The sequence below is a fragment of the Triticum urartu genome, chromosome 3 (genome assembly GCF_003073215.2).
Source record: "Triticum urartu cultivar G1812 chromosome 3, Tu2.1, whole genome shotgun sequence".
Classification (NCBI taxonomy): domain Eukaryota; kingdom Viridiplantae; phylum Streptophyta; class Magnoliopsida; order Poales; family Poaceae; genus Triticum; species Triticum urartu.
Genome location: NC_053024.1, coordinates 544892853 through 544964208, shown reverse-complemented (window position 1 = coordinate 544964208; position 71356 = coordinate 544892853). Strand labels below are relative to the sequence as shown.

General features: G+C 44.8%; 5 protein-coding genes and 2 pseudogenes across 32 annotated transcripts in view; 2 read left to right on the top strand and 5 right to left on the bottom strand.

The window, feature by feature from the left end:
- Positions 1 to 1589, bottom strand: part of LOC125544903 (lipoyl synthase 1, chloroplastic) — a 3314-nt gene extending 1725 nt beyond the window's left edge. Inside the window, exons 1-4 of the mRNA XM_048708691.1 lie at positions 1168 to 1589; positions 832 to 1013; positions 559 to 649; positions 311 to 468 (exon numbers count right to left, since the gene is read on the bottom strand). Of these exons, the coding sequence (XP_048564648.1) occupies positions 311 to 468; positions 559 to 649; positions 832 to 1013; positions 1168 to 1458 (722 nt within the window). The 5' untranslated portion in view covers positions 1459 to 1589. The remainder of the gene's footprint in view (positions 1 to 310; positions 469 to 558; positions 650 to 831; positions 1014 to 1167) is intronic.
- A 1170-nt stretch (positions 1590 to 2759) lies between these two features.
- Positions 2760 to 4784, bottom strand: LOC125548669 (annotated as a pseudogene).
- Positions 4785 to 18776: 13992 nt separating this feature from the next.
- LOC125548668 lies at positions 18777 to 21189 on the bottom strand (annotated as a pseudogene).
- Positions 21190 to 28999: 7810 nt separating this feature from the next.
- LOC125544902 (probable calcium-binding protein CML31) lies at positions 29000 to 29560 on the bottom strand. Its single transcript, XM_048708690.1, has one exon. The coding sequence runs from the start codon at positions 29509 to 29511 to the stop codon at positions 29083 to 29085; it is 429 nt and encodes a 142-aa protein (XP_048564647.1). The 5' UTR covers positions 29512 to 29560; the 3' UTR covers positions 29000 to 29082.
- A 422-nt stretch (positions 29561 to 29982) lies between these two features.
- LOC125544901 (putative calcium-binding protein CML23) lies at positions 29983 to 30477 on the top strand. Its single transcript, XM_048708689.1, has one exon. The coding sequence runs from the start codon at positions 30036 to 30038 to the stop codon at positions 30471 to 30473; it is 438 nt and encodes a 145-aa protein (XP_048564646.1). The 5' UTR covers positions 29983 to 30035; the 3' UTR covers positions 30474 to 30477.
- A 1071-nt stretch (positions 30478 to 31548) lies between these two features.
- LOC125544899 lies at positions 31549 to 51688 on the top strand. Of its 27 annotated transcripts, none has more exons than XR_007299808.1 (17): positions 31555 to 31889; positions 31995 to 32097; positions 32652 to 32728; positions 32817 to 32967; positions 33048 to 33262; positions 33345 to 33594; positions 33662 to 33760; positions 33859 to 34165; positions 34250 to 34445; positions 34517 to 34615; positions 34690 to 35021; positions 35103 to 35928; positions 37768 to 37889; positions 38770 to 38895; positions 46098 to 46239; positions 50506 to 50995; positions 51393 to 51688. XR_007299808.1 is itself a non-coding variant. In XM_048708687.1 (11 exons), the coding sequence occupies exons 7-11, from the start codon at positions 33960 to 33962 to the stop codon at positions 35110 to 35112; spliced, it is 843 nt and encodes a 280-aa protein (XP_048564644.1). In that variant the 5' UTR covers positions 31584 to 31889; positions 31995 to 32728; positions 32817 to 32967; positions 33048 to 33262; positions 33345 to 33594; positions 33662 to 33760; positions 33859 to 33959; the 3' UTR covers positions 35113 to 35396. The 27 variants fall into 27 exon arrangements, 1 of the variants encoding a protein (XP_048564644.1); XR_007299807.1 differs by having other exon boundaries at positions 31555 to 31909; XR_007299788.1 differs by having other exon boundaries at positions 31557 to 31889; positions 31995 to 32728; positions 50506 to 50583; positions 50775 to 50995.
- On the bottom strand, positions 37760 to 47386 carry LOC125544898. 2 transcript variants are annotated; one of them, XM_048708686.1, is made up of 9 exons: positions 44348 to 44760; positions 43984 to 44271; positions 39748 to 43911; positions 39517 to 39669; positions 38968 to 39036; positions 38622 to 38886; positions 38488 to 38553; positions 38237 to 38302; positions 37760 to 37901 (listed from the first exon to the last, which is right to left on the bottom strand). In XM_048708686.1, exons 3-9 carry the CDS (start codon positions 39997 to 39999, stop codon positions 37831 to 37833), a joined length of 942 nt encoding a protein of 313 aa, XP_048564643.1. In that variant the 5' UTR covers positions 40000 to 43911; positions 43984 to 44271; positions 44348 to 44760; the 3' UTR covers positions 37760 to 37830. The 2 variants fall into 2 exon arrangements, 1 of the variants encoding a protein (XP_048564643.1); XR_007299784.1 differs by lacking the exons at positions 37760 to 37901; positions 38237 to 38302; positions 38488 to 38553; ... (1 more) ...; positions 38968 to 39036; positions 39517 to 39669 and adding exons at positions 44935 to 45625; positions 45724 to 45988; positions 46070 to 46342; positions 46503 to 47386 and having other exon boundaries at positions 42961 to 43911; positions 44348 to 44805.
- Positions 51689 to 71356: the final 19668 nt, after the last annotated feature.

The window sequence follows — 71356 nt, the reverse complement described above, 5'->3', positions numbered from 1 at the left end:
AGGATTATGCATATTATTAGAGTAAAAATAAGATAAAGCAAATAAATTTATAATCATCGATTTTCTATGTGGATGCTATAGTGTTTCAAACCTCTAGCCATTGTATAGCTTGGAGGAGAATATCAGAAAGTAAAACAGAAAGAAACTGGAAGTAGCGATTCTTTGTAATTTAGCTGTTCCGGAATTGTTGATGAGTGGTAATCGAACAGGTCAGTTAATCTGGGGAATTAAGTTATTGGTGCTTCAAACCTCAATTTTACAATAGTCTAACAGACAATGTCATGCAACTAAAATCAGTGGATCAAATTACCCTGCGCGAGGATCCCTCACAATTCTCTGCAGACTCCTCACAGTTTCAATGTTGTGTGCAAAGACATCTAGATTAGAATCGGCCAAAGAGGAAACAGCCTCCAGATCACCTCGAAAGTCCGAGGTTAAGCATTCCACCAATATCCCAGGTTTGAGCTCCTGAATAGGGAGTCCAGAAGTCTTTAGCATGGTATTTTGAAAAAAGATAAACTTATTGAAAGACACACCAATACAGTATATGAGATAGACCTTCAAAGCTCTCACTGTCTGAGCAAAATGGCCACTTCCACCATCAGGTAAGTCGTCTCTATCAACACTTGTCAGCACAACATAGTCTACTCTGGAAAGAACAGCATTCTGTCAGATATTCTGTGTAATCATGCATCGTAAATTGGCACATTTGCATTGGTACAAATCCAAACTTCATAAATTGCACCGTTATCTCTTCTTACTAAATCAGTCGCTCAAAGATGACAAGCCAATAGTGGTAAATCTGTAGATAAGCAACCAGCAGAAACTTACCCCCAACTTGCAACTGCCAAGGCCGTGTTCAGAGGTTCCATGGGATCCGGCGGCAGAGGCTTGTTGCTGGTCTTCACGGCGCAGAATCGGCAGCCGCGCGTGCAAGTATCGCCGAGCACCATGATGGTCGCCGTGGCAATGCCGTCGCCTTCCCCGCCCGCCCCTCCCCCTCCGTTCCAGCACTGCGCCCCCAAAAGCAGCAGGTTTCGTTAAACCCGACACTCGAAAGCAGCAGAAATTCCTCGTGCCGATCGTATTATGCTAGGCACGCAGGATCGAATCGCACGAGCGAAGCATCGCCGCGGCGGGAGGCGTGCACCGGTGCGTGTAGAATACCTCGCCGATGTTGGGGCACTGGGCCTCGACGCAGACGGTGTTGAGCTTGAGCTCGCCGAGCGACTCCCGCATCCGCGCGTACTTCTCCCCGTGCGCCGCCCTCTGCCTCAGCCACGCCGGCTTCTTCACCTCCGGGTCCCTCCCGGTGTACGGCCCCGTCCTGGCGACGGACACCGGCGGCGCGGCCTCGGCGCGGCACCGGACCGAGCCGGATCGATCGCGGCGGCAGCTCTGGTTCGCGCAGCCAGGCCGGATCGGCGGGCCCACCTGCCTCGCGAGCGAGCTGTGCATCGTGGCCGGCGAATCGGGCGCCGGATTGCGCAGGCTTGTCTAGCCGTGGCGCCGTGCGGGCGCGGGCGATGGGCTCGGAGCGAGGGGTAAGGTTTTGCCCGTTCCAGTTTTACCCCTCCGAGTGGGCGGCCAACCTCTCGCAATGTCTACAGAGAGAGTGAAGGGTAGAAGGGGTATCTTCTTGGTACGCTGTCGATGAACACAAGGAGGTAACGCCCAAACGATCAGATACGTCCATACATTGTGATCCGACGGACGAGGAGCTCAAATTGCCGTGAGAGCTCGTTGGTGGCTCAGCTAATCTGGCATCAGCGCCCTCGAACTGGAGCCTCAAAATTGAAAGGGCCTGCTGCTGGCGGCGGCTGATGTTGGACGGCGGGGCGGGGAGCAGAGTCCGGGTGCAGGGCGCTGTCCAGTGCCGGGGAGCCGGTGGCGACCGGCGCTGAGGGCAACGGGCACGACCCTGAGGCGCTGTAATGTGGGCGGGGCAGGGACGACCCAATCGGGCCTGATCCAGTTGGGGAGTTCCGGGCAATCTGGACTGGGAACGAGGCAGAATTTCTTCACTGTCCGATCCAATTGTAAAGTTCCGGGCAATCTGGACGGGGCAGTCGTTCTACAGGATTTAACCGAGCCAATGTCGTGTAGAGAAGCTATATGTTAGCAAGATCCGTGTGGCGACGGTTTGTTTGGCAACTGTAAGTCATCTACAAGACGAGTACCGGAGTGCTATGGAAGAGTACGAAGATTTTAGCGTGGATCACAAGACCACAGGTACAAATTATGAAGCCCATTCTCTAGCTAAAGCTGCCGTGTCACTAGATCCAGCGCGCCGTGTGTGGCTTCTAAATCTCCCTGATATTGCTAATTGTGTCCCAAAATCTATTTTGATTGAATAAAAACTAGTGACACCACTAAAAGAGGATCGATCTGAGGGATCACGTGTTGCACGTGTGGTGGGAAGAAAAAATTACTAGGGCTGCAACTTGTATTTCCATGAGACCGTAGAACAATATGTAAAAATTCCTTATACAATGGAATATTACACATGGTTATATATGTATTTTTGACACATTATAGGTACTGTAGTATTTATCATAAATGGTACTTCCTCCGTTCCATGATATAAGAGCATTTTGCAAGCTCTTGCAAAATGCTCGAGCTTGCAAAATGCTCTTATATCATGGGACGGAGGGAGTACAACCCAGTAGTAGGATGTATTTCCCCATATATAGCTAAAGGTCCCATGAAAAATATACAATAAAACACCCATAACAGTGCTAAGGGCTAGGAATATTTTTTTATCTCCCTCTCGAGAGGCCTGACAATGTAGCAATGCTTGTCATGAGCTGTGGATTTGACACGATAGAAGGGTTGAATCCCCTGTTTTCCATCAAGGCTTGCATGCTGAAGCTCATATCGGTTGGTGCGAACTCTGATAATGGCACGTCTCCGTTGAGGTATTGCATGACTTGATGCATGCTAGGCCTTGTGCTAGCAAAGGGTTGTGAGCACAATAGACCAAGCTTCAGGACCAGGCATGCCTCATCCGTTTTGCACTTGCCTTGGAGCCTCTGGTCTATCATCTCCACCATTGTTCCTTTCTGCCAATTCTCAAGTACCAAGTCAACCAACATAACTCGATCGCCATTTGCATTCTGCTTGACAGGCCTTTGCCCGCAGGTGACCTCAAGAAGGAATATGCCAAAGGCAAAAACATCCATAAGAGGAGACAGCTTGCCTGTGCGTAACAGTTCTGGGGCAAGGTAACCCATGGTACCGACCACACGTGTGGTATGTGGGTCAGTACCATGATCATACGATTTTGCAAGGTCAAAATCTCCTAGTCGCCCATTTAATTCGCTATCGAGAAGCACATTGCTTGCTTTGATATCTCTGTGGATGATAGCTTTATCCCACTTCTCATGGAGGTAGAGCAGGCCACATGCAACTCCTTTGATGATATGAAACCGCATAGCCCAATCTAGTAAGGGCATTTCTTGTTCATAGTGCAGGTACTTGTCAAGACTACCATTTGGCATGTAATCATAGACCAAAAGGAGTTCACCTTTTCCCCTGCAATAGCCAAGTAACTGCACGAGGTTGTGGTGACGAAGGCGGCCCATGCTAACAATCTCAGTAATGAATTCCTTTGTTCCCTGCTTTGAATCATGTGATAATTTCTTCACCGCAACCTCCGATTGAGATGTAGGAAGTATGCCTTTATACACCTTTCCGAATCCTCCTGCTCCGAGTATGTTCTTATTATTAAATCTTTGTGTGCCTATGAACAAATCCTTATACGGGAATCGATGTGGCCCAAACTCGATCTCCCAGTCTTCTTGTAGCTCGATATATGCCAATTTCCTTCGAGCAAATAAAATAATGATAATTCCAGCAATAAGGATGAATGCTGCAATGACTATTGGCAGGACAATCTTTAAGACCTTTGAGTGAGGTTTTGGGCCAACATGAGGTAACTGTGGCAGCTTGGTTGTGTCAATCGCAGGAGCAGTCTTTCCCATGCTGAAGCTCCAGCCAAGTATGTAGTATCTTCAGTTGATGACTCCAGTTGCGGACAAGAAGCCAATGTATGTCGTGTCTGTGAAAACTGTTGAGAGATCATAGATGGTTGACAGTAATGGTCTTGCAGGCTTGGCCATTTTGATGGGAGCCAAAGTTACATCGACCTTTGTAGCTCCTCCGTCATACTCTACCCACACCTGCATCATCTCACGGCTAATGAGGCTCAAGTTCTTGAACATACCAATTTTGTCGTCAAAGAAGCTAGCATCATGGGATTGCACAGAGTGGAGACTATTCATGTTGATACCAACATGGTTGCCATTGATGTCCTGGAACTCACTATTTTCATTGGTGTCAAGCTCCACCGCAAATATATGGTTGCTTTCTTTACCATTGTTCTGGTTGTTGAGGAGCCCCAAGTACTGGGCTGGCAACACACTGGAGAAATTCTTGTTTCTGGTGACGAAGAAGGTCATGCCATCAGCACTCTTGTCAGGGTAGGCGGAGAGGATGCTGAAGACGAAGCTGATAGAAAAAGACTGTGCATAACCACTAGGCGACATGCGGAAGTGTAGAGGAGTTGGGTATAGAGCATGGCCTTTCAGGTTAAAGGTGCCATTTGTTAGTTCAAGGAGTCCATCTGGTGTGATTGTGGCAGCTCCATCAAGGCTGAGGTTAGCTTGGGCGAAGCCGGAGTAGACAAACTGGTCATTAGCAATGGTGAAGGGTGCTCGGTTGAGGCAAATGAACAGGAAGAAGAGTTGGCATGGAATGAAACACTTATGTTTCTTGTCAAGCATGGGTGTGACCCATTGAAAGTGCAATCATGCCCTTATATTATGTTTTGATGTTAATGAAAATCTACATGTAGGGGACTAACAATGGTTGTCAAGTGAATCTCAGGTGTTGGTCCCCGGTTCGTCAAATTGTGTGTGGATCAAGAGCATACGAAGTGGGTTCTCTCAAGGATGAAGTGTTAAAATGATGTTACATTTTGTTTCCTTGAGTATAAGATCCCGCACTATTAAGAGGGGATCGATTGGGTTCGTAACAGACTTGCTCGAGTCAAAAAAATACTCCTTTCCATAGTTCTTTTTATCCCCTCTTTACTTCTAATCTTTCTGTCTCTGGGAGTGCCGGATGTCCGGGCCTCGTGCCGGATGTCCGGGCTGCTCCCTGGATATCCGGGCCTAGCCATTCCAGAATGCACTTTTGTGCAGTGTTGTTGTCGGATGTCCGGGCTCCCAGTGCTCGCCGGATGTCCGGGCTCCCAGTGCTCGCCAGATGTCCGGGCTCCTTGCCGGATATCCGGGCATAGGTGTCCAGAGGACGTTTTTATGCTGGGCTGCGCGCCAGATGTCCGGCCACCTGCCGAATGTCCGGGCCTTCCTGTTATGCCGGATGTCCGGGCTTGACCCCCGGTTGTCCGGCCCCTCTGTTTCCTGCCTTGCTCTTTAAGTGGCTTGCCAGGCCGGATGTCCGGCCCCTAGCCCGGATGTCCGGCCTGCCCGTTCAGTTGCACTACAACGGCCATATTTGAGCACACACTATATATAGCCCTTCTCCCCCATGGAAGAGGGTTGACCATTCACTCTTGAAAAACCCTAGAACACATCTCACTCTCTCTCTTACACCTCCACACCAAATCTTAGATCCCCAAGGGATTTGAGAGCATTCGAGAGAAGTTGTCCAATCAAGTGATAGATCCACTCCTTCTCCATATTTGCACCAAAGGAATTTGTGATTTGAGCAAGTCTTGAGCTTTTCCCCATCGATCTTGTTACTCTTGGAGGTTGGAGACTCCTAGGCGGTAGGAGTCTTTCGGAGAGGAATCGAGCTTTGTGATTACCCCCGAAAAGTTTGTGAGGGTTTGGAGACCACCCCAAGGTCTACCACTAGTGGTTGAGAAACGCCTTCGTGGTGTTGTCTCAAAGGGAGAATAGGGTGAGCCTTCGTGGCGTTGGTGTGCCTTCGTGGTAATATCCACCTCTCTAACAATGACGTAGCTTCCCTCCAAGGAAGTGAACATCGACATACATCCTCGTCTCTCGGAGTTGCGGTTATCCCTAACCCTAACTCTCTACTTGTGGTTACTTGTCTCTTAGCACTTACTTCATCACTTTGTATTTGCCTAGTTACTACTTGTGTTACCTGCTTAGTACTTAGTACTTCACTTGCAATTGTTAGGCTCACTTTCACATTCTGCATTATTGCCTAAAAATTGTTAAGTAACAATTAAAATTTGTAGTTGTACCTATTCACCCCCCCTCTAGGTCCATCTCGATCCTTTCAATTGGTATCAGAGCCTCGTGCTCTATTCTTGTGGCTTAACCGCCCTAGAGCGAGATGAACCCCGATGGGACTCCCCTTGTTATAGATCCGAAGGATAAAGGCGAGGCTTCTTCTAAAGTCAAGACCTTTACTTCTGAGGATCTAGAACGGGCCCTTGCTAAGCAAAAGGAGGAGCATGATGCTTCTGTCGAGGCCTTGGTCCAAATGAGGATAGCCACATTGTCCACGGTGCTTGCACCACTTTCGGGTGGTGTGGCTTCGAGGCCAACTGTGCCTACTCCGTCACTTGGTCAACAACCTCCTAGCAATGAACACTCTAGTGTTCCTTGGCCTTATGCAAGACCCCAAGTTGAGAAACCAAAATATAACTCTCAAGGCAAACCTCATTTACTTGATGCCACTTTCGATTTTGCTTTGTGGAGAGTTGCTATGCAGGATCATCTTCGATATGGAAATGATGAGATGCTAGAGATCTTGGAGTATGGTTACCATGTGCTTGATCCAAAGAATCCTACACCAAGAGAAATTTATGACAAGAATCTCAATGACACTGCAATCATGTGTATAAGGAGAGGTATGGTTGAAAAGCAAAGGAGACCTTTCATACACATCACAAGTGCCAAGGAATTATGGGAAAGTATTATAAGATCCAAGACCGGTACCTCCACCCTCTGGAGTGCTCAATATGAAATTGCCAAGGGACAATTGCAAAACTTTTGTATGGGAAAAGGTGAAACTCCAAATCAACTCCTTGAGCGTCTCATGACTCTCACCGCTGATATTGAGTCGTGTGAGTGTGACAAGACACAAGATGGATTTAACATGACTAAGCGATTCCTTGTGGACAAGTTGCTCCATGCTCTTGCTCCATATCACCATCAGATGGTATGGGACATAAGACAACACCATGCCTTCAAGGAAATGACTACAGATGACATCATATCCACTTTCCAACTATTTGAAGAGTCAAAGGCAAATGCTACAAAACATCTTGCCATGCATGGTACTCAATCGTCGAAGATCAATCTTGCATTGAAGGCCAAGCATGTATGTGAAGATGAGCAAAGTGAAGAAGAAGATGATGATGAAGAAGAAGATGGTGATGAGGTTGAATCCGATGAGGGCCCTTCATATGAAGACATGGCTCTCTTTGTCAAGAAGTTTAGCGCGGGAAAATTCAAGGGTAGGTTTCAAAAGAAGAAAGTAAGAAAATGATACAACTGTGAAGAAACCAACCACTTCTCCAACGAGTGTCCTTATGAGAAGAGAGAAGATAAAACAAGGTTTCCCAAGACCTTTCCCAAGAAGAAGCTGCCAAATCCTTTGAACTCCAAGCTCAAGAAGAGAGATGGGAAAGCAATGGTTGCTCAAGAAGAATCCGATCCAGATGATGTTAGTGGTGTTGCCGGAGTTGCTCAAGATTCTCAAAACACATTGAGGCTAGTCAACAAGAGTGGTGAAGTTGTCACCTACAACTACATGAAAGATTACAAGGGCAACGCTCACAAGTGCCTCATGGCGAAGGCCGTGGTAGAAGATGGAGAGGACCAACACTCTCTTGACAAGGTAAAGGTAACCCCATGATCAAACCCTCCTCTTTTCACTCCTCCTACTTCTAGTGATGAGTATCTTGATGCGGAGGATACTTATGAGGATGATGATATAAATGATCCTATGCTTGCTAAATTAAATAAGTTCATGTGCTCCCTTAAAGGAAAGAAGCTCACTATGTTTCGTATGCTTATGGAGATGGTGAGTAAGCACACCATTTCCATTAAGGAACTCGAAACCCTCGTCACCGAGGAAAAGGAAAAAAATGAAATCCTTGAGCGGAAAGTCCAATATGAGGAAGCACGCAATGATGAACTATGCTTAAAAATTGGTGCAAACATTGATGTTCATAATAGGGATCTTGCCTCCTTGAAAAAGGCTATCAACTCTTGCGAAGAGTTGATGAATGATAAAAGTAAGCTTGTAAAGTCTAATGCTTCTCTCTCTAAGGATTGTGAGCTCCTATCCGTGTCCCTCAAGACCAAGGAAGAAGAGCTCACCCTCCTTACAAAGAGTTTTGAGACACTCAAGCTTACTTATCTTGAAACGCTAGCCAAGGCTTACTCTTCTCCTATTATCAATGTTGATGCTTGTACTACTAACTCTAGTAGTGATCTAGTGTCTATTCTTGAGGAGAATCGCTTTCTCAAAGCTCAAATTGAGAAAGGACTCATGACATGTGCTCAAGCAAAAGAACCTTAATGAGGTGTTGAGCCAACACAATGAGGTGTTTGCCAAAGAGGGACTCGGGTTTGACCCAAGCACAAGCAAGAAGAAGACGTCCTCTCAAAATTGCACCACTCCGTTAAAAGAAACTTTTGTACGAGAAGGGCACAAGGAGAAAGGTAAGGTTGTTAGTGGGAAGGCCACAAGGGGCATGCCTACTCTCAACAAGCCAAAAGTGTTTATGCCTCCATCCTATGTACTTCGTAAGACTAAGGATGGAGAAGTTTTTGCTAAATTTGTTGGTCCTCGAAATGCATTTCGGTTTTATGCTATTTGGGTCCCTAAGACCCTTATGACTAACCTGAGAGGTCCCATTGCAAAATGGGTGCCTCTAACCAAGCCATAATTTTGTGTAGGTTGCTTTCTCCGGTGGAGTAAAATGGGTGATTGACAGTGGATGTACCAATCATATGACCGGAGATAGCAAGTTGCTCTACGATTTCATGGAAGCTATTCAACCATTTATGAGCATTATGTTTGGTGGACGTTCAAAAGGACAGGTACTCGGATTGGGCAAAGTGGCCATCACAAATGACATGTCTCTTGCAAATGTGATGCTTGTCCAATCCCTCAAATACCATTTGCTTTGTGTTCGCCAATTGGCTTCTGTTGGTTATGATACACTCTTTGGACTAACGGATGTGAAAGTCTTTAAGAGATATACTCTTGAAGTGGCCTTTGTTGGAGAGTTGGATGGCAACCTTTACACGGTTGATTTCTCAAAAGAGAGCACATTCCATGCAACTTGTCTAATGGCCAAGGCCGACAAGGGGTGGCTATGGCATCGCCGGTTAGCCCATGTCGGCATGAGAAATCTTCAAGATCTCTTAAAGGGTAATCACATCCTTGGACTAACAAATGTCTTTTTTGAGAAAAATCGTGTGTGTAGTGCATGCATAGCCGGGAAACAACATCAATCAAAGCACCCACCCAAGAATATTGTATCTACTTCAAGGCCTTTGGAGCTCCTTCATGTGGATCTCTTTGGGCCTCCTTCGTGGGATAGTCTTGGTGGAAAAAAATGTGGACTTGTCATTGTGGATGATTACTCAAGGTATACATGGGTCTTCTTCCTCAAATCCAAGGACGAGACGAAGATCACCTTCATTGACTTTGCAAAGCAAGCACAATGCAAGTTTGACAAAGAAATTCTGGCAATAAGAAGTGATAATGGATCCGAGTTCAAGAACTACACCTTGGAAGAGTTCCTTAGTGATGAAGGGATTGTACATCAATATTCAGCTCCATACACTCCCCAACAAAATGGTGTTGCAGAAAGGAAGAATCGCACTCTTGTGGAGATGGCAAGGTCCATGTTGGATGAATACAAGTCGCCACATAGTTTTTGGCCGAGGCCGTCAACACTGCATGTCATGCATCAAACCGGCTCTTCCTCCGCACGATATTGGAAAAAACTCCATATGAGCTCCTAACCGGGAACAAGCCTAACGTCAAGTACTTTCGTGTATTTGGGTGTAAATGCTTCATCCTCAACAAAAGAGAGCGGTTAGGAAAATTTTAATCTAAAACCATTGAGGGCATATTTGTTGGCTATGGATCAAACTCTCACGCCTATAGAGTCTACAACAAATCCAATGGATGTGTTGTAGAAACTTGTGACGTGGTGTTTGATGAATTTAATGGCTCCCATGGGGAGCAAGTTGATCTAAATGATGTAGGTGAAGAAGATTCTTCTCAAGATATCTTGACGATGGGTGTTGGTGCACTTCTTCCAATGGAACAAGAACCTCATGATGATGAAGAAGAAGATGAAGGCCTCACACACCATCAAACTACTTCAACACCCATACCACCACAAGCCCCTATTACTCAATCAATGCCCATAGTCCAAGTACAAGATGATGATCAAGCTCCTCTTCATGATAATCATCAAGAACAAGATCTTCCTCAAGGGCAAGAACAAGAAAGTGCAATCATTGACAATGAACCTCAACAAATGCAAGAAGAAGAAGATTTTCCACCACACATTAATGATCCATATGTAGAGGACGTGGATGATGGACATGAAGTTGAACCTCGCGAAACCTTAACCTCCATCATGCCTCAAGTGGCCGGTCGTGTTGATGTTGATAAGATCCTCACCGGCATATCGGAAGGTAGAGTCACTCGTAAACAATTGACAAACTTTTGTGCTCACTTCTCTTTTGTGTCTAGTGTTGAGCCTCTCAAGGTACAAGATGCGTTGATAGACAACGATTGGCTCATTGCTATGCAAGAAGAGTTGAATAGTTTTGAGCGCAATCAAGTGTGGTCATTAGTCAAGAGGCCAACTACGGAACACAACGTCATTGGTACAAAGTGGATTTTCAAGAACAAGCAAGATGAGAATGGTGTAATCATCCGCAACAAGGCAAGATGATATCATTTTTGGTTCTCCTAACATTCATTTATGCAAGAAGTTTGCGGCATCTATGACCAAGAATTTTGAAATGTCACTCAATGAGGATTTGAAGTTCTTCCTCGGATTTCAAATTCAACAATTTCAAGAAGGAATTTTCTTGTCTCAAGCAAAATACCTCAAGGATATCCTAGCAAAATTTGGCATGACTGATGCCAGCCCATGTAAGACACCCATGCCAACCAAAATTGTACTCACTGAAGACTCAAACGGTATCCCTTTTGACCCATCTAAATATCGCTCTATGATTGGTTCATTGCTTTATCGTTGTGCATCTAGACAAGACATCATGTTTAGTGTATGCATGTGTGCTATATTTCAAGCTTCCCCTAGGGAAAGCCATCATAAGGCGGTTAAGCATATTCTTAGATACCTTGTTCACACCCCAAAGTTGGGTCTATGGTACCCCAAGGATGCTAAGTTTGATCTCATTGGGTACACGGATGCGGATTGGGCTGGAGACAAAGTGGATCGTAAGTCCACCTCCGGTGCATGTCAATTTCTTGGACGCTCCTTGGTAAGTTGGTCCTCGAAGAAGCAAAATTGTGTTGCCCTCTCCACAGTCGAAGCTGAATATATTGCAACCGCCAGTTGTGCAACTCAGTTATTATGGATGAGGCAAACTTTGAAGGATTACAGTATCACCTATAGACATGTGCCTCTTCTATGTGATAATGAAAGTGCCATTAATATTGCTGATAACCCCAAAGATCATACCCGCACCAAGCACATTGACATTAGGTATCACTTCTTGAGAGATCATGTGGAGAAGGGTGATATTGACATTGCTCATGTTGGCACAGATATGCAACTTGTAGATATTTTCACCAAGCCATTGGATGAAGCAAGGTTTTGTCAACTTAGGCGTGAACTTGGTATCTTGGAGCTTGACAACATTATGTGAAATCTAGTACCCATTCATACTTAAACTTATGTCTTGTCTTGATGTAGGCATATATTTAGGGGGAGACACTCAATTCATGAGCACTCTCACCTTATATAATGCATAAATAGAACAAACACTCTCAAAGTTATCATAGTTTTCGAACTAGGGTACTTTAACATGATGGAGTCGTGACCATGTGCTCAAAGTTTACATCTTTGCGGTACTATGTTCCATATGCTCAAACATGGTGACCTCGGTCACTGCTTGTACAATGCTTGTATGGACCTTTCTTTCTTAAATAATGTTTGGATTGTTAATGCATCTTAGTATGGCCTTAGATGTCTCAGGTTTCTCCCCTATTAGTCTCATGTAAACTCCTTGGCGGAGTCTATATCAAAATTATACCTGTTGGCCCCCTCCTTCACATCTTTCCCTTACCCTGGTCTTCTATCCAGTGGCCGAACATCTGGGCCTCAGCCGGACATCCGGGCCCTGGGAAAAATACCTTGCCACTCAAAAAAGAAAGAAAGAAGATCATCAACCAATTACAGTGGCCGGACATCCGGGCCCCAGCCGGACATCCGTGCCCTGTACCCATGTTGCCGCTTTCCTCTCGTTGGATGTCCGGCCCATTGGCACTGCGTCTTCTACTCTCTGTTTCCACTCGCCGGATATCCGGGCTTAACCCCGGATGTCCGGCCCGTTGCCCGCAGTCGCATATGCCTGGGGAGGGGTGTGGGATTTGGGGGCAGTACCTCATTTCTTTCGTTCCTCTCCTCATCTCCCCTCATAGCCGCCGCCGCCGGGCCATCACTTCGGTGCTGCCCCGACCATCTCCACCGACCTCCGGCCCCGATCTCCTGCTCACGGACACTTCTCCTCCCGATCTACGATTCTATCCAATCCATTTCTTGGGTTGTTGTGTGAATCCCTTGGGAGGGACCGGTGTATCGTGGGATTCACCGCCGGAGTTCTTCATGGCTCGCACCAAGAACTGTGGTCCCAAGTGTCCCGAGGTGTCTTCTCGGGTTGATCGCCGTCAAGGCTCAACCGACTCCGATGAGCATGCTCGGCCTAAGAAGAAGAAGACCACCACCAAGAAGAAGAAGCGGGCACCTTCCACCAGTCCGTCGGCCTCGGATCCCGATGATGCGGACTATGTTGGAGAGGAAGAGGTGTCAGTGCACCAAGACAGTCTGTTGGACAGTCCAAGCCCGGTACTAGGAGGGCGCCGGTGCCTCAAGTTCGAGGTTCTGCTATGCCCATTCCCCATGGTCGTCGCATCTCCATGGAGCTTCCTGACAGTGGAGGTCGCCCCACTCACGACTTCACAACTATGGAGGCGGGGCAATATCTTCACTTCCGTCGAGATGTCAACCAATATGAGATGGTGGCTGATGCCGAAGATCCTCGGTTCTGGACTCGTATGCAGCAGGATCTGTATTCCAGTTTTGTCCATGGGCGTGGCCTTGCTCCTCACTCATACTTGGATCTCAACTTCCTACGTGATAATCCTGCCATGTTCCCTAATGATCCGGTCAAGATCATTGATGACATGACTCTTGGTCCCGCAATGACTTTCAGGTGTGATTGGAGTGATGCTGCCATCCTACAGTTTTATGCCACCTGTTTCTTTGGTCCGGACAACACTCTCACTTGGATGACCGATGACACCACACTGAGCATCACCTATGACAGGTTTGTTCAGATTTTGGGTCTCTCCGGTATTGGCCATTGCATCCACAGTATGGATCCAGAGTACAAGCCCAAAGGAATTGATGCTTGCTTGCCCCTTGTAAAACCTCCCTCTCAGCTCACTGGTGAAGAAAAAGCATATCCAGTCAATGAGGTATCCATCTTTCGTGCTCCTTTCTTCATCCTCTATCAGTGTGTGATTCGCACTCTCTACCCTAAGAAGGGAGATCGATCGAGGGCTCGCAACTATTGCATTGACTTGATGGTTCGTATGCATGAGAAACCCACTGAGCCTCTGGACACAGCCAACTTCATTTGGCATGAGATCCATCTTTGCAGTTTCATTCAGACGCGCTAGTTCCCTCATGCTCCATTTATTCAGGCTCTGATTGATCACACTGCTCCCTTTGAGGTGGTTAAGCCAACTGTGCACTCCATTTGGAAGCCTCCTCCTCATATGCGCGTGGGAGCTTCTGCTTCTCCTCAGCCTAGGAGGTCTGCTGGTGGGCGGACAGCTACTCCTACTCAGCCCACTGGTTCTTCTGTTCCATCTTCCTCGACCGCTCCTCGTGGCCGGTTTGCATCATTCTTGGGTAAGGCTCAGTCTGCTACCATGAAGGCGATCACTTTCAACCGCCAGCAGAATCATGATGTTCAGAAGCATCTAGTCATCTCCAAGAATCAGCTAAAACAGCGCCTCCGTGACCGTGGGAATCCCGTTAGTGATGATGATCCTCTTCCTGCAGCTCCATCCTCGTCCACTTTCGGCTTTCCATCTCGTGCTGAGTACCCCGAGTTCTTTGATGATGATGATGATGACATCCGCCAGGAGTGATTGAGCCTGTTTAGTTCTTCGCCCCTTTTTTACTTGTTGCTGTCAAAGGGGGAGAAGTAGTATCTTAGTAATATGGTCATGCTATGAGATGTTATTCCAACTTTATGCTGCTACCTATGGTACTTGTTCATCTGAGACTATGTTATGTTAATGTGTGGCCATGAAATGTTCTCAGTCTATCTGATGAGTTATGATGATTTCATATGTGCTTGTCTCTCACTTTTGTATCTCTTTGTGTTACATATGCTACCATACGAATTTTTTGTGTTGGTCATTCTAATATACTCATCGCATGCACACAATGAGGGGGAGCTAAAAGCAAATTGTAACTATTTTGTATTCTTTTTGCTCTCATGATTGTCATTGCTAAGATTATTAATTACATTTATGATACTACATGTATGATTGTCATCAACAAACAAAAAGGGGGAGATTGAAAGTGCAATCATGCCCTTATATTATGTTTTGATTTAATGACAATCTACATGTAGGGGACTAACAATGGTTGTCAAGTGAATCTCAGGTGTTGGTCCCCGGTTCGTCAAATTGTGTGTGGATTAAGAGCATACGAAGTGGGTTCTCTCAAGGATGAAGTGTTAAAATGATGTTACATTTTGTTTCCTTGAGTATAAGATCCCGCACTATTAAGAGGGGATCGATTGGGTTCGTAACAGACTTGCTCGAGTCAAAAAAAATACTCCTTTACATAGTTCTTTTTATCCCCTCTTTACTTCTAATCTTTCTGTCTCTGGGAGTGCCGGATGTCCGGGCCTCGTGCCGGATGTCCGGGCTACTCCCTGGATATCCGGGCCTCTCGCCGGATATTCGGGCCTAGCCATTCCAGAATGCACTTTTGTGCAGTGTTGCTGTCGGATGTTCGGGCTCCCAGTGCTCGCCGGATGTCCGGGCTCCTTGCCGGATATCCGGGCATAGGTGTCGAGAGGACGTTTTTATGCTGGGCTGCGCGCCGGATGTCCGGCCACCTGCCGGATGTCTGGGCCTTCCTGTTATGCCGGATGTCCAGGCTTGACCCCCGGATGTCCGGCCCCTCTGTTTCCTGCTCTATTTTCTACCTTGCTCTTTAAGTGGCTTGCCAGGCCGGATGTCCGGCCCCTAGCCCGGATGTACGACCTGCCCGTTCACTTGCACTACAACGGCCATATATGAGGTCACACTATATATAGCCCTTCTTCCCCATGGGAGAGGGTTGACCATTCACTCTTGAAAAACCCTAGAACACATCTCACTCTCTCTCTTACACCTCCACACCAAATCTTAGATCCCCAAGGGATTTGAGAGCATTCGAGAGAAGTTGTCCAATCAAGTGATAGATCCACTCCTTCTCCATCTTTTCACCAAAGGAATTTGTGATTTGAGCAAGTCTTGAGCTTTTCCCCATCGATCTTGTTACTCTTGGAGGTTGGAGACTCCTAGGCGGTAGGAGTCTTTTGGAGAGGAATCGAGCTTTGTGATTACCCCCGAAAAGTTTGTGAGGGTTTGGAGACCACCCCAAGGTCTACCACTAGTGGTTGAGAAACGCCTTCTTGGTGTTGTCTCAAAGGGAGAATAGGGTGAGCCTTCGTGGCGTTGGTGTGCCTTCGTGGTAACATCCACCTCTCTAACGGTGACGTAGCTTCCCTTCAAGGAAGTGAACATCGGCATACATCCTCGTCTCCCAGAGTTGCGGTTATCCCTAACCCTAACTCTCTACTTGTGGTTACTTGTCTCTTAGCACTTACTTCATCACTTTCTATTTGCCTAGTTACTACTTGTGTTACCTGCTTAGTACTTAGGCCCCGTTCGGAACTCCTCTGACTTCTCCAAATCCATGATTCCAGCTTCTCATACTCACTGCCAGCTTCTCTCGCGGAGCTAGGTGTGTTCGGCTGCGGAAAATTCTTCTCAGATCCGTGGAAGTGAAGATGGGCTGCATGTGCTGGGCTTAAGGCCCAATTCTTTGAAAAAGGCAGCAGCCCACGGCGTAGTTTGGCTGGGAGAACGTGGGGCGAGGCATCGTTCGACTGGTCTTTCTAATTGAGCGAACCGTTATTCACTTGGCGGTGGCAATCCTGCTGTAATTTTGTCAAACTTCTACTTCGCTGTTTCTGGGAGCTGCACTTCTGCTGCTCCGTGATTTTACACTGGAGAGGGATCGTCTCCGCGGAGCTGGCTTCCTGGAGCTGGCGCGTTCGGGCTGGCTCCTCGCGCGGAGCAGGAGAAGCACGGATTTGGAGAAGCCAGATGAGTTCCGAACGGGCTCTTAGTACTTCACTTGCAATTGTTAGGCTCACTTTCACATTCCGCATTATTGCCTAAAAATTGTTAAGTAACAATTAAAATTTGTAGTTGTACCTATTCACCCCCCCTCTAGGTCCATCTCGATCCTTTCACCCATGACATCTCAAGAATATGCAAGAACATAGTATTTTGCAAGTATAACTGTGAACAATGGTTTCTAGTTGCCCTCTACTTCTAGGAGCCTGTTCTTCATTTTTAGCAGAATTGACTCAGCCAGCCAGGATGACACACATGTTGAACCAGATGATTTCCTAAAACTTTCTTTGAAAGGTTTAATATTATCACAGGGATTTATAATGTTTTGTCTGCTAGAGTAATCCAATATGATACTAGCTTTCAGTGGAATTGACTCAGCCAGCTAGCATGACTTGCAAGTTGGTCTTAGTTGTCTGTGGGAGAGTCCCTATCAATAGCAATTGGCCAATGGCATTAATTACTAGTTCGGATTTTTTTCAAACATATGTTGGACCAGATGATTTCCTAAAACTTTCTTTGAAAGGTTTAATATTATCACAGGTATTTATAATTTTTTGTCTGCTAGAGTAATCCAATATGATACTAGCTTTCAGTGGAATTGTCTCAGCCAGCTAGCATGACTTGCAAGTTGGTCTTAGTCATCTGTGGGAGAGTCCCTATCAATAGCAACTGGCCAATGGCATTAATTACTACTCCCTCCGATCTAAATTACTCGTCGCAGAAATGGATGATTTTTTCAAACACATGTTGGACCAGATGATTTCCTAAAACTTTCTTTGAATGGTTTAATATTATCACAGGGATTTATAATTTTTTATCTGCTAGAGAAATCCAATATGATACTAGCTTTTAGTGGTGGACTCCTGGTTGTTACTTTAAGAGCATTTTTAACAAAGGGGGTGTTTATCATGTTTTGTAGTTCAATAAGATCTTTACGGTCTAATATACATGAAATGTTCATTATCTCATTTGGTCAAAAGTAATGTCACCATCATATAGTTTATTGTTCAACACACTAGCCAACTGCTAACCAGATAGCGATATTAAAGTTAGTGTGAACTACACAAACTGGTATTATTCGATGTATCTCTGAAGGCTAGTTCTCGCCAATGGAAGTCTCCTTGCTGATTTTCAGTATCCACATTTCTCCATCATTTAGAAAGTTCCAACAAATGCATCGCTCTCTAGACTTTGGTTTCAGTTCATCACTGTAGCCAGTTCCTCTGAAGTCATACTAACCATGCCAGATAGGGCTGCGCAGGCCAGAGGTAGTAGCTCAACAGCTAAGCTGAGACAGGCTGAAATAAAAAGGAAGATAAAAGCCAAGGGAGGGGCCGGCGCAAAGATCCACTAGCTAACCTGAGTCGACGACGCTTGCCACATCAGCAGCCACTCGAAGCGAAGCTGTCTGCGACCAGAGACTGGAGATGAGGTCAAGCATCGACGCATCCTGCTGCCTGCACAAAGGTCTCCATAGGTGCAAAAAGATGATCAATTTGTAGAAGGTGTCAGCTGGGTGTTTAAAAAAGATGCCCCCAATAAGGGCCTTGTTCCTAATGTTCTAGAGTGGCCAAGCAGAGCGGCGAAACCGAGCCAAGTAACCCGACGAGCTTTCCCGGATAACCCCTTGCCTAACATGCAAAGTCCACAGGTGACCACTTGCACCTGATTTCATCCCTAACAAACCTAAAGAAGATGTGATCCACATACTCATCTTCACCAGATCAGGTACATTTCCCATCCCCAGGGCCGTGGTGCTTGAGGACCTGGTTTGCACTGGGAAGCCTTCCCCTAACCAGTTGCCAGAGAAATTTTCCCGAGTTTTATTGCAGTAGAGTACCTCTTTCCAGAGAGCCCACCCTTGGTCGCCAACACGGTCACCAGTTGGCACGCAGGAAGTGAGAGCAACGGTCATTTTCCCTTAAGATAGTTCTTTGGACAATGTGTCTTAAGATATTTTTTTAGTATATACCTTAAAATTCTTACTCTTTGTTCCGCGCCTCTTGTTGAGTGAAAACCATGATTACACCTTGCCTCCTAAAGGGGGGGTGGGTGGGAATGAAACATGATATCTAGAACAACAAAATTACAATTTCACTCTAGCCCTTTCTCGTTTTTGTAATGGAACTATTAACAATATCTTCACCCTAGCTTGTTTTGCAACAAGAACTATAATAAACTAGCCTGTCTCCATGTAATTTTGTTGTGAAACTTAATAGACTAGCACTTCCTTTCGTGTTTGTGTGCCTGTTTGATTTAGCCTATCTCCATGTACCCACTGTGTCATTTATTACAAGGCCTTGAACAAATATCAAATTTATATACACAATCTCCACATAAAAATAACTGGTGTGAAACTTAAGAACTACAGAACTTGCAGTCACAAATCCAGTTATGTGTGCATGCCAAACATATGAGCAAGCACGCCCTGCAGTCTTGATGCATATGTGTGCCATCTACTTATCTTCCTCCTGAAAAGCTTGACATTGTGCCAAAGCTCGTTGCTGATGAAGAATGTGATATGACGTAAGGGTTGAAACCTTCGCTCTGCATCAAAGACAGCATGCAGAAGCTTAAATGCGTTGGCATCAACTCCGGTAGTGGCATTTCCTTGTTGAGGTACTGCATGACTTGCCTCATAGTTGGCCTTATGTTTGTAAATGGGTGAGAGCACAATAATCCTAGCTTTAGTGCTAAGAATGCTTCACCAACATCAATTCGCCTTGAAGCTTGATGTCCACTGCATCATTGAGTGAACATTTATGCCAATGTTCAAGCACCCAGTCAACTAGCATGAGATGGCTTTCCTCCGTATCTTTCATGATGGGCTTTTGCCCACAGGTGACCTCAAGAATGAACACACCGAAGGAAAATACATCCGTAAATGGGGTTGCCTTGCCAGTGCGTGCAAGCTCTGGAGCTAGGTATCCTATGGTGCCAACAACACGTGTGGCTTCTGGGTCGCTACCATGGTCATACAACCTTGCAAGACCAAAGTCACCTATTCGCCCACTGATCTCGGTGTCGATGAGCACATTGCTTGCCTTGATGTCTCGATGTATGATAATTTTCTCACACTCCTCGTGAAGGTAGAGTAATCCATTTGATACACATTTGATGATTTGAAACCACTGAGACCAATCCAAAGTAGGCTTTCCATCTTTGCCATATAAGTATTTGTCTAGGCTTCCATTTGGCATATAATCGTATACTAAAAGAAGCTCACCTTTTCGCCGGCAATATCCCAGTAATTGGACAAGATTGCGGTGTTGAAGGCGGCCTATGCTAACAATCTCTGCGATGAATTCCTTCATTCCTTGTTTTGAGTCGTGTGACACCTTCTTCACAGCGATATTGAATCTTGATATAGGCAACACCCCTTTGTATACCTTTCCGAACCCTCCACCACCTAGTAGGTTCTTGTCTTTAAATCCTTCTGTGGCATCAAACAAATCCTTGTATGAGAACCGGTGCGGCCCATACTCAACCTCCCAATCTTCACATAGCTCAGCATACCTTAGATTCCTCCGTATGAGCAGAAAAATGGTAGCAGTTACTGCAAAGAGGAACACCACAATTCCTATTGGTAAAAGTATATGTAATCTCATGGACTGAGCCTTCTGACCAAGACGAGGCAGCTCAGAGAGTTTGGAAATGTCAATGGGCGGAGTGAGGCTGTCCATGCCAAAGCTCCAACCAAGCACATAGTGCTGCGCGCTGACTGTGCCTGTAGAGGACGAGAAGCCAATATATGCTGGACTAGTGATTACTGTCGAGAGATTAAAAGTGGTTGAAAGCAGTGGCCTCTCAGGTTTTGCCAGATTGATGGGGGCCATGGTCACTATGATCTGTATGACCTCTCTATCATAGTTCACCCACACTTGCATCGCCTTGTGGCTATCGAGTGCCAACCTCTCAAAGATGCCACTCTGATTACTGTAATAGCCAGCATCATGAGATTGCACAGAGTGAAGATTGTTGATGTTGATGCCGATGTGGTTGCCGTTGATGTCTTCTAAGTCATAATTTTGGATGGTGTCAAGCTCAACCGCAAAAATGTGGTTGTTTGGGTCACCATTATTCTGGTCACTGAAGAGGCCCAAGTACTGGGTTGGGAATGCAGCTGAGGAATTCCTGGTTGGTGCAATGAAGAAGGCAAGGCCATGACCACTCAAGTCAGGGTCGGTGGAGAGGATGGCAAACACAAACGATACAGAGAAAGAACGCACCGTGCCATTGGGAGATTTGTGGAAGCGCATGGGGTTTGGATGGAATGCGTGGCCTTTAAGCCGAGCTGTACCATTGGTCAGCTCGAGGAGACCGCTTGGCATGATCCTGGCATTGCCATCAAGGGCGAGGTTGCTGCCGGTGAAGCCTGAGTATACAAATTGATCGTCCTCATTGCCAGTACTGCGAGCAGCAAGGCTAAGGCTTATGATCAGTTTGAAGAACATAATCTTCTTGCTAGCCATGTCTGCAATTCTGTATTTTGTGGATCTGCAATGTGGTTTGTGGTGGTGCACTTACATCTACTTTGTTTGGCTGTTCATTATAGCGGAGTTGGGCTACTTGTAGTTACTTAGGCACCACTTGTCCGAGTCTTCTGCATACTTTTCTTAGTTCCTTCCTTCGTGCTTACTTCTTCCTAGTCTATAAGGATGCATCTAGTAATATTGCAGATGAGTTTGAATGAAAATGATACATGTTGGCCAGGTCAGCAAGAAAATAATTAAAGCCGCCAAGGACTCATAGATCGGCACATAAATAAGCTTCAGAGAATACAATCATCCACATCATTTAGTTGTTAAATGCTTCTTTCAACTGAGCATTTTGTCATTGCTGGTAACCAATAGTCGAGCTATATTTTGTTGTTGTTGTAATCTTGTAGGAAACTAGTGGTAGGGTTTCCAGTACCGTGGGTTTCTTTGTGTGGTTCAGCTGCTGCTTTCTGGTCCTTGCCGCCACTATAACAGGCTGTCAATGAACACAAATTGAAATGGTTGACTTTGAGAACGCGTGACTGAAAGCCAGACAAAATTTGGCTGATTTCTCTTATGTAGCAACGATGGGAATCCTACGCTTTGGTGACGAGAGGACGATGTAATTGAGGTAGAATTGGTGGTTCATGAGTGTAATGAAGGTATTTTCTTTTATTCTGGTTTCAGTTCAGCAGAAATTTGTAAGAAGTTTTTTCGCAGCGCAAATATCATCCGGTTAGTCAGTTCTTTTTTCTTAATTTTTCGGGGTACCTATTAGCAGTTTTGTGTTATGATCTCGATTAATCTTTGAAAGCTATCCTGATGTCAAGTACTACCTTCATTCCATATTAACCGTTGCTGATTTAGTACCAAGTTATACTAAATCAGTGACACTTAATATGGAATGGATACGTTTTCTTTTTTGAAGTTTTTGGAGGTTTCTCATTGAATATATAGCGTGGTGTTTCGAATTGGTGACCTCATGGTCGATCATCAGATGCGTTAACCACCCCACCATCGCCACCTGGTGTGCCATGTTTCATCGTCTTCCTGCTTTTCTTCCTTTCCTTTTTCTTTTTCTTTCCTTTTTTCTTTTTTCTTTTTATTTTTTATTGGAACTTTTTTACCTTTTTTATTCTTCTATTTTATTCTTTGTTTTCTTTACTTTTTTCAAAATTGAATGAACTTATTTCAAATTGATGAACCTTTTTTCCAAAATTGATGAACTTTTTAAAAATTGATAAACTTTCTTTCAAAATTGATGATTTTTTTTCAAAATTGAATGAACTTTTTTCAAAATCGCTGATTTTCTTCTCAAAATGGACGAACTTTTTCAAGAACCGAATGAACTTTTTCCAAAATTGATGAACTTTCTTTGTTTTTGTGAACTTTTTTTTGAAGTTTGTCAACTAGTTTTGAACCCACGGACTTTTTTTGTGAATGACTTTTTAATTCCTGATTTTCAGAAAAAATGCATTTTTTGAAAAGTCAATGATCAACTAGTCAAAGATTGACCAGTCAACTGCTACTGGTCAACTGTGACCAGAAAACCAGGACGAACCGTTGCCTTACTGCGCCGGTCGCATTCGCTGGCGCATCGAGCGTTGGCCTCCATAATGGGTCGGCCCACGAGGTGTGCGTGTGAGCGCCGTTCCGCTTGCTAGCGCATAACACGCTCAATAAGAGCTCCCTTCTAGTAGCAATCAGTTTCTCCTCGGGACTTCAACCCGGTAGTCCGCCCCCGCGTCGCCCTCCTGGCGACACGGGGGAAACCTAGATCGGCGCCGCCAGCCCCCCTTTCCACCCTCCCCATCGCTCGCCGCCGCCGGAGGAGCGGCCGGCAAAGCCCGCGCCTGCTCCGGTGAAGGTGGCGGCGGGGCCCTTTCATTTCCCACGACTGCGAGCTTGGCGAGCTGGCTGCCATGGCTGCGCGGGGGCGCGCGTCCGCGACGGAGTGGCCCGAGGTGGCGCGTGGCTGGAGGCTTGGGCATGGCAGGCGCGCGAGGAGGCGTGCGGCTGGGCGCGGTGAGCGGCTGCGGGCGCGGCGTGGTGGTCGTCGTCAGATCCGGGGCGGTGCGTGGGCAGGGTGCCAGGCGCTGCTCCCAGCGTGGATCTGCGGCTGGCGGGGCGTGGGAGGCGCGCCGGTGGCGCCCCCAGCGCGGATCTACTGGGTGGCAGCCGGTTGTCTTCGGCGGCAGGTGGTTCTCCGCACGACAGAGGCACGACGTCGGTTCTGCTGGAGGCGTGAGTTCCGCAGGCAGCAGGGCTCGATCTGGGTTTCTGCTGGCCGTGCAGACGAAGTGGTGGGAGATGAATGGCACCTCGTGTGACGCCCGGATAATTAGGCTACAGTGAACCTCTGCTAATGATGCCACGTCACCTCGATTACTGTTGCTAATCTCGCGTTAGTTCGAAAACGGTTCGAATTCAAATTTAAGATCAAGCAAACAATAAAAGTTTTTCAAATATTAAAACTAAAATGTTCGGAGTGAGCCAAATAATCCATATTAAATATTGGTGAAGAAACCCCACTTTTATAAAATCTTTAAATACTCTAAAGTGAATAAAAGTGTAGCAAAACAATTATTGAAATGCCTTTTATAATTAATAAAAATGTTAAACTATTCTATTTAGGGTCTAAACTTTATATGGTAGTGGGATTAGTGGTAGTACTAATTTCGAGGTCATTTTGGTATTTTACAAAAAAAGAGGAACAAAATATAACAGAAAAGAAATAAGTAAATAAAAAAACAAAAAGAAAGAAAGAACTCCCGCTCGGCCCAACTGGGCCATGGCCCAGCTAGGCCGACCCAACTCCCTCCCCCGGCCCAACTGCGCCTACAACCCACCCCACTCCTCCGGTGACCTAGATCGGTCCACCCACTCCCCCCCACTCCCACGTCGCTCGCACCCACTCCCCCTCTCGCTCCCAATCCCCCCGATCCAGAACTGGATCAGGCCGAATCCCGACGCCGTGCGCCGAATCCGGCGCCCGTCGCTCGGACTCGCCGGACCTCCTCGCCGGCCTGCCTCCTTCGACGCCGTCGTCCCCATCGACCACCCCGACCCCCGCTGCCCTTTCCCCTACCGGTCTCGTGAGCCCCGATCTCCTCCTCTCCTCTGTCGCACGCCGCACCCGCGCCTGGAGCTCACTCCGGCCGCCCCCTGCACCGCACGCGCCCGCACACAGCCGCGTTGCCCCGGCCTGCCGACGACCGCGTAGTAGCCGCCCCGCGCCCGTCTCCGTTCGGCCCCTGCTGCTGCTGCTCTTGCCGCTGCCGCTTCTTCCTGCCGCCACCGCGTCTGGCCCCGACCAGCCTTGTCGGCGCCGCTGTCGCCGCGCCACCGCCGCCTACTCCACCGCCCCGCCCGCGCCTGCTCCTTGCGACGGCCGCCTTCGCCCCTGCCGTGTCGCCTGCATCCCCCTTGGCCGCTCACCGCCGCTGCGCATGCGCGCATCCGCGCTTGGCCGCTCGCCAGCGCGCGCCCACGCCCGCACGCTCGCGCCCGCTGCTGCCCTGGAGCCCCCCTACTATTCCGCTCTGCCGCGGCCTAGGCCCCATCACGCGCGCACGCGCCGCGTCGAGCGCGCCGTCTCCAACCGCTCCGCCCCTCTGCGGCGCTCGCAGCGCCCGTGTCGGGTGCATCCCCGCGGGCCAGCACCCATTCGGGTGTGCCCGACGCCCGCCCCAGTTTGGCCCCATGGGGCCTATGACGAACAGGGCCCATGCCCAGAACGAAAATGAAAAATAAATAATAAAAAATAATAATAATAATAAAATTAATAATAAAATTAATTAACTATTTAACTAAATAATTAACTTAATTAATCCTGTTTAGTTAGCTAATTAACTTAATTAACCCGTGTTAGTTAACCTAATAACCTACTTAGTCTTTTTAATTTGTTAGGTTAGTAAAACAATGTATGACAAGGAGGGCCCCACCCCCTGTTGACCAGTCAAAGTTTGACTGGTCAACTGGGACCACTTGGACCCACATGTCAGCCCCTCTGGTACACTTATGTGTACCCAGAGCTGGGTGCACCTAGCAATTCACATTATTTCGAACTAAATTAAATTTAGAAAATGAATAAAACTTTGAAAATTCATATAAAATAATCCGTAGCTCGGATGGAAAAACTTTGTACATCAAAGTTGCTCAGAACGGCGAGACGAATCCGGGTACGCAGCCCGTTCGCCGGCCACGCATCCCTAGCATAGTGAACACACAACTTTCCCCCTCCGGTTCATCTGCCCGAAAACGCGAAACGTCGGGAATACTTTCCCGGATGTTTTCCCCCTTCATCGGTATCACCTCATACTGCGTTAGGTCCCCCCTAGCACAACGTAATGCCGCATCTTGCTTTTTGTTACATTGATTGCTCTGTTATTTATTGTGTTCCCCCTCCGTTACTTCTTTCCGGTAGACCCCGAGACCGCCGGAGACCCCCAGTACGACTACGTTGTTGATGAACCTTCCTTCTTGCCAGAGCAACCAGGCAAGCCCCCCCTTTGATCACCAGATATCGCCTACTCTTCTCTATACTGCTTGCATTAGAGTAGTGTAGCATGTTACTGCTTTCCGTTAATCCTATCCTGATGCATAGCCTGTCCTTGCTACTACTGTTGTTACCTTTACCTGCAATCCTAATGCTTAGTATAGGATGCTAGTTTATCATCAGTGGCCCTACATTCTTGTCCGTATGCTATGCTATACTACCGGGCCATGATCACTCGGGAGGTGATCACGGGTATGTACTATATACTTTATACATGATACATGTGGTGACTAAAGTCGGGTCGGCTCGTGGAGCACCCGCGAGTGATTCACGGATTGGGGGCTGAAAGAACCTTTGTCCCAACGGCCCTCTGTGTGGATCTTTGTGGCGAAGCGACATGGTAGGTTGAGACCACCTAGGAGAGAGGTGGGCCTGGCCCTGGTCGGCGTTCGCGGTTATTTCAAGATAACACGTTTAACGAGATCTTGGTATTTGATCTGAGTCTGGCCACTGGCCTATACGCACTAACCATCTACGCGGGGACAGTTATGGGCACTCGACGTCGTGGTATCAGCCGAAGCCTTCGTGACGTCAGCGACTGAGCGGCGCGCGCCGAATTGGAACATAAGCCTGCTCTTGTATTAAGGGGGCTAGTTCTGCTTCCGGCCGCCCTCGCAACGTGCATGTGTGCAATGGGCGATGGGCCCAGACCCCTGCGCCATAGGATTTAGACCAGCATGCTGACCTCTCTGTTATGCCTAGGTAGGGCTGCGACGTGTTGATCTTCTGAGGCCGAGCATGGCCCAGAAAAGTGTGTCCGGCCAAATGGGATCGAGCGTATTGGGTTATGTGGTGCACCCCTGCAGGGAAGTTAATCTATTCGAATAGCCGTGATCTTCGGTAACAGGACGACTTGGAGTTGTACCTTGACCTTATGACAACTAGAACCGGATACTTAATAAAACACACCCTTCCAAGTGCCAGATACAACCCGGTGATCGCTCTCTCACAGGGCGACGAGGGGAGGATCATCGGTTAGGGTTATGCTACGCGATGCTACTTGGTGAACTTACCATCTACTCTCTTCTCCTGCTGCTAGATGGAGGTTACCAGAAGCGTAGTCTTCGAAAGGACTAGCTATCCCCCTCTTATTTCGGCATTCTGCAGTTCAGTCCACATATGATACCTTTATTCCATATGATACCAATGCATACATATGCAGTGTAGCTCCTTGCTTGTGAGTACTTTGGATGAGTACTCACGGTTGCTTTTCTCCCCCTTTTCCCCTTTCCTTTATCCGATTGCTGCAACCAGACGTTGGAGTCCAGGAGCCAGACGCCACCGTTGAGGACGACTACTACTACTCGGGAGGAGCCTACTACTACGTGCAGCCCGCTGACGACGACCAGGAGTAGTTTAGGTGGATCCCAGGCAGGAGGCTTGCGCCTCTTTCGATCTGTATCTCAGTTTGTGCTAGCCTTCTTAAGGCAAACTTGTTTAACTTATGTCTGTACTCAGATATTGTTGCTTCCGCTGACTCGTCTATGATCGAGCTCTTGATTCAAGCCCTCGAGGCCCCTGGCTTGTAATATGATGCTTGTATGACTTATTTTTATTTGTAGAGTTGTGTTGTGATATCTTCCCGTGAGTCCCTGATCTTGATCATACACATTTGCGTGTATGATTAGTGTACGATTGAATCGGGGGCGTCACACCTCGCCTGGTGTAGCATCCTCTTGTTTGGTGGTTCGGTGAGCTCGACGCTGCTTCGGGTGGGAGGACTAGATGGAGGTGGCTGGAGGGAGAGGAATGGCCTCGTTGCGGTTGTTGCATCCTTCGCCGGGAGAGGAATGGCCGGCAGGCGTTGCATCCTCGAGGAGACGAATGGCGTTGTGCTTGGTTGCATCCTTTCGTTGGGAGACGAATGGCGCCGCTAGGGATTGCATCCTCCGTCCAGTGGGGATGCGGATGCAAGGTTGGAAGCATGTCGAGCCCGCCGGGGAGGTGCGGTTGGCCGTGGAGGCAGGGATAGTGGTTCGGTGTGTAGGTTGATCGGATCCTGGGTTTCGGGCTATGCAGGTGAGACTGTCGGCGAAAGTCATACTCCTGTTCTGGCCGAAGTCATTGATGGCGGCGCTTTCAGGCGTCGTTCCCTCGTTGGAGGCATCGATGTAGCTGCTCTCACCTTGCCTTACCCGACGTGCTCCGGGGGAAACCCTTGATCTAGTTTTAGATCAGACGATGGCGGCGTCTTTCGGCGTCGTGTTTTCTCTTGGGGGCATCGTCCTGGAGATGGATTCGGTCAGAGGGACCCGTGGCTCGTGGGGATGTGTGTGTTGTTTGCCGAAAGGCGCCGTTTGTATGGTTTTTGGGTCCGGTTTCCCTCATAAACTGAACCAACCCTCTTTCTCCTGATCAATGAATTTGGTAGATCAACTACCAACATTCAAAAAAAAGAGCTCCCTTCTATTCCTGCTGCAAGCATGCCATTTTCTTTTTATTATGCGTGTTGGGCTGGTTCGACCGCCTGATTTTTTCACCGGTTTGCAAAAAAAAGATTGCCCGGTTAAGTATGGTCCACTTGCAGAATGGTGGGCTTAATAAATCACGCATCACACATTAACTTATCCTCCATCACATAGTATCATGCCATGGTGCTCACACTAGGAAATAACAAGTTTAAAAAAGGTCAATGACATTTGACTGGCGTGGTGTCCGCCATGAACAATGTGGGCAGCGAGCGAGGGTACCTGGCTATGTACGGATCCTGTGTGGACAGCGGCGTAGTCCAAGGTGGGCAAGCTCGTGATTGTGGGGATTGCAGATGTCCAGTAATGCCTGGGCGACGGACGGAGAGGTACAATGGCAATGACGAACGAGGAGGGTGCGGATGCAGAGTAAGGGGTGGTTGGGGTAGAGCGGAAGAAAAGTGGTCCGAGAGGGCTATTTGAGTTGCCCGAGACGTGTCCGCGGATAATAGGAGTGCGGTTGGATGACAAACTACGTCCGGGCAGTTCGGTTTGGACATAGGCAAGTGTTTTGAGGGATGTTGGACACCGTCTGGATGTATGCGGACATTTTAAGGGACGGCATTGAAGATGCCCTAAGTGAAGATGCAAGGATGGCATTGGAGATGTCCTAAGTGAAGATGCAACTGCAATTTTTTGTTTTTTTTCCCTATTTTTGTCCTTCTGCAATCATGCAAATCAAAGAGGCCCTAACCATGACATGGAGGGGAGCCACCCATTCCAACAGTTTGGATGCACAATACTCTTGTACCACGCGTAGTACTCGCATATTTTATACTCTTATTCAATTTTTGAAGAAATCGCGATACACACATGACACTACACATACACGACTCTCTCGTAGTACTATGCATAGGCGCAAGACGTCACGTCCGGGCATACGAAGCACGCACACGGTTGGCGCCAACGGAGTCCCCTACGAGTCCATCATGGTCTCGAACTCGTCGAAGGTGAGCACCCCGACTCCGTTGAGATCGAACCTCTGGATCATGGCGCGGCAGTCGCCGACGTCCCGGCTGGCGCCCAGCCGGCTCAGCGCCCGCCTCAGGCTGGCCGGCGTGATGCACCCTCTCCCCTCCACCTCGTACACCCCGAACGCGTCCCTCAGACCCCTGCGCCTCTGGTCCTCTTCTCCCCCCTCCCCCTCGGCCGCCAGCTTCAGGAACTCCTCCTCGCTGAGCAGCCCGTCGCCGTCCGCGTCCACCGACTCCACGAGCGCCGCGGCGTCCTCGGCCGATATGCCGTCGCCGAGCGTCGCCTCCACGCAGAGCCGCAGCTCGGCCGCCGAGATCTTGCCGTCGCTGTCGCGGTCGAAGGATGAGAAGGCACGGGCCATCCGCACCATGGTGAGTTAACTGGTGTTGGACTGATGCGTGGACGGCTCGATGCTTGTGTGAGCGACAGTAGCTGAGATGGTGCGATGAGAAGTCCGTGTGCACGCACGCTATATGTAGGCGTAACGCGTACGTGTGCCACTGAAGATTGAACTCATCGAAGCGCCGTAGTACAGTCAAAAGAAGTTCACTGGGCCAAAACTGAAGTTCAATTTTAAATGGCACGGCGGTTTCAAATAAACCCATGGTTCTCGCCTCAAAGTTGTGCTATATATTCCGTCAAAGAATTTCACTCATTTTATTTATCCTGGTCTAAAATTTAACTCGCTCTTGGTGTCACCGTAGAAATGCGGTACTACGTGCTAATCGGCTAGTTGCGGAACTTGATCAAACACCGTTCCCATTTGCTTGCCCATGCCAAGATTCTCAGCTATAAATACCAACACGGAACAGCTCGATCTCAATCAGCAGCAAACCAGCGACGAACTGAGCATCAAGCACCCAAAGACAAACCGATCTTTGCAGGCGACTCAGCATGGCAGCATCAAGTGAGTTCACGCGCGTGTTCTCGGCGTTCGACCAGGACGGCAACGGCAAGATCTCCGCTGCCGAGCTGCGGCTCTGCATGAAGGCGGCGCTGGGTGGCGACATGTCGGCCGAGGAGGTGCAGGCCCTGATGGCGTCCGCGGACGCCGACGGTGACGGGCTGCTGGACGAGGAGGAGTTCGTGAGGCTGGTGCGGGAGGCGGAGGCCGGCCAGGAGGAAGAGGGGGACAGGTGCAGGGAGGCGTTCGGGATGTACGAGATGGAAGGGAGGGGCTGCATCACCCCGCTCAGCCTCAAGCTGATGATGAGCAGGCTGGGGCTGCACCTGGACGTCGACGAGTGCCAGGCCATGATCCGCCGGTTCGACCTCAACGGCGACGGGGTCCTCACCTTCGACGAGTTCAAGACCATGATGATGATGGCATGACATACAAAAACTGAACTTTGTATACTTTGTCTGGTTGATTGATTCTAATTCGAAAATTTCTATCTTCGATTAGCGGCAGATACAAAGGGAAATACTCATTGGTTCCTGGGACATCTGTCCTCGGAATCTCGCCGCACATCCGCACCTGCCTATTATTAGTATAGTTCTGTCCGCGCGTTTCGTATTGCAACTCTCTCCGCAGTGCTGTTCTCGTATTTCAGTCCTCCACACCTGTCCCGCACCCTGCCCCATACCCATTTACCTACCCACCTCCTCCCCAACTGTCCCTGACTGACTTTGCGTGTAGGTGCAAAAAGTAGCTGCCCATTATCGAAAAAGGCTTTCGTCCAACTTTATAAATAAAGCAAACTGCCAAAAGCACATACAAGGACTAGTTCAAAATATACACACCCAAGTCTTATAATAATAGATCCAGAGGTATTGCTGAGGACACAACTTAACAAGCCCAAAACACACACGAAATAAGAGACAAGGCTCAGCCGGGGCCAAGGCCGGAGCCGGAGCCGGAGAGCAACAGACGACTAATCAGGCTTGAGAGGAGGCGGCGACAGACGGACGGCCATCGAGCGGAGATCGGTGATGAAGGCGGAGATGGCGTCTCGGTCCCGAGAGCGGCTAAGCGGCCACCAGAGCTGCAAGTAACCAGACAGTTTGAAGAGGGCGTCAGTAGCACATCGAAGAGGGGAGCGCTGAATCACAAATTTATTGCAAATCGTCCAGAGCGTCCACGCGAGGGCCCCAATCTCAAGCCACCTAATGTGGCGAGAGGGCAGCGGGGAGGCCTGTAGTTCGGCGAAGAGGTCGGGGAAGTTGGAGTGACACCAATCCCCACCAACCGCCTCTCTAAAGCAGCTCCAAACGAACTGAGCAGACACGCAGAAGAAGAAAATATGGTTCGAGTCTTCGGGGGTATCATAAAGGGGGCGGAGGCCAGAGCCCGGGCCATCGCGCTTGCGAACCTCAACTCCCGACGAAAGCCGACCGCGGATCAATTGTCACATGAAGATCCAGATTTCCCATTTAGATGAAACTATTTGATGTGGACTGCTAATTAGAAGGACAGGGAAGCACGCAGATTACGTTCTTACCGGGCCGTCCCAAAGAACAAAACGACGCCTTGATGAATCGGGCATGATTAGCACTGAACGCAATATCGGTAGTGCTCACTGTTCATGGACGCCTGGACAAAAAAACATTCTCGGCTGCTATTGCTCCCCAAACTACCATCTCTTCACTCGCCGCTCTGTTCCAGTAAGAACCCTAGATCCATTCCCCTCTCCTCCTCATCCCCTTAATCGCGCCCCCACCCCAATCTCTCGTCCGGTGAGGTTCATCCAGGTAGGAGGGATCTGAAGCACGCCGTCTGCTCCTGCAACGCGCGGTCGTCACCGTCCGGTGAGGTTCCCAAATCCCTTGTAAGCCCCCCTATCTGGATTCTTCAACCTCTTCTTCGATTCCATCGCTCGCTCATAATATAGTCCATAAATTTTTGTCTTACAGCACACTCGATGGACCAAGATGATGAGCTGCACCACCCCGCGTGGACCTTGCCACCACTGACCCCGCTTGGCTGACCCCAACATCCAGGACCTCTCTTCAGAAAGTTTGCGCTCTTATCTCTACATTCAACGAATCCAAACACAGACTGGTTGTAGAAATTGGTTTTGGTGGCATGTTGCGTCTCCCGGCTATTCCTAGGCTTAATTTAAAATTTAGCACATGGATCATGAGCATGGTCGATGGTCCGAACAGATGCATCAAGCTATCTCATGATAGATCGATTAAATTCTGGCCAGAGGATATCCACAAAGTTTTTGGCATACCATGTGGCACAATTGGCATTCATAGTCCTGAATATCAACAAGCCGAAAGTTCAGTTCAGTTCTTTAGGTCTGTCTTTGGTTTGTCTGACAAAGGGAATCAAGTGTTAAAGAATGTTGAACTAGTTCTCATGAGAGAATTATCTGAGTCAACTGCCAGCAATTTAGAGATTGACTGTTTCAAAATGACTTTTGTGATATATTCCATGGGCCACATCCTCGCACCGTCGACTAAGCACGACGTGTTTGTAATTGATTACTGGGCTGCTATTGCGAACACAGATAAAATCGTGGACTTCAACTTTTGTGAGTTATGTATTTGCTGATTTACTGGCAGCTTGCTGGAAGGTGAAGCAAGACATTCAGAACAATAGGCCAGTTACTCACTTGACGGGATGCCATCTTTTTTTCCAGGTATTAACTAATATGAACCCATTACATTTCACTCGGATGTTCGTTTTTCTGAAACCAGTAATAATATATAAATTGAATGAAAATGCAGATATTTTATCTAGACAACCTAGACCTGGGCATGCTAAACCTCCCTCACAGTTCATATCCACGCATTTCCTGCTTTGATGAATCAAGGGTCAGGAAAATGATCATACAGTGCACCGGAATTGGCCCTGGCCCGACAGATTTCTGTACCCCAGGTATGCGTTGCTTCCGTTTACTAATCCATGCAATGGAATCAGACTAGGTACTCATGCATCTCTGTCCAATTTTTTTATAGATTCGTCACCACACCCAGATTTGCTACATGCGCGCGGTTTGGGACAGAAAGCCTGAAGCCAGCACATCGTCATCAAAGAAACCAATCAATCCTGCTAAAAATATACCTGCGATAACACTCCTCAACAACAGTCTCCTGGAACTTCTTCATATGTGTCACACATCCCTGCACCTGCTGCATTCGCCACCATCCTGAAAGATAACTACCCAGATTTGGTAAACCCTTTCGTTTGTTAAATCCCTAAGTAGAACCATTCCTTTTTCTTCCATCCGTTCCCTAACCCATTGTTTTATACAGGCGCATTCTGAGCTTGGCATACTCCTTAATCAGCCCAATGCAGTGTACTTCAAAGCGTACAATGCTTTGAAGCTTGCTGTTCATGAAGAGAATACTTGTTTTCTCCACAGCCTCTTGTCAATCCTTTCCAAAAGTTGCATATGTTGCTCCCTCCGTGGTTCAACCTGCATTGCACAAGAGCTCCAGCCATCTGAAGTCCCCCTTTTATCTAATTTGTGTCGGTAAACCAACCAGCAATCCAAGTCTGAAGGTTAGTATGCTAATGAAATATTGCAAGAAACATCTTTAATTTGTTAACAAATTCCATATTTTTCCAGGTGCCACATCTGCAGCACCAAAGGGGAAACCCTAGGCAGCCAGTTCATCCCACACTGTGAATGATTTTACTCCATTAGTCAAGAAAAGCAGGCTGAATTGTATGCCAATAATCATCGTTGCTTATCCGGTGCTAATCATTCATATCGCAATATATCTCCTACTTTAGTTAACTATCCACTTGTCTTGTCCATTACAGTTTACGACGTTGATGACGAGGTAACTCCGAAGCAGCCAAAATTACCAGCACAGCTCGACCCGTCCAAAAATTGGGCAGACAGCATAATAGGCGGCATCATCATGTTTAACGACGAGGCTGATCCCCCGGAAGATGCTGTCCTCTTTGCTCAGATATCACCATTCAAACCAACCCCCAGCAGTACCGTGCACACCTCTTATGCTGATTCACATTGGACCGATGGCAGATCACACATTGACCCACCACCTTCTGTTCTTGTCGACATTGACTCGTATATACGGAACACCCCATCAACCGACATTACCAGGTATTATCCCATCCATACAATATGCATGTACGTTTTCTTTATGCACAAAATTTGTTGTAAGAAACACATTTAATTTTGTCACAGCCCCTGGATCACACATCCTGATCCCCGGTACTGCTCTCTTACTGGTGATAGTATAGTTGAACAACTGTCTGGAACCAAGCTTCTTGATCATGAAGCATGCTGTCTCATATTCCGGTGTTTCAATCAGATTGATAATCAATTACTCTACCCTGGTTCTACACCCAAATGGCGTGTGTTCATCGAACCTGATTTCTCGGTACCTTTTACTCTGCACTGTTTGTTATGAATTAATCAGGTTCTTCTATTAATACTTGTATCTTTATACAGACGTCTGTACTGGCTGGAGACAATGTTTGGGACATGGTGTCTATTCAGAAACAATTTACCGCACCCAATATAATCAACAATATCCCGAACACTCGGCTAGTAAGTATATCAGCTTTTTCTCTCTCGTTGAAACTTTATAAGAACATCATGATTAACATGTTCAACCTTTTCAGTTCATCATCCCAGCTTACCTCCCTTCTGGTTGGACTGTCTACTGCTGGGACATGAAGCGGAAGATCATCCACATGTGTGATCCAATGGCTGATGCCTCTTCTTACACTGCTCAGAAAGCAAGCCACGTTATTATTGCTGACAAGCTTCATGACGCCCTCTTCACATGTTTGAATAAGTTTTTCAAATCATGGCATGTTGATTCAACTAACTGGAAGAAAAAAAATTCCAGTTTCTCTCTGCCACATTGTTTGCCCGCAACGAGAGCGGTGTCTGTATGCTTCACACGGCTCGTCACTTCAATGGCATTGGACTTGCTTGTAAGCCTGCCAATGTAAGCATCTATACTTCTTTTTGCACTTTATTTTCTGCAATACAAATACTCACTTCCCCCTTACTTATTTCGAATACTCAGGAAACACTAGCTCATCAGAAGAAACTTATGGCGGCCGAGTTACTGCAGTTACATGGGAACCTCGCCATCCTCCCAGCTCCACTGAAAGCAATCTTCCATGCCCAGCATAATGCATGATGGCCTGCCTTTCAGAGCGTCTACATGCTATTTATCTGTGACGTACGCCTGTATACTGCTTTCATCAACTGTGTAATGGATATTTGCATGTTACTTTTATCAACTGTGTAATGGATATTTGGATCTATTTGCCAGTTTGATCATGCCCTATCATAATATTCCAGGATTTATTCTTAACCTCATAAATATTCTGTTCATTATGTCAGTATGTTAACTTTGTTTCCTATGCATGGTCGAACTATTTTTCCATTTGCCATGGTTTTATTTTTTCCAACTACATGATGGAATATATATGAAATATTGTTGAATATTCCTAGGTTTCTCAGCCTGCCCCTCTTAGATAGCCTCACACCCTGCAATCGCCCAACACACCCACCCCCACACACCTACAACTACACAACCCTGGGATGGCCCACACCGCCACCTAAAAATTGCTTCAACAAACGCTAACACCACATCCTCGCCACACCGCTCATCCACTCAAAACCACCTGCCAGTACTTCTCCCACTCATTGAACATTTCCAGATCTCCCATTCCCCAACTCTCATCTCCTCCCAGATATAGATTTGTTTACATATCTACGATCCCCCCTGGCCAAACTAAACCTTCTGCTGAATCACAGGACAGCCGCCCTGACCTGCTGCCTTGTGACGAGCCGATGGGATGGAAGGTTGCTAACTCAGCCACCTCTGCTCTCCCGAGGCCAATGTGAGTTCCCTAATTAGCTCTGCATCTCCTCTGAAAACAGCTATTATTCGTGGATGCAATTCCTGTACATGAACTTAACCATCTATATTTTTCCCAGTTTCTTGCCTTCCGAATTATTCTACAGTCAGATCTATGAACAAATAACACTTATATTCGCTTGGGATTCTTGCATCATCACCTTTGCTTGCCCAATCACACAGCACCACCAACCCCACCCCACATGTATGATAACTATAGCATAGCATCCTAACCCCCACATCAGACGCAACATTTGTACCTCATTGGGGGTGGGAAACCGTACCCATGTCTACATGTTGGAATTTGGCCAAATCCCCTAGCTCATCAGTTCGATAAAGCCTGATACATATCCAGGCGCAAAATAATACACGCATATTAGTCTTATATGTAATACTTGTCACTCGGCTGCTTATTAAACTACTCTCCCGCTCCAACAATGCATCTAGGCGGCCGTCCTTTATTCCCTTCCATCCCCAGAACCATCTGCAGCAAAGTCTCCCTCAGCTGCTTTATCCCATCCTGCAGTTACCAACCTATCATTATTTCAATTTCTTGCACACCATTTTTTTCATACTTACAAAAAGATAGTATTGAAGGTCAAGAAAGTTTTTAAGAGACATGCTTTTGATATGCCCTTCACAAGACACTTTCCACTGAAGTACAACAAGTAGTGCACCATGTGGAATGAGGATTCTCCCCTGAAAAAAAGATATCAGCCGTCAATATCTTGAAATGTGCAGTATTAACAGGAAAGTCAATAAATCATCAAGTTTTCCTACATTGTGGCTGGGCCATGCAAATCTTCGTGACACTTATAAGTAAACTTCTCTGGAATAACTTCCCACCCCTTGCAGAATTCGCGTGCACACCTTGCTAATCCATTTAACAACTTTCTACATGTGTCACTGTGTTTTTCCAGCAGAGCTTCCTTACCAATGCATGAACTCTTTGGATCCAGAATATGCACAATGCATTCACTCATGTCAATACCATACATTGTCCAGAAATGTTCATTATCCCTTCTAGGCACCATTATCTAAAAACACCAGTCACATCATGCTTAGTTTTGTCAAAACCTAAGTAATAGTTCAAATTATTCTATTGATACATAGTTGTTATCATATACCACAATATCGTACAAATATACTAGACACAATATTCATACCATAGCGCACGCCTTCAGATCATAGCCCCAAACAGCACTTGTGAACATTTCTTTCACCTTTGAATTTGCAAGATAGTTCTTCTCATATAACACCAGATCCTACAAATTCAATCACCAGTCACAAGCCATGCTTACTATGACATGGGGTCTTATCAAATTTGATATAGCGCAACAATCAATATGCTTCAATTACTTACCGCCCAAAGAGGTAGCAAGATGTGCCTCCATCGGTTGCGTTGTGCAGATGTCTTCCATGTCATCTCAACAACCCACATCATCCTAATAACCACAGCTAATCCTCTGTACGATAGAGCACCCGGACCAGTATACTCTGCTATAAATTCAGTACCACTCATCTCCAGCAAATCTGGTTCTTTATGCATGAATCAAGTACTGCAAAACAAAACACTCACAATATTAGTCAATAAGCCAAAAGATATGTATAGTAAGATATATAACCCAACTAATTTATATGATTTCGAAAGCTTACTAATTTCTCAATCCAATGAACGACTCTAGCATGTTCTTGTATCCCAAGTTTGCCACCGAGTTCCTTATTTCCTTGTAGCACTGCCCTAATACAAATGGAGAGAGTGCAAAAACATTTTTCTTCTGCCATGTCCTCTCATATACTTTTTGATGTATCTTTTTTGTAGGCTGGAAAACAATCTCCTCCCCTCCAGTCATATCTGATGCTAGCCTTTTTTTGTCATCATTGCCTAGTCATTATTATGGCCTACAAATTCTCCTTCTTCGTACGTTGGGATGTTAAGATCTGGTATGTAAGCTCCTGCATTTGAATCACGTCTCTTTATTTACGCCAACAATAGCACATACACTGAACTTACCACATTTATCAATTGATTCAACAAAGATTTACCATGTATTTTTTGTGTTAAATATGCTTGTGCAAACACAGTCACTGGAACAAAAACCTCTTTCCTTTCACCCAACTCACCCTCCCCCCACTCTGAACTTCGTAATAATTTAAGAGGTCCGCTGCAATTTTCAGCTGAACCACCCTTGTTGACCCCTATTTATTCAAGATTTATTAAGTCTCACTTATCCATTTTATTATTTTGAATTGCATACAAATAATTTAGCTCTAATCATTACAGAACTTACCAACAATCTCGGTGCCATCAATCGCTTTCCCCTCCATTCTTGTATCCTTCACTGAAGTGGCACACTCTGTCCAACATAAAAGGACAATAACTACTTATCATTTTATTTAATTTCATAATCTCTTATCCAGATTACATTATATAGTTCGCTCTTGTTGATTCACACTTTTAAAACTGAATTTAGAATTCGCTACATATTATACAAGTTCATAATACAATGCATAATCAAAATTACTATATCACTTATCATACCTGTCACACTTGTATTTTTCGATGAACAAATCTCTCTCGTTATATTCATCTTTTCTTTCTTCAAGTCTGCCAAACAGTCATCACATTAGTTCCCTACTACACATTGTGGGAATCAGATATTTTCTTTCATTTACCTTGAATTGAATTTTTTCCACATGCTAGCAGATATCTAATGTTGTTGCTCTTCGTTTCATTCCTGATCGACATGATGTAGTCAAATAGCTTTCTGATATCTTCAACCACTGTTGTCTTCTCATTCAGCAAGTATCTTTCCTTAATTAGGTCAATATCTCTTGATTGAGCCCCTGATGCTGCTTCGAGCATAGCGTGTAAATCCATGCTACAACCAGTCCCCTCCACCGCCATCCTTTCAACATGTGAAGTGAACCATGGGATCGCCTGACAAAAGTGAGACTAACTAAATCAGATAATTCGTGCACAATAGTTACAACATGGTTGTACTTTTTTTATATCAGTCACCTTTCTTGTCAATGCCTTAATGCTATCCTCCCCTTCATCATCATCGAAGTCACGATCTTTTATCTTTGGCTGGATCACAAAATAGTTTACATTTTAGCCACACAGGATAATTATTTTTTCGTGTCTCTGCGCACACCGTATGTTTGAATCATACTTATTTAAATGAGCTATTCCTCATGAAATATTTATTTACCACACAAATAAAGTTTAATAACCAGGGCACATGTCTCAAACTATACAAAATAAATCCCACTTGTACTCGTTCAACATTAAGCATGGATCTCATCGCATAATTATCTGATATGTAAACTATAATACCAAGTAAAAAAATTAAAGCCATACAGTCAGATGTTAATTAGCTCCGTACTGACTTTCATTATTACAAATTATTACAGTATCATTTTCATTTCAGCTCCCTTTTAGGTTTCATTATCACATCATTAATTCTGTTTGTCTTCACCCAAACCAAGGTTTATCTACACCCAAGGGATTTTCACACCGTTAGCCTTCATTCATTAACATTTTATAATAACAATCTTACACATTTACCTTAAGCACTCCATATGTCGTTACACCATCAACCTTGGAACAATTATAATGCACAAGTGCTTCCAGCAAGCTAGCATTGTAGTATTTGATACGCGGCTCAACTTTTTGATCCAGCTTTATGAATCCTATTTCAATCGAATCAAAGAAAACAACCTGCATTTACAAAGAAAAGATTCATACACATGTCGTAACTACTGATTTTTTTCATAGTTTATTAATTTAGATTCTTACCATTAACACTAACGGGCATCCATATACCCAAGCTGTTTTCAAATTTAGTCTGCCTCTGTTTTTTGTGGCACCCACTAAAATTTCTTCCAGAGTGTACTTGCCCCAGTTTAAATCTATTAAATCAGCATGCTCCAGAACCATCTGACAAGCCGAATGAGTAGCTTGTTTTGGGTGATCCCTCGGACCTACAAATGACGAAACGTACAGCATTGCAAATGCCCTTTGGAACCTTATTGTTTCATCTGCATCCATTCCTGATGCATGCTCCTTAACCAAGATTTTGCCAAGTTCATCAAACTTTATTGGCACAAATGATTCTTGTAGTTTCAGAAGCCTCCTAACTGACTTTATATCATCTATCTCAGTTGGTCACGAGCAAACTTCTATTTCATTTGAACCACCATTCCTGGTCCCAAGTACTCTACAGCAGACATCTTCGTTCAATGTACCTTCCAGTTGTGTCCAACGATAAAACTGATTTCTTAGGGATGACACTCATCAACAGCTGCATGGACTGCTCCTTATGTTTGTTTGCGAACATATCGATGTCAAGCACACCGCTGAGCCCTATAGACCTGACTGCTACCTTCTTATCCTCCCCCAACCATGCATAGCAACTTTCAAATCTTTAGGAGAGTAGCAGGTCTGAACTGTCCAGTTCGGGAGCACCCCCAGATCTTCATACATTGTTGGAGGAGAACTGACATCAACATCTCTGCTAGAACATCCTATTTTCCATTCAAAGAGCAACATATGTGTCTGCTTTTTCTGGCCACAATTGCCCCTCACTGGTGGCATCTGCAATAAAGTTCATGCTCAGTACAGTACAAACCATTTTCAGTTACTGTTCTGCTGCCATCAAATCATCAACCCCCTCTAGGGGAATACAGTACAAACCAAAAAAAGCAATTTCCCGTTATTAATGCAATGCCTCCCTCCCAACCCTAACAACTGTGACAAGAACAACAGATCTGGACCTACCTGCACCCCACGTGCATATACACCCAGGAACTTTGTACTCAAGAACACTAGCACATTCAAGTTGCAGCACCTAGACCGAACCCACCAGTAGATCCACGAACCAAAATATTTTAAAAACCATCAAGAAGAAAAACAAGTTCATGATCCTTAAGAAACACTAGGTCTATACCAGACAAACCAAGCACTATCCAAGTATGCATCTTCCCAAGAAATATCTATGTATAAAAGCAAATCCAAATAGAAACTCAACCACACAGACTATGGGACTCCAGGATTAGTGGATATTACCTCCCAGTCGTCTTCTTCATCGATAGCATCAACTCCCTCTTCTCCTCCCCTTGCTCTGGTTCACTGCGTCTCTCGTCGGATAGGAAGTAGAGGATAGCCAAGCATATGAAAGGAAATGTAGTTACTGCCTCTCAGCTACCAACTAGTCCCACCCTTTGTATTAATGTGCACATGCTACACATCTCATTTGCCCCAAGTAAAATGTTTTCTATTCGTACATGTCAACTCACAATAACTATTAGGCATCTTTACCTCTGATACAGCTATCGTTTTAGCCACCGCACAGTATGTATCAACACGTCTCCACCCCGGTGCACGCCAATAAGTTCATTGGCGCATTTACACTTGTAACTACAGCTCGTGTGTTTGCCCACCTGTAGTGAAGCTCATCCTGCCTGCACGCATTACCATTCTCAGTAAAAAAAGCTACCAGCACTTTTACACCCCCTCTTAAATGCATGCTTATTAGAACAAACCGCATTACGACATTAATATAGGCCCAAAAAATTTACTGCTGTCCATCGACTACCATCCACCAACCAGCCCATTACCACCAGTAACAAAATTAAAAGCAAAATGCATGCTTATTAGAACAAACCGCATTACGACATTAATATAGGCCCAAAAAATTTACTGCTGTCCATCGACCACCATCCACCAACCAGCCCATTACCACCAGTAACAAAATTAAAAGCAAAGCAGCACCATCATATTGAAATTACCAGATTAATACATACTAGTCCACAGAAATAAAGGACAGACACATCAAACTCCTACTACCACATTGTGTGGGGGTAAAAACATTCATTTAGTCTTAATCTTCTCGCTCCAGATGTTGTCAACTTCATCTTCGCTTTCACACGAACCAATAGCAACCATCCCTCCAGTAGGACTTCCAGATACTGCATCGTCTTCATTTGTGCAGGGCTCGTAATCAGGTTTCTTAATGACAACCTGACCACAAATACCAACCTCACCCCACCCTTTGTTGCATCCAACCTTAAAAAAAATCCATCATTAAGAATCTGTTTTCATAAATGAATGCGCAGTGCATGTTACAAAATTTCGAACTTACCACCAGTACTATCTTTTTGCCTCTAGCAACTTCCTTCCTACCAACCTTCCCCAATTTCACAACCTGTATTTTATCAGCGAGGCCGTCAAAACACACATATCTGAAACTGCATTCAATTTATTAACTCACTAATATTTGCTACCTGCTCAACTTCGGATCCACAGGATGCATCTCCATTCTGGATAACAGCCTTCGCTGCCCCTCCTTCAGCACTTACAGCTGCCTAAAATCCAATTATTATTACAAATAACTAACTAACGGAAAACTTACTTCTACAAATGGAATATATATTTAACTAACCAAATAGCTCCTTGGACGTTTCTTCTTTGCATCCATCAGCATCTCCATCTTTTCTCTCAAGGTTTCTATCTTCTCTATCTCGCTCAATAAGGTGATGAACTCCTTTACTACCGGTGTGGAGTACCGAACTTTGCTCACCACTCTGCTTCTCCTTTTATGTTCACCAATGTACAACCGTCTCTCACAGTGGATTCAAAATTCAAAAGGAACCATTCAATACTCACTTCCCACCCACCGGACAGTGTGCGCACATTGTTTTCCCACTGCCAACACATACTCCAGACTAACTTTTTTTATATCAACCATTGAATCAATTCAAAAAAACTCTTCTTATTCTTTTCAAAAATAAGTGATCACGTTTGGAATATATATTTATTATTAATTCAGAAAGAAGATTTCTCCAATGTTGTCTTCTAATCTATCTCGGATTTCCGGTCAAAGGTAGTAAGTTATGCAAATGCTTTGTGACTTATCCTCAAACCAACCAGATTATAATGCCCAAACACATGATTTTAACATTTTCTCCACATGATTAATAACAAAAACTCTGAACCGAGCCTCACCACAAATTCAAATAAAGAGACTTCAAGCACTTCAATCACATCTCCAAGATTGTAGCAAATATAGTTTAGGGTACAACAATTAATACATAAGTTTGCTCCATCACAAATTCAAGTAAAAATTCAAAAACATCTTCAAGCACATCCTACAGACGGACCCCCTTCTAATGTAGAGTACAGTACTTTGGAACAATTGTTCCTGCGATGGCCGGCTACGCCACAATTTGTGCATGTTGGTATCTTCCTTGGCTTCTGTGGTTCGTTGCCCCTTTGAGGGCATGTTGTTCTTTTGTGCCCTTTTCCACGGCAGATGGTACAAAACCTCGACCGCTTGTCTGTTATTTCATAATTTGGCTTGTCTCTCGCTGTTGTGGGATGTCCTTTCATCCTCGGTTTCTTCTTAGGCGGTAATAGTGACACATCGCTATCTGTATCCATGCATCTAGAAGTCACTGCAATATTTGAATCGGCGGTGCTACTGTCCTCACACTGCACTGTAGATTACCAACCACCGAGCACCCCTCACCCCATTTGACCATCTTTGTCTTGTTTTTTTTTCCATTCACGGTTCCCAGCACTAGACCCAGCATCATCATCCACATTTTGTTTCTGAGTCCCCTTCCCACCAACTGATTTTCCTATAGATGAAGATTTCGCAGACTTCTTTTTCTCAATTAGACTCATTCCATCTTTTAGATTACTAAGGGGTAGTGCACCGGCCTTCAGTTCTGCTAGACCGCTCATTACAAACTCGAAAGCCTCAGCATTGCTATCGCCCATCATAACCAACTCAAGGGCGGAGATGTACATTGCATTGTGCCTGAAAGTTGTGGAATAAGGCAGCCCTACATCTTTTTGATAATGCTTAAGATGTTCCGGCAAAATATCTCGTGCATCTATGGTCCACCTTTTCATTATGTGTTTCCTTGGTATCTCATTCAATCCCAAAACTATCATCACCTATCTCATATGATGATTTGTGTTAGAACTTAGCAAGTAAAAGCAAGCAACCAGACAAAAAATTACACACACCTTCAATGCATGGCAGCAAATCATCCCCATATGCTCGAAGAGTCCACATTCACATGAGAACAAATCTTTGAATTCTGAAACAACAACCTTGTATCTGCTCTTGTACCATTTCTCCCTCGATTCAGACTTTACATGTGTATCCAGGTACTCCCTCCTTGGTACTAATTCTTCGATGCAATAAGAACCAGAGTAATAAAGGCTTTTGCCAAATAACTCAAACATGGCCCTGTTATACACTGTACTTGCATGGCGTTCAATTGGTATGTTGACCTTAAGGACAACTCCAGCCTGTATACCAAATACGAAACATAATTCACACATGCTAAAAACAGTAGAGTATATGTACATTATGTTCTACTCTTACCAGTTTTGTCCTCTTCTCTTGGAACCCTTCTTCCCGTTCTCTATCAAACTGTAGTTTGGCATATTGCCTCACAAATAAATTCATTGGGCATGCCGGAGGTACATAATTCTTCAGCATGTGATTGGCGCTCTCACTCCTCTATGTACTAGTCATTTTGACACAAAATTTCCCAGCAAAAAACGACTTTGCCCACTTGCGCCTAACCTCATATATTTGAATGAGGAAGGCATTAGTCTGCAAACTGTATTTCTTCATGAGATCGATCCAACCATTCTCAAACTCTTCAACTGTCAGCATGTCATTCACCAATCTATGGAATTCTGCTCTGAAGTCACTTTTCTTAGTATAATGATATCCCAAACTCTCTTTAGCTTTCCGAAGAACGTGCCACTTGCACCAACGGTATGTTGTTCCTGGTCAAACATTCTCAATTGCAATCTCCATCGCTCGGGCTTGGTCTGTTAATCAATTTTTTGAAGAATTTATCAATACAGGGTTAACAGGTATGCAAACCAGTAATCGAACAAAGCATACGATTTTTTCCAGTCCAACATGAACATTTGTATTAAAAATAGATAATTTGTTACCTGTTAGAATTGTGACCGGAACTTTCCCACCCATCATCTTCACAAACTCACTGAATACCCATTCGAAACTTTCGGACTGCTCGCCCCTCATTAGCACACCAGCAAAAATAGTACTCTGGAAATGATTGTTAACACCAACAAACAGACCGAAGGGCATGTCGTAAAGATTTGTCTTGTAAGTAGTGTCAAATGTTACCACATCTCCGAAATAGTGGTATTGCAATTTGCTTCTACCATTAGACCAAAGCAATGTCCTAATCCGGCTTTCATCATCCACTTGAACAGTGTAAGAGAAATCACCATCTTTCTCTTTCATCTCCAAAAATAACTCAATTGTTTTATGCACATCATCATCAGCCTGTTCTCTACTTATTTTACCGCACAACATACGTAAGCACCTCTTAGTGAATGGAACATTCTCAATCCTCCCAAAATAGGTGCCTATGATGCTGTAAACCTTGCTAAGATTGACATTATTCTGCCTAAGCTGAGCAACCAACTCTCTAGTGTACTTGTCTATGTGCCTATGCGACGGGAAGTGAAGTTTTGAAGCACACATATCAAGCAGTACATGATTGTGATTTGGCCTGTTCTCAGATATATACCATCCTCCGTCGTCAGTTCTTAACAGTCTGACCATCGCCCGACATTTTGTCCTGCACGAGCTGCTGTTCTCCTTACTGGGTTTCCCCTGTTTCAAATGGAAACCATTCTGTAATTTTTTACCCGCTAAATGGAGTAGTCAAGTACAACTACATATAACATGCAAACAATTGAGATCTTACTTACCGAGCAGCAGCAAACAAACTCCTGCATACACCTGGCTCCCTTAACATTATTTCTGCTTTTGTCGTAACGTATACCGAATCCTGTTTCCCAAGAGTAGAGATTATAAAAATCGTACGCTTCTGTCAATGAATCATAATTCAAGCCTATTGTTGGGGTAATGACCGATGAGGTTTTCCTTTCCGCAAAACCTCTAATCGCTGTTTCCAGAGCTGTGACCCTCTCTGGCTGTATAGTCCTCTCGTCAGGCATTGCTCCTCCGCGATGCCTGCAACATACTAGGAACATCACTCCTTTTTACTATTGTAGTGTATGCATACATAAACATTACAACTCTAATCAAAATTACCTTCTAACCCATGTTGTATCATTTTCAGGAAGATGTTCTATCTCAGCGACATCTGAATTTTGAACTAATCGTTCATCACCAAATGATGGTTCGGCTGCCTCAATCAACCCACTGATAAGCCGGAGTCCAGCAGGCTCATCTTCTCCTATCTCATACGCCAAGTCGCCATGGTAAGATGTTCCAGCAGCATAGTTTGTGAGCAGGTTGCCTGACCCTGAATTTAGGTCTGTTTCACTCCCTTCAATAACTGTTTCTAGAGCACTCAGGTCATCCCTGTAGAACAACTCCCCATTATTAGCGCTCTCCAATAGAGCTAGGAACCTAAATCAGTAAATTTATTCAAATCCAGCAGCACCATGTAATCGACCAACGAAACTTCCAGAAAGCATTTCTCCCTCCACACGAAAAATGTTAGGCAAGTAGGAAGGCTAACCTTTCTTGCCCATGTCGTGGAACTTCCATCCGTGCCTCAGCCGTCTCCATGGCGGCGCAATTCGCTCCGGAGCTCAGATCTAAGTGGAAACCCTATCCCTATCCTCCTCCCAACGGGAACTGCTCAATAATTTATCTGCTTGCACAGCCGAGCTCATCAATGCCACCCTTCACACCTACCACTTTTATATTAAAAACCACCCCTCCACCAGCCCACACATACGTAGGCCCGTTTGCTTCCCACATGGCCCATATCTATATTACCAAAAAAAATTATAATGCTACGCCTTGGTCTGAGTAACAAAATTTAACCAAATTTGTACTTCATAGAAAATTTAATTATAAAGCACCAATCATGTAATGAAACTATACTTATTTGTAACAAACGAGTTCATAAATGGCACCGGAAAGCACTTAATATCGTTAACTTACTCCCTTATTAACGAACCGCATTTAATTATGTTTTCCATATGTCATCCGCTTGTATTATACTTTTTGTTTGTTATAATAATCACTTACAAGTGACTATATGGATCAACGAGCATGAATTACCCAAAAAATATAAAATTTAACATTTTTTACAAATATGTATATTCGGACAATTATAGATCACATTTTACAATTAAAAAAAGAACATGTTGGGTGCAGGAACAAAAATAAGGAATCTAATCAAGCTATTAATTCTGGCTAGTCAGGCCCATTTGTAACTAAATTTGTAATGATCCAACCAACTACAACCATAACTTCCACTATAACGTGGACAAATTATGATTATGTACAACCTTACTATAACATCCCTTACCCACTTTCTTCCTATAATACATATGTCTAACGCCGCTTTCCATGCCTACTTAATTGCTTATATCCCAAATTTCTAAATCCGTTTTGAACGAATACTCCACATCATGTTTGCTCTGCCTTCCAACTTTGTGTTCATCACACGAGCGGTTTACTCCCTTCCGCCCTTTTGAACTACACATTGAAGCACTAATTTATACTGGCAAACAGGGGACATATCCCGCGGAAACCCATCGTATAGCCGAAGCCAGCAAACAACTTCTGAGCTCCTCAAAGTGCAAAACTAACTTCAAGTTTTGCATAACAAATCTTACCATGGATACCTATCTCACCTTATACACATGATGAAACCAAACTTCCTACTATGTCCAATTTTTTACATATGACAAGGGCTAATATCTATTTATAGATAGGTTGTTACCTACAATACTGGTTTTTCCTGCACGCAATGTCAAGAATAGTTCTCACTATTCAAGGCACCAAGTACATCTTATAATCTTGTGTGACGCCATGTTATTATGTAATGATGATAACCCAGTAATATGAATCATCAACATGACAAAAGAAGAAATCTTCTTAAGATTGGTAGATAAAAAAACAAACGGTTTCCTCTTAAGTACATCTAGAATGAACAACTACGGACGACATGTTTTCTATGGAATATCCAAGGAAATAGCATACTTAAAAAGTAGGAAATAGCATACTTAAAATGTAGGAAATTACTAATATTAGTTCTCATAACATCCACAATCCACGATATATATTACAGAAACCACATAATCCTTGCATCATTCGATTTATTCATTCCCTCTTCATTGGACTAAGTATGCATTTTGGCGGAACACCAATGTTGCCCTCCATTGTCAGCACCATGTGGACGATGTATACCCGTATCTTCTTCAACCCTTCCCGTTATTGTTTCACATAAATATTAAATAATTTACTTACCCAACAAAATAAATTTATCTACGGCATACCTAAGTACATCCACGTGCAAGCCCAGATCCCTGGTAATTCATCATGCAGTGCAACACGTAGAATGCACTGTCGAAACTGTAACAAGATACCTGTCAGAGTAATAAACCGATTTCTGCCAAAAAAGTATACAACGACCAACCCCTCTACTACCTGTTGCTATTCTTATCAAGGAAGCTGTGATAGATGAATTTGAATGATTCAACATTTATATTCCATCCTTCAAAGAACCTATAAACACATCTAGACAGCCCCTCAATCAGGCCATAGCACTTCTTCCTGTGTTTTTTCTCCAAGGCCCATAATGCACCGTTTCCTCTTTTTGGGTCAAAAACATGAACTCTGCATGTTTCCATGTCGATGGCGTATACGCTCCAGAAATCATCCATGTCCCGATGCGGAACAAAAATCTGCAAAGTATTGCATTTTTAAATTACAAAACAAACTCTCTGTTGCTTGCAATTTGTAAACCACTACCTTTCATTACTTACCACTCTGCAGCATTCTACATCATACCCCAAATTCTTGTATGTAAACATCATTCTAACCATCTCATCCAGTAGGTACGGCTCACCATTTAACACCTTTTCCTGCATGTACATTAATATACCAGTTACCCAACGCATATATATCCATATACTATTTATTAGATTAGTTCTATAAAAGACTTACAACCCATATGGGGTGCAAGATGTGCCTCCACCTTCCATGGTACAATCCTCGTATCCATGATCTCTCTACCCCCGCCATCATTCTGGTCACTATTTCAAACCCATCGCTTTTCAAGCTTCCATAACGGTGGAATTGAGAAATTACTTGCTCTCCTGTTAGCGATATGAGCCTAGGCACGTCGTGTATAATCCTGGGCCTGAAATCGCAACAACATTTTTATTACAAGTACTATCTATTTATGAATATAATGTTCTGTATTCACTAGACTTACGATTTCAATGTCTTCTTGAAACACAGTATCATGTTTTTGTATCCTTTTTCGATTGTCTCATTGCATATAGTAGGATACATAGATCGAAACTTGAAAGGACATGAAGCTCTTATTATTGGTAATGCAACCTTCTTCAAGTTGCTTTCTAGATGGATCTTTTTCCGTCTTAACTCTTCAACAGCATGATCTAGTTCAACATTAGGATTGTGCTTCACCAGCATACCCTCATTGCAAAAAACTCCAACACCCGTTTGATAATCGTTCCTTTCAACAGTTTTTGAACTTCCTATAAATGGCATGTTCAGGTCCGGTACTTTTGGCCCTGTGAATGTTTTTAATTTTTTTCAGGATTGATCAAATGCAACTTACAATGTATAGCATCTGTACATACCTGCATCCGCCACAGCTATTAAATCTGGACTAGATTTCCTCTTCGAAGCCCTGGCAAAGTTATCACGAACACCTAGTTCAACAAAAACATTTTAGCACATTTTTTTACCATTATTGCTGTTTACTTTCGAAAGAAACTTCATATATACTCACTAGCCAATACTTGGTCCAGACTAGAAACCGTTTCGTCTAACAGTAAACCTCCCTCAACCTCGTGTTTTTGAACAAAACGCAGCACCTTGGCTGTTGCGATAGTAAGCATAAACTTCTCCACCGATCTATGTGTTTGCATAAGTTTAATCTTCCTATCTTCAGTCAGCCCGGTGTCACTTGTTAGGTCTTCATGTAACTTCATTGATCTTTCTATCCTGCCTTCAGCCTGCTGCGCTAGTTCTTCAAATATCCAGTTCTACCCTGTAAAAGTAATTTCTAGATATTCAATATTACATACTAGACCAATCGCTAAGAGATACAGGTTGTCGTTCACAGTTACCTTGACGGAAGAATCTTTCATTTCCTCAGCCGCAACATTAATACTAAACTTGCTTGAACCTTTCACCTGACATAATCATTTATGCGAGCGGTCTGGTCATGTTTTTCTTACGTATATAAGCGCTATGTGATAAAATGTATAAAAACATAAGTGCTACAATTTTTACCTTCATTAGGACAAAGGATATACGCCCCCTCTACTTTGCAGTTTGCCTTCACCAGAGCATGTAGTATCATTCTATTGTAGTGCTTGATCCTTGGGGAAACTTTCTTATCGAGTTGAATGAAACCAGTGTCCACCGAGTCGAAATACAGAATCTGTTTCAAGATTATTTTGACACTTTTGTAAATAATTATAATATTGGAATCATTATATTAACTGTTTCTATCACCTCAAGTATTGCAGGGCATCCCATGAACAATATTGTTGAGCAGTGGATTATCCCTCATCTATTGCGTATTTCCCCCAGTTTACATCTGTCAGGTCAGCATGCATTATCACCATCATATAAGAACTACGGTTCAGACATACCTTCTTCCCTCCAGGACCAAGTGCAATTGATACATAAAGCATTGCAAATGCTCTCTGAGTTCTCGCAGCAGCATCACAATTTGATTTCAACTTCTTATCTCCCAATAGAAGCGTGACAAGTTCTGAAACTGATATTTCTTCAGATAATCCAGGGAGTTTAAGTATGCTCCGCACAACCTTTATTTCCCCATCCATCACCACACCTTCACTAACTGGAATTGTGGACGAGCCACCAATCCTGTTGCCTGTTATGTTAGCAGCCGCACTTTCTGTAAATATGAACTATGTCACAATCAGTCGGCCCTATTCTCAGTGCTCTGTCATCAGGCATGACATTCAACATCAACGAAGCTGAATGATTTAGGTCAGTATGAATCATCTTGTTAATCCATTCCACTCCTCCCAGTCCTATCCTCCTGATTAAACACTGCTGCTCTTCTGAAAGTTCATAATACAGCTTTTGCAAATCAGACGGTCCAAAAGGGTACTGTTCCTCACCTACCCCCACACTCCCAAACGATACTGTTTTAGTGATCCCCCCATCTATCTGCCATGAATCCTTAACAAGATCTACGGGGCTTATACTACTGAATCCATCGGCACTCACAAAAAAAGATTTGTCTCGTTCCTGTCCTGCTTTAGACGACTTTGCCACATCTAGTACATCCTGATAGTTTATTTGATGCAGTTAGCAAAGAAAACTGTTTTTCTACTACTCCATACAACAGCTAATACATAGATTGATTTTCCTTACCTTACAGGCAGCCAGATCCGCCATTGCAGCCACCACCTTCAACTGTCTTCTTCCACCTGCAGCTAGACAGCTTGTGGTGTTTACTTGACCTATGGGTGGACGACTGTGCTGCGTTTATGGAATGGAATGCCTTTGTGCTATAGCTCTCCCTGGCACAGTGCCACCGACAGTTCAATTGTAGGTTGGCCACCCAACTCCCCGAAATAACCGCGCTCCTCTTTCTTTTCCTGCGAGTCTGCGACATAACTAAATTCACGGTTATTATCTGAGCTTCAGGCTTTTTTGATTAAAATGCATTTATCCTGTGTTATTGTACGTTCTTATTAACTTATTTTTACGCGGGTCAGTTGCTGTTACTTTTTCTTTTTTACCTTCATTAGCATTCGTCATAACAATCATTTAAGCCTCTAAAATGATCATAATAAAATCACTTGCTACCAAAAAAGAAACACATCCCCCGACCCTTAAGTGAGTGATTACATGTCTTTTTTGAGTTGCTTCATACTTTCAAAAACTGTTTTTAAATTTCATTCATACAATTGCTTTATATAATGACATTTCGCGTACCAAACATTTTATATGATAAACGAAAATCCATAACCAGTCCCCCCGAATGGAGTAAGATGTTTAAAAAAAATCTGTGATATGTACGTAACCTGACACACACATTGGGCGTGCAAAAGGTGAAGTGTGTGCAAGAAGGATAGCATTGATATCTCAAGCAGTGTAAACCGCGTCAAAGCATTGTTCTGGATCATGTACAGTTCTGTTCCTAGCCCAGTACAGCACTGTTCTTTCGATGTATAAGCCGCCCCACACCTGCAAATGATCAACGTATAGGCAGAAATGTTACTTTAGCTACACATCACGATGCAGTTTCCTACGCCAATGATTCCGGGGACATATGTCCCCATAGACCAAAAGTTCCCTTCCCAGATACAAGTCTATTGTTCTATAGCTAACTAGATTGGCTTAATATCCCAACACCCACATCCCTTGAGAAAAACAAAAGTGCCAAACTAAAAATATGAACAATTGACAATGCTTCCATTTCCAGTGCTCCACTATAATATCAGTGGATACCTGGGACATGGCACATCTATAAAATGTTCAACGAAGAAAACACCTTTCGAGCAGTAGCCTATAAATAGCACTTTACCCATCATTATTCCAACAATACCTGGTCCTAATTAAAACAGATCGACCAGCAGACTTCACACTTGACTAGTCAGCGCCTTCCACGCTTCGGTAAAAAGAACAGACAAGACAGGTATCAAAAAAGGAGCTATCAAATCTTAGCAGATCACTATGCCAAGCAGAAACTACACACCGACATGGTGAGACCTTAGCTAAAACTCAAACTGGGAAAGGAGGAACATTTTCAGCTACAAAGACCCACTATAAAACTATAGGGATAAGGTATCTTGAGAAAGTAGCATGTAAAAAAATTAACTCGCGTCGTAACATATTACAAATATATGGTACCATGTAGATGCATTATGTAACACATTACTATTCCTACGTATTTAGAAATTTTATGGTTGCCTTGATACCATGCAGCTAATTTGTGCTTCGCACTACTATGTGATCCCAGAATGATACTGTCCTATGGCTAAATGGAAATATGATACTATAGCAATTTTGAAATCAAGACTTTATATAGGAACGACCTTGTCTTACCTTGTCAATATTAGGATATCCCTTCTCTCGTGTTACTATCTCTATGATTATCATACCAAGACTATAAATATCAAACTTGTATGTGATCTATCCGCCATAGAATTCACGTACCATATATCCCCGACACGAATATTTATGTAGCCAAATTCATAAGAAAAAGGGACCAATATGCATTCACACATAACAAAAGAGAGTTTCCAAGGTTGATAGCAAGCTTACAAAGTTCCGGCCAATTTTGAAGTAAAATTTGGCTCTGATTTCCATTGAAGCATCTCGAGAGACCAAAATCACCAACTTTCAGCATCATATTATCATCTAGCAAAATTGCAGGTTTAAGATCTAGGTGAACGGTGTGCTTTTGGTGAAGATAATATAAACCGACACAAACTCCATAGATACACTACTAGGAAAATGCTTACCAGTAGCGCTGGTTTTTGAGCTACCAATAGCGCGGGCACCAGCGCTACTGCTAGGGCGCTACAGCTATTATTTAGCAGTAGCGCGTTTCTAAACAAGCGTTGTAGCTAAAATAATTAGTAGTAGCGCCTCTTTCTCTACCAACGCTACTACTATGATCATATAGTAGTAATGTCCTATTTTCTCCCCATGCTACAACTAGGTAAATAGAAATAAAAAATAAAAAAAGAGTCAGAGGCAATATTCATTGAAATCAAGACAAGTCCAGTGCAAATAAAGTAAGTTCACAGAACCATCTCACAAGCATTAACGACAAATACCACATTTAATATAACCACACAATCTCACAAACTCATATATAGTAGTCAACAATGCATGGATAGATCATAGTTGATAAGTCTACTAGGTAGTCATACTAGCATATATATGGTTCAGCATCCACACGCATGCATGGATAGATCTCACAAGCATATGTAGTTCTAGATGATACCAATGACGACCATCATCCTCAAGCCTGGGCGGTGGGTGTTCCTGATAGTAATTAGGATTGCCTGTCCAACATGAAGATTCTTGCCGACGAGGAAGCTCTTCCACCCAACCAAGCTGAAGTGTGTGCGACTGTCCGTGTCTATGCCGTACGCACAAGTGGTGATGGAGCCCCTCGCGGTAAGGCGTATTCCAGCAGAGCCTTCTTCATCAGGCTTGATACCAAAACTCTCAGATAGGCTCTTTGGCAATTTCTGAATAAGAAAAACATATCAATTAATAAGTAGCCTCACACATTCTACACTATCAAAAGACAGTACTACATTTCTACACTAAGTATAACAATAAAGCATATATATCATTGGATTCACTAAGCATATAAGATTCACTAAGCATATATATCATCGGATTCACTAAGCATATAGATCATCGGATTTACTGAGTATATAAGATTCACTAAGCATATATATCATCGGACTCTACACTAAGTATAACAATAAAGCATATATATCATTGGATTCACTAAGCATATAAGATTCACTAAGCATATATATCATCGGATTCACTAAGCATATAGATCATCGGATTTACTGAGTATATAAGATTCACTAAGCATATATATCATCGGACTCTACACTAAGTATAACAATAAAGCATATCAACAAATTACTATAGTAAATGCAACATACCATGATATGCCGATCAACCATGGTACTTGTCAGGCGGGTCACGAATGGCACCCCGACGAAGTCAGCACGTTGCGGAATGATGTCCCATAGGTTGCACACCTCCTCCTCGCTCAACCTCATTCTTTGAGCAACGATGGCTTCACCAAGTGGGTCGTCATCATCCTCATCATCCTCATCATCTTCTGCTTTGTTGACATAAATCACGGTCAACTTGGGTCTTTCTGCTTTGAAGGAGAACCTGATCAACTCACCACCGGTGATACGCATGTGGGCGATGAAACGGACCCATCCATCTCCTCCCACCTGCATCATATTTCGTCCTTTCTCGACCTCCATAGTGTAGGGGCCCCCAGGAGCCTCAAAGGTCACAGAGTCTCCGGTCAGCTTGTTGAATTCTGACCTCACATTGCATGGGACGATCTGTGTGCAAAAAGCAAAATGATATATACACAATGCATTAATGCCAATAACACTAAAAACAAAATAGTGGTTACTAGTTTCATATAATTTATTACCGCCGCATGAAGAAAACTCGACTGGTAGTAGATGCCGAAGAACATGCCAGTTGCAAGGCTGCTGGTGCACCTTGACTTGCACCGTCGGCATGGTGGTGGTGGTGGTGGCGTCATTTCCCTAAAGCAATATGGTTAGAGGATTAACGATCCAAAAATTAAATATAAAGTTTTCAATACACACATCAGGTTTTGAATAATATACACATCATAGAGAATACACATGAGGTTCACATGGCAAGCAAAATAACAACTAAATTGTAGTTCAGTTCAGACAATAACCTAATAGAGATCATGTAACCCAAACAGAGCCTAATAACCCAAACAGAGCCTAATATAGAATTCACAAGTGGGTGAAAATGTAGCCAGCATTTTATACTACAAAATATAAGCACCAGACTAAGAGGTAATACAAGGGAAGAACAATCGCACACACAAACAAAAGATAGCATCAACCTGTCCTAATTAACACAGCAAAGTCAGTTTTCTCATTCAAGAAAACAGAGACATGAGACAGATCAGTTAGCATTTTTTCGAAACGGGTGTTAGCATATATTCAAATGCGCACCATAACAACTTGACAATTTGAGCATCACCACATACAGACACTCTCTTCAACCTGAAAGAGTATCGAATCAAGCATTGATTTTTCCATGAAACCACATAACAGTGAGGGCTTCTTGGTCATATCTTTATATGCATCAACAAAGAAGCTAGTGGATCAAATTCACACATAGGGTAGCTCATCACGAGGATACAAACATTTATACCTTTAAGAAGAACTGGCACAATCAACATCATTCAGATGAAAGGAGGAGCATTCACGACGCTAGGCGCCGCCGCCGCCGCCACTGCTTGTCTCACCTAACCCCCCTCTCTCTACTCTCTCCCCAATCATGCAAGGAAACAAGCCTGGAACACGTCGCATCGAAGCGCGGAGTCACCGTGCAATCCCTAAATCCCTTTCCCCCACGCGAAATCCCAAAACATGGCGAGTCGCCGCGGCGAATCGATTGGAGCCTAGCTAGTGGTGGCGCGCGTAGGGCGGAGGAGATCGAGGGGGACTTACGGGGCTGGAGCGTCGGAGGAGGCGAGAGGCGACCGCGCGTGGTGGCGGCGCACGGCGCCATCGACGGGGGTGAGGCGGCCGGGGAGGAACCCTAACCGCGGCAGCGTCGTCGGAGGGGATCGATTGTGAGAGTGAGGGGGTGTGGGGGGAGATCGGGCATGTTTTCTTTTCCCCTAGTAGTAGTGCTGGGTAGAGGCCGGCGCTACTGCTAAGCCCACCAGCTGTAGCGCCCGTTCGAAACAAACGCTACAGGTAAGTGGGCTACCGTTTTTGCCCTGCAGCCCATGTAACAGCAGCGCGGCCCAAGCTAACAAACGCTGTTGTTATTTAATAGTAGTAGCGTGTTTTCTACCCAGCGCTACTGGTAAATACCAGTAGCGTGGGGTCAAAAACAGGCGCTACTGGTAAACTTCTACCTATAAGCATTTTCCTAGTAGTGATAATTTGATAGCGCTTTCTCCATTCAAGTCCATGAGATGCATCTATAAAATGGGAGAGGAGAAAGTTGATTTAGTATTTACCGAAAAAGGCTTCATGTTCCGCTTTATAAATAAAGCACCACCACCGATACCACAAGTTACAAACAAAGTACGAAAGAAAACAGAAAAACAACGAACGAAAAAGTGCAAGGTTAATGCTGAGGGCACGGCTCAACAATCCCTAAAGACCAAATAGGGGCCTAATCTGGTTGCGGTGGGAGGCGACGCCAAGCGACGAGCCAACGAGCGGAGATCTGCAATCATGGTCGATGGCGGCGTGCTCCTGTCCTCGCCTAAGAGGCTTCCACGGCTGCAGAAAACCACATAGTTTGTAGATGACGTCAGAAGAGCGACGCAGAGGAGAGTCTTCAATAACAAGCTTGTTGCGGGCGTCCACAAAGTCCACATAAGCGCTCCAACGCCAAGCCACCTAATGTGGCGCACGCGTGCTGGTAGAGCAAGCTTGAATCTCTTCAAAGAGTTCTGGGAGGTTCGAGTGGAACTACTCGCCACCTACCACTTCCCGGAAACAACTCTAAAGGAAACGAACCATCACACACTTGAAGAAGATGTGATTCGAACCTTCCTCAACATCGCAAAGAGGGCACTTGCCATTCCCTAGGCCATTGCATTTGAGCACCTCCACCCCTGAAGGTACCGTCCCGCGGATCCATTGCCATAGGAAGCCCTAATCTTAAGCGGAAGCCGGATTGTCCATATGGCTGATAGGTGTTCCGACACTGGAGACGCCGCAATGGCATGGTAAAGGGATCGATTAGAGAAGCGTCCGCTCGGCTCGAGACACCACCTAATCCGGTCAGGGGCAAGGCTAGGAGTGTGGAGGGCCACACGAGCTAGGAGCTCATCCCGGACCAACTGCTCAATGGGCCCAAAGGCCCGTCGGAAGGCGAGGCTCCCTAAGTCAATATGGGCAGTCTCGACCGAGACAAGCGGGGTCATGCAGATGGAGAAAAGCTCCGGAAATCTAGCCGGTAAGGGTTCGTCGGACACCCACCAATCGAACCAAAAGAGGGTCACTGCTCCCGACCCTACGGAGATCGAGGACCCTATGCGCCACACTGGAAGGAGCTGGATGACGGATTCCTAGAACTGTGGCCCTCCCGCGCGTTGGCAGAAGGCAAGCGGATGGCTGCGGAGGTACTTCTCCTTGATAATGTCCAGCTAGAGCCCGCCCTCATTATTAGCGATACAGTAGGGCAATATTCATGCACTTGGAGGACATGATGCCAAGACCGCCCTGGTCCTTGGGGCGACAAATGTCCGACCGCCGTACCATGTGGTGCTTTTGTTGTTTCCGTCGCCTGCCAAAAAAGTCTTGATAGGAATTTGGCGATCTCATCGTGCAAGGTTTCATGGAGGCTATAGAAGCTCATGATAAACATGGGGAGACTCGACAAGGACGAGTTGATCAGGATTGTCCGAGCCACCTGCCCTACCAAGGCTCCACCCGATGTTAGATCTTGGTCACATATGGCCGAAGATCCGCTACCGAAAGGCGGGAGTCACTAATGGAGATTCCCAAATATACGGTTGGGAAATCCGCCCCCCCGGGGGGGGGGAGTTGAGACGGTCCGCAATGCTTTGACTTTCCTCAGCAGAGTAACTAAGGACCATAACTCACTCTTAGTGAAGTTGATGGTTAAACCCGACACCTGCTGGAAGCAGAGCAAGAGGAATTTCAGGTTGGCTATATCGTTGTTGGGCCCTTCAACCATGATAATCTTGTCATCCGCATATTGCATGAGGGAGACCCCTCCAAGGCCACCAGATGCGGGACGATGCCACAGATGTGACTGGCCGCCTTGGCCAAGTCCAGAGTGGCAGCCAGGGCATCAACCACCATGTTGAACAGGAAGGGGATAAAGGGGTCCCTCTGCCTAACCCCACAAAGTGTGGGGAAGAAGGGACCCACCTCGCCATTAATGTTGACGGCGGTGCGGCCACTAGACACCAATTGCATGCGGCGTGACCTAGAGGTCATCGAAGCCCTTGGGAAGGAGGAATTATCGTAGGAAGGGCCAATGTAACATGTCGTAGGCCTTATGGAAGTCAATCTTAAGGAAGATAGGCTTTTTACGTTTGCTTTTGACTTTGTGAAGGACTTCATGAAACACAAGCACCCCATCCATAATGAAACGACCTTGGATGAAGGTCGATCGATTGGGGTGTGTCAAGGTGTCTACCAAGAGGGCCGCCCTATTGGTGTAAGCCTTGGCCATAATGCGGAAGACCACATTGTGAAGGAAATATGCCCTAGAGGCAATAATAAAGTTATTATTTATATTTCCTTATATCATGATAAATGTTTATTATTCATGCTAGAATTGTATTAACCAGAAACTTAGTACATGTGTGAATACATAGACAAACATAGTGTCACTAGTATGCCTCTACTTGACTAGCTCGCTAATCAAAGATGGTTAAGTTTCCTAGCCATGGACAAAGAGTTGTCATTTGATGAAACGGGATCACATCATTAGAGAATGATGTGATTGACTTGACCCATCCGTTAGCTTAGCACGATGATCGTTTAGTTTACTACTGCTTTCTCCATAACTTATACATGTTCCTATGACTACGAGATTATGCAACTCCCGAATACCGGAGGAACACTTAGTGTGCTATCAAACATCACAACGTAACTGGGTGACTATAAATATGCTCTACAGGTGTATCCGATGGTGTTTGTTGAGTTGGCATAGATCAAGATTAGGATTTGTCACTCCGATTGTCGGAGAGGTATCTCTGGGCCCTCTCGGTAATGCACATCACTATAAGCCTTGCAAGCAATGTGACTAATGAGTTAGTTGCGGGATGTTGCATTACGGAACGAGTAAAGAGATTTGTCGTTAATGAGATTGAACTAGGTATTAAGATACCGATGATCGAATCTCGGGCAAGTAACATACCGATGACAAAGGGAACAACGTATGTTGTTATGCGGTTTGACAGATAAAGACCTTCGTAGAATATGTAGGAACCAATATGAGCATCCAGGTTCTGCTATTGGTTATTGACCGGAGATGAGTCTCGGTCATGTCTACATAGTTCTCGAACCCGTAGGGTCTGCACGCTTAACGTTCGGTGATGATCTGTATTATGAGTTTATGTGTTTTGATGTACCGAAGGTTGTTCGGAGTCCCGGATGTGATCACGGACAAGAAGAGGAGTCTCAAAATGGTCAAGACATAAATATTGATATATTGGACGGCTATATTCGGACACCGGAAGTGTTCCGGGTGATTTCGGAGAAAACCGGAGTGCCGGAGGGTTACCGGAACCCCCCGAGGAACTAGTGGGCCTAGATGGGCCTTAGTGGAGAGCGAGGGGCTGCCAGGGCAGGCCGCGCGCCCTCTCCCTTGGGTCCGAATTGTACTAGGAGGGGGGTGGCACCCCCCTTTCCTTCCTCTCCCCCACTCCTTCCTTCCCCCTCCTAGTAGGACTAGGAAAGGAGGAATCCTACTCCTATTGGGAGGAAGGATTCCTCCCCTCCTTGGCGTGCCCTAGGGCCGGCCGGCCTCCCCCTTGCTCCTTTATATACGGGGGCAGGGGGCATCCTAGAACACACAAGTTGACATTGTTTAGCCGTGTGTGGTTCCCCCCTCCACCATAATCCACCTCGGTCATATCGTTGTAGTGCTTAGGCGAAGCCCTGTTCTGATAGCTTCATCATCACCGTCATCACGCCGTCGTGCTGACGAAACTCTCCCTCGACACTCAGCTGGATCTAGAGTTCGTGGGACATCACCGAGCTGAAGGCATGCAGATCGCGCAGGTGCCGTACCTTTGGTGCTAGGATCAGTCGGATCATGAAGACGTTCAACTACATCAACCGTGTTGTCATAACGCTTCCGCTTACGACGGTCTACGAGGGTACGTGGACAACACTCTTCCCCTCTCGTTGCTATGCATCACCATGATAGATCTTGCGTGTGCGTAGGAATTTTTTTGAAATTACCGCGTTCCCCAACAGTGGCATCCGAGCCAGGTCTATGCGTAGATGTTATATACATGAATAGAACACAAAGGAGTTGTGGGCGTGGGTATATACATATTGCTTTCCATCACTAGTTGATTATTGATTCAGTAGTATTGTTGGATGAAGCAGCTCAGACCGACATTACGCGTACGCTTACGCGAGACTGGTTCTACCAACGTGCTTCGCACACAGGTGGCTAGTGGGTGTCAGTTTCTCCAACTTTAGTTGAATCGGATTCAATGAACATGGTTCTTTCTGAAGATCAAAAAGAAATCATTATACCTCATTGTGGTTTTTGATGCGTAGGTAAGAACGGTTCTTGCTCAGCCCATAGCAGCCACGTATAATTTGCAACAACAAAGTAGAGGACGTCTAACTTATTTTTGCAGGGCATGTTGTGATGTGATATGGTCAAGACATGATGCTAAATTTTATTGTATGAGATGATCATGTTTTGTAACAAAGTTATTGGCAACTCGCAGGAGCCATATGGTTGTCGCTTTATTGTATGAAATGCAATCGCCATGTAATTGGTTTACTTTATCACTAAGCGGTAGCGATTGTTGGGGAACGTAGTAATTTCAAAAATTTCCCTACGCACACACAAGATCATGGTGATGCATAGCAACGAGAGGGGAGAGTGTCGTCCACGTACCCTCGTAGACCGTTAAGCGGAAGCATTATGACAACACGGTTGATGTAGTCGTACGTCTTCACGATCGACCGATCCTCAGTACTGAACGTATGGCACCTCCGCGTTCAGCACACGTTCAGCTCGGTGATGTCCCGCGAACTCACGATCCAGTAGAGCTCGAGGGAGAGGTTCGTCAGCACGATGGCGTGGTGACGATGTTGATGAAGCTACCATCATAGGGCTTCGCCTAAGCACCGCTACAGTATGACCGAGGTGGATTATGGTGGAGGGGGGCACCGCACACGGCTGGGAGAGATCAGTGATCAACTTGTGTGTTCTAGGGTGCCCCCTGCCCCCTATATAAAGGAGCAAGGGGGGAGGCCGGCCGGCCCTGTAGGGCGCGCCAGGAGGAGGAGTCCTCCTAGTAGGAGTAGGACTCCCCTCTTTCCTACTCCTACTAGGAGGGGGAAAGGAAGGGGGAGAAGGAGAAGGAAATTGGGGCGCCGCTCCCTCTTCCTAGTCCAATTCGGACCAGAGGGGGAGGGGTCGCGCGGCCTGCCCTGGCCGGCCCCTCTCTCTCCACGAGGGCCCAACAAGGCCCATTAACCCTCGGGGGGTTCCGGTAACCCCTCCAGCACTCCGGTAAAATCCTGATTTCACCCGGAACTCTTTCGATGTCCAAATGTAGGCTTCCAATATATCAATCTTTATGTATCGACCATTTCGGGACTCCTTGTCATGTCCGTGATCATATACGGGACTCTGAACTACCTTCGGTACATCAAAACATATACACTCATTATACCGATCGTCACAGAATTTAAGCATGCGGACCCTATGGGTTCGAGAACTATGTAGACATGACTGAGACACGTCTCCAGTCAATAACCAATAGCGGAACCTGGATGCTCATATTGGTTCCTACATATTCTACGAAGATCTTTATCGGTCAAACCGCATAACAACATATGTTGTTCCCCTTGTCATCGGTATGTTACTTGCCCGAGATTCGATCGTCAGTATCTCAATACCTAGCTCAATCTCGTTACCGACAAGTCTCTTTACTCGTTCTGTAATGCATCATCCCGCAACTAGCTCATTAGTTGCATTGCTTGCAAGGCTTATAGTGATGTGCATTACCGAGAGGGCCCAAAGATACCTCTTCGACAATCGGAGTGACAAATCCTATTCTTGATCTATGCAAACTCAACAAGTACCATCGGAGACACCTATAGAGCACCTTTATAATCACCCAGTTACATTGTGACGTTTGGTAGCACACAAAGTGTTCCTCCGGTAATCGGGAGTTGCATAATCTCATAGTCATAGGAACATGTATAAGTCATGAAGAAAGCAATAGCAATAAACTAAAACGATCAAGTGCTAAGCTAACAAAATGGGTCAAGTCAATCACATCATTCTACTAATGATGTGATCCCATTAATCAAATGAAAACTCATGTCTATGGCTAGGAAACTCAACCATCTTTGATCAACGAGCTAGTCAAGTAGAGGCATACTAGTGACACTATGTTTGTCTATGTATTCACACATGTATTATGTTTCCAGTAAATACAATTCTAGCATGAATAATAAACATTTATCATGATATGAGGAAATAAATAATAACTTTATTATTGCCTCTAGGGCATATTTCCTTCAGTCTCCCACTTGCACTAGAGTCAATAATCTAGATTACACAGTAATGATTCTAACACCCATGGAGTCTTGGTGCTGATCATGTTTTGCTCGTGGAAGAGGCTCAGTCAACGGGTCTGCAACATTTAGATTCGTATGTATCTTGCATATCTCTATGTCTCCCACCTGGGCTTGATCCCGGATGGAATTGAAGCATCTCTTGATGTGCTTGGTTCTCTTGTGAAATCTGGATTCCTTTGCCAAGGCAATTGCACCAATATTGTCACAAAAGATTTTCATTGGACCCGATGCACTAGGTATGACACCTAGATCGGATATGAACTCCTTCATCCAGACTCCTCCATTTGTTGCTTCCGAAGCAGCTATGTACTCCGCTTCACACGTAGATCCTGCCACGATGCTTTGTTTGGAACTGCACCAACTAACAGTTCCACCGTTCAATATAAACATGTATCCGGTTTGCAATTTAGAATCGTCCGGATGAGTGTCAAAGCTTGCATTGACGCAACCATTTACGACGAGCTCTTTGTCACCTCCATAAACAAGAAACATATCCTTAGTCCTTTTCAGGTATTTTAGGATGTTCTTGACCATTGTCCAGTGATCCACTCCTGGATTACTTTGGTACCTCCCTGCTAAACTAATAGCAAGGCACACATCAGGTCTGGTACACAACATTGCATACATGATAGAGCCTATGGCTGAAGCATAGGGAACACTTTCCATTTTCTCTCTATCTTCTGCAGTGGTCGGGCATTGAGTCTTACTCAACTTCACACCTTGTAACACAGGCAAGAACCCTTTCTTTTCTTGATCCAATTTGAGATTTTTCAAAAATTTATCAAGGTATGTGCTTTGTGAAAGTCCAATTAAGAGTCTTGATCTATCTCTATAGATCTTGATGCCCAATATATAAGCAGCTTCTCCGAGGTCTTTCATTGAAAAACTCTTATTCAAGTATCCTTTTATGCTATCTAGAAATTCTATGTCATTTTCAGCAATATGTCATCCACATATAATATTAGAAATGCTATAGAGCCCCCACTCACTTTCTTGTAAATACAGGCTTCTCCAAAAGTCTGTATAAAACCATATGCTTTGATCACACTATCAAAGCATTTATTCCAACTCCAAGAGGCTTGCACCAGTCCATAAATGGATCGCTGGAGCTTGCACACTTTGTTAGCTCCCTTTGGATCGACAAAACCTACTTTTTGCATCATATACAACTCTTCTTCCAGAAATCCATTCAGGAATGCAGTTTTGACATCCATTTGCCAAATTTCATAATCATAAAATGCGGCAATTGCTAACATGATTCGGACAGACTTAAGCATTGCTACGGGTGAGAAAGTCTCATCGTAGTCAACTCCTTGAACTTGTCGAAAACCTTCGCAACAAGTCGAGCTTTGTAGACAGTAACATTACCGTCAGCGTCAGTATTCTTCTTGAAGATCCATTTATTCTCGATGGCTTGCCGATCATCGGGCAAGTCAACCAAAGTCCATACTTTGTTCTCATACATGGATCCCATCTCAGATTTCATGGCCTCAAGCCATTTTGCGGAATCTGGGCTTAGCATCGCTTCTTCATAGTTCGTAGGTTCATCATGGTCAAGTAACATGACTTCCAGAACAGGATTACCGTACCACTCTGGTGCGGATCTTACTCTGGTTGACCTACAAGGTTCGGTAGAAACTTGATCTAAAGTTTCATGATCATTATCATTAGCTTCCTCACTAATTGGTGTAGATGTCACAGGAACCGATTTCTTTGATGAACTACTTTCCAATAAGGGAGAAGGTATAATTACCTCATCAAGTTCTACTTTCCTCCCACTCACATCTTTCGAGAGAAACTCCTTCTCTAGAAAAGATCCATTCCTAGCAACGAATGTCTTGCCTTCGGATCTGTGATAGAAGGTGTACCCAACAATCTCCTTTGGGTATCCTATGAAGACACATTTTTCCGATTTGGGTTCGAGCTTATCAGGTTGAAGCTTTTTCACATAAGCATCGCAGCCCCAAACTTTAAGAAACGACAACTTTGGTTTCTTGCCAAACCACAGTTCATAAGGCGTCGTCTCAATGGATTTCGATGGTGCCCTATTTAACGTGAATGCAGCTGTCTCTAAAGCATAACCCCAAAATGATAGCGGTAAATCAGTAAGAGACATCATAGATCGCACCATATCCAGTAAAGTACGATTACAACGTTCGGATACACCATTACGCTATGGTGTTCTGGGTGAAGTGAGTTGCAAAACTATTCCGCATTGTTTCAAATGTAGACCAAACTCGTAACTCAAATATTCTCGTCCACGATCAGATTGTAGAAACTTTATTTTCTTGTTACGATGATTTTCCACTTCACTCTGAAATTCTTTGAACTTTTCAAATGTTTCAGATTTATGCTTCATTAAGTAGATATACCCATATCTGCTGAAATCATCTGTGAAGGTGAGAAAATAACAATACCCGCCGCAAGCCTCAATATTCATCGGACCACATACATTAGTATGTATGATTTCCAATAAATCTGTTGCTCGCTCCATTGTTCCGAAGAACGTCGTTTTAGTCATCTTGCCCATGAGGCATGGTTCGCAAGTACCAAGTGATTCATAATCAAGTGATTCCAGAAGTCCATCAGTATGGAGTTTCTTCATGCGCTTTACACCAATATGACCCAAACGGCAGTGCCACAAATAAGTTGCACTATCATTATCAACTCTGCATCTTTTGGCTTCAACATCATGAATATGTGTATCACTACTATCGAGATTCAACACAAATAGACCACTCTTTAAGGGTGCACGACCATAAAAGATATTACTCATATAAATAGAACAACCATTATTCTCAGATTTAAATGAATAACCATCTCGCTTCAAAGAAGATCCAGATACAATGTTCATGCTTAATGCTGGCACCAAATAACAATTATTCAGGTCTAAAACTAATCCCGAAGGTAGACGTAGAGGTAGCGTGCCGACGGCGATCACATCGACTTTGGAACCATTTCCCATGCGCATCGTCACCTCGTCCTTAGCCAGTCTTCGCTTAATCCGTAGTCCCTGTTTCGAGTTGCAAATATTAGCAACATAACTAGTATCAAATACACAGGTGCTACTGCGAGCTCTAGTAAGGTACAAATCGATAACATGTATATCACATATACCTTTGTTCACCTTGGCATCCTTCTTATCCGCCAAATACTTGGGGAAGTTCCGCTTCCAGTGACCAGTCCCTTTGCAGTAGAAGCACTCAGTATCAGGCTTAGGTCCAGACTTGGGTTTCTTCTCTTGAGCAGCAATTTGTTTGCCATTCTTTTTGAAGTTCCCCTTCTTCTTCCCTTTACCATTTTTCTTGAAACTGGTGGTCTTGTTGACGATCAACACTTGATGCTCCTTCTTGATTTCTACCTAAGCAGCTTTTAGCATTGCGAAGAGCTCAGGAATCGTCTTATCCATCCCTTGCATATTATAGTTCATCACGAAGCTCTTGTAGATTGGTGGCAGTGATTGAAGAACTCTGTCAATGACACTATCAACAGGAAGATTAACTCCCAGTTGAGGCAAGTGGTTATGGTACCCAGACATTCTGAGTATATGTTCACTGACAGAACTATTCTCCTCCATCTTGCAGCTGTAGAACTTATTGGAGACTTCATATCTCTCAATCCGGGCATTTGCTTGAAATATTAACTTCAACTCCTGGAACATCTCATATGCACCATGACATTCAAAACGTCGTTGAAGTCCCGGTTCTAAGCCGTAAAGCATGGCACACTGAACTATCGAGTAGTCACCAGCTTTACTCTGCCATACGTTCTTAACGTCATCAGCAGCGTCTGCAGCAGGCCTGGCACCTAGCGGTGCTTCCAGGACGTAATTCTTCTGTGCAGCAATGAGGATAATCCTCAAGTTACGGACCGAGTCCGTGTAATTGCTAAATTGCTACCATCATCTTTCAACTTTGCTTTCTCAAGGAACGCATTAAAATTCAACGGAACAACAGCATGGGTCATCTATCTACAATAACATAGACAAGCAAAATACCATCAGGCACTAAGTTCATGCTAAATTTAAGTTCAATTAATCATATTACTTAAGAACTCCCACTTAGATAGAGATCCCTCTAATCATCTAAGTGAGCACGTGATCCATATCAACTAAACCATAACCGATCATCACGTGAGATGGAGTAGTTTTCAATGGTGAACATCTCTATGTTGATCATATATACTATATGATTCACGCTCGACCTTTCGGTCTCAGTGTTTCGAGGCCATATCTGCATATACTAGGCTCGTCAAGTTTAACCTGAGTATTCTGCGTGTGCAAAACTGTCTTACACCCGTTGTAGCTGAACGTTGAGCTTATCACACCCGATCATCAAGTGGTGTCTCGGCACGACGAACTTTGGCAACGATGCATACTCAGGGAGAACGCTTTTACCTTGAAATTTAGTGAGAGATCATCTTATAATGCTACCGTCAAACAAAGAAAAACAAGATGCATAAAGGATAAACATCACATGCAATCAATATAAGTGATATGATATGGCCATCATCATATTGTGCCTTGGATCTCCATCTCCAAAGCACCGTCATGATCACCATCATCACCGGCGCAACACCTTGATCTCCATCGTAGCATCATTGTCGTCTCGCCATCTATTGCTTCTACGATTATCGCTACCGCTTAGTGATAAAGTAAATCAATTACATGGCGATTGCATTGCATACAGTAAAGCGACAACCATATGGCTCATGCCAGTTGCCGATAACTCCGTTACAAAACATGATCATCTCATACAATAAATATAGCATCATGTCTTGACCATATCACATCACAACATGCCCTGCAAAAACAAGTTAGACGTCCTCTACTTTGTTGTTGCAAGTTTTACGTGGTTGCTATGGGCTGAGCAAGAACCATTCTTACCTACGCATCAAAACCACAACGATAGTTCGTCAAGTCAGTGTTGTTTTAACCTTCACAAAGACCGGGCATAGCCACACTCAGTTCAACTAAAGTTGGAGAATCTGACACCCGCCAGCCACCTGTGTGCAAAGCACGTCGGTAGAACCAGTCTCGCATAAGCGTACACGTAATGTTGGTCCGGGCCGCTTCATCCAACAATACCGCCGAACCAAAGTATGACATGCTGGTAAGCAGTATGACTTGTATCGCCCACAACTCACTTGTGTTCTACTCATGCATATAACATCTACGCATAAACCTGGCTCGGATGCCACTGTTGGGGAACGTAGTAATTTCAAAAATTTCCTACGCACACGCAAGATCATGGTGATGCATAGCAATGAGAGGGGGGAGTGTCGTCCACATACCCTCGTAGACCATTAAGCGGAAGCGTTATGACAACGCGGTTGATGTACTCGTATGTCTTCATGATCGACCGATCCTCAGTACCGAACATACGACACCTTCACGTTCAACAGACGTTCAGCTCGGTGACGTCCTGCGAACTCATGATCTAGTAGAGCTCGAGGGAGAGTTTCGTCAGCACGGCGACGTGGTGATGATGCTGACGAAGCTACCGTCGCCGGGCTTCGCCTAAGCACCGCTGCATTATGACCGAGGTGGATTATAGTGGAGGGGGGCACCGCACATGGCTGGGAGAGATCAATGATCAACTTGTGTGTTCTAGGGTGCCCCCTGCCCCCGTATATAAAGGAGCAAGGGGGAGACCGGCCGGCCCTGTAGGGCGCGCCAGGAGGAGGAGTCCTCCTCCTAGTAGGAGTAGGACTCCCCTCTTTCCTACTCCTACTAGGAGGGGGAAAGGAAGGGGGAGAAGGAGAAGGAGAAGGAAAGGGGGGCGCCGCCCCCCTTCCTAGTCCAATTCGGACCAGAGGGGGAGGGGTCGCGCGGCCTGCCCTGGCCAGCCCCTCTCTCTCTCCACTAGGGCCCAACAAGGCCCATTAACCCCCGGGGGGTTCCGGTAACCCCTCCGGCACTCCGGTAAAATCCTAATTTCACCCGGAACTCTTCCGATGTCCAAATGTAGGCTTCCAATATATCAATATTTATGTCTCGACCATTTCGAGACTCCTCGTCATGTCTGTGATCATATCCGGGACTCCGAACTACCTTCGGTACATCAAAACATATAAACTCATAATATCGATCGTCACAGAACTTTAAGCGTGCGGACCCTACGGGTTCGAGAACTATGTAGACATGACCGAGACACGTCTCCGGTCAATAACCAATAGCGGAACCTGGATGCTCATATTGGTTCCTACATATTCTACGAAGATCTTTATCGGTCAAACCGCATAACAACATACGTTGTTCCCTTTGTCATCGGTATGTTACTTGCCCGAGATTCGATGTCGGTATCTCAATACCTAGCTCAATCTCGTTACCGACAAGTCTCTTTACTCGTTCTGTAATGCATCATCCCGCAACTAGCTCATTAGTTGCATTGCTTGCAAGGCTTATAGTGATCTGCATTACCGAGAGGGCCCAAAGATACCTCTCCGACAATCGGAGTGACAAATCCTATTCTTGATCTATGCAAACTCAACAAGTACCATCGGAGACACCTATAGAGCACCTTTATAATCACCCAGTTACATTGTGACGTTTGGTAGCACACAAAGTGTTCCTCCGGTAATCGGGAGTTGCATAATCTCATAGTCATAGGAACATGTATAAGTCATGAAGAAAGCAATAGCAGTAAACTAAAACGATCAAGTGCTAAGCTAACAAAATGGGTCAAGTCAATCACATCATTCTACTAGTGCTGTGATCCCGTTAATCAAATGACAACTCATGTCTATGGCTAGGAAACTCAACCATCTTTGATCAACGAGCTAGTCAAGTAGAGGCATTCTAGTGACACTATGTTTGTCTATGTATTCACACATGTATTATGTTTCCCGTTAATACAATTCTAGCATGAATAATAAACATTTATCATGATATGAGGAAATAAATAATAACTTTATTATTGCCTCTAGGGCATATTTCCTTCAGCAATAGTCATAGAAGCAATAGTTGGCGAGACGACAATGATGCTTGATAGAGATCAAGGTGTCAAGCCGGTGAGGATGGTGATCATGACGGTGCTTTGGAGATGGAGATTAAAGGCACAAGATGATGATGGCCATATCATATCACTTATATTGATTGCATGTGATGTTTATCCTTTATGCATCTTATTTTGCTTAGTCTGGCGGTAGCATTATAAGATGATACCTCACTAAATTTAAAGGCACAAGTGTTCTCCCTGAGTATGCACCGTTGCTACAGTTCATCGTGCCGAGGCACCACATGATGATCGGGTGTGATAAGCTCTACGTTCACACACAACGGGTGCAAGCCAGTTTTGCACACGCGGAATACTCGGGTTAAACTTAACGAGCCTAGCATATGCAGATATGGCATCGGAACACTGAGACCGAAAGGTCAAGCGTGAATCATATAGTAGATATGATCAACATAGTGCTGTTCACCATTGAAAACTACTCCATCTCATGTGATGATCAGACATGGTTTAGTTGATATGGATTACATGATCACTTAGATGATTAGAGGGATGTCCATCTAAGTGGGAGTTCTTAAGTAATTTGATTAATTGAACTATAATTTATCATGAACTTAGTACCTGATAGTATTTTGCATGTCTATGTTATTTTAGATAGATGGTCTGTGCTGTTGTTCCGTTGAATTTTAATGCGTTCCTAGACAAAGCTAAGTTGAAAGATGATGATAGAAACTACACAGACTGGGTCCGTAACTTGAGGATTATCCTCATTGTTGCACAAAAGAATTACGTCCTGGAAGCACCACTAGGTGACAAACCCGCTGCAGGAGCAACGCCAGATGTTGTGAACACCTGGCAGAGCAAAAATGATGACTACTCGATAGTTCAGTGTGCCATGCTATATGGCTTAGAACTGGGACTTCAACGATGTTTTGAACGTCATGGAGCATATGAGTTGTTCCAGGAGTTGAAGTTAATATTTCAAGCAAATGCCCGGATTGAGAGATATGAAGTCTCCAATAAGTTCTACAGCTGCAAAATGGAGGAGAATAGTTCTGTTAGTGAACATATACTCAGAATGTCTGGGTACCACAACCACTTGACTTAGTTGGGAGTTAATCTTCCTGATGATAGTGTCATTGATAGAGTTCTTCAATCACTTCCACCAAGCTACAAGAGCTTCGTGATGAACTATAATATGCAAGGGATGGATAAGACGATTCCTAAGCTCTTCACAATGCTAAAGGCTGCGGATGTAGAAATCAAAAAAGAGCATCAAGTGTTGATGGTCAACAAGACCACCAGTTTCAAGAAAAGGGGTAAAGGGAAGAAGG

Excerpts from the sequence above, each read along its gene's own strand:
- LOC125544902 (XM_048708690.1), bottom strand. The coding sequence starts at position 29,511 with ATGGTGCGGATGGCCCGTGCCTTCTCATCCTTCGACCGCGACAGCGAC.
- LOC125544901 (XM_048708689.1), top strand. The coding sequence starts at position 30,036 with ATGGCAGCATCAAGTGAGTTCACGCGCGTGTTCTCGGCGTTCGACCAG.
- LOC125544899 (XM_048708687.1), top strand. The coding sequence starts at position 33,960 with ATGTTTAACGACGAGGCTGATCCCCCGGAAGATGCTGTCCTCTTTGCT. Across the intron at positions 34,446-34,516 it reads TCATCGAACCTGATTTCTCG|ACGTCTGTACTGGCTGGAGA; the intron begins GTACCTTTTACT and ends ATCTTTATACAG. Across the intron at positions 34,616-34,689 it reads ATATCCCGAACACTCGGCTA|TTCATCATCCCAGCTTACCT; the intron begins GTAAGTATATCA and ends CAACCTTTTCAG.
- LOC125544898 (XM_048708686.1), bottom strand. The coding sequence starts at position 39,999 with ATGGATGCAGATGAAACAATAAGGTTCCAAAGGGCATTTGCAATGCTG. Across the intron at positions 39,037-39,516 it reads CGACATATGGAGTGCTTAAG|CCAAAGATAAAAGATCGTGA; the intron begins GTAAATGTGTAA and ends TTTGTGATCCAG. Across the intron at positions 38,303-38,487 it reads GAAAAATACAAGTGTGACAG|AGTGTGCCACTTCAGTGAAG; the intron begins GTATGATAAGTG and ends TATGTTGGACAG.